The 72,089-nt window shown below is 50.9% G+C and overlaps 1 protein-coding gene across 10 annotated transcripts; it reads right to left on the bottom strand.

The window, feature by feature from the left end:
- Window positions 1–27,242: 27,242 nt before the first annotated feature.
- Window positions 27,243–68,130, bottom strand: LOC144730032 (GATA-binding factor 2-like). Of its 10 annotated transcripts, none has more exons than XM_078610501.1 (7): window positions 67,746–68,110; window positions 50,449–50,696; window positions 43,580–44,365; window positions 40,600–40,743; window positions 38,446–38,594; window positions 29,774–29,899; window positions 27,243–28,720 (listed from the first exon to the last, which is right to left on the bottom strand). In XM_078610501.1, exons 2-7 carry the CDS (start codon window positions 50,687–50,689, stop codon window positions 28,415–28,417), a joined length of 1,752 nt encoding a protein of 583 aa, XP_078466627.1. In that variant the 5' UTR covers window positions 50,690–50,696; window positions 67,746–68,110; the 3' UTR covers window positions 27,243–28,414. The 10 variants fall into 10 exon arrangements, with proteins under 10 accessions (XP_078466627.1, XP_078466628.1, XP_078466631.1 ...); XM_078610502.1 differs by having other exon boundaries at window positions 43,580–44,362; XM_078610505.1 differs by lacking the exon at window positions 67,746–68,110 and adding an exon at window positions 52,775–53,227.
- Window positions 68,131–72,089: the final 3,959 nt, after the last annotated feature.

Here is a 72,089-nt window from a genome sequence, read left to right as displayed (position 1 = left end):
CGGCTCGGCCTGCCAGGGTTCGTGCGCAACCGAACCTCCACTCCTGTGGCCAACGTGAACGCAACCCACTCGTTTTCACGTGGCCACTGGCAGACCGTCTCATCAACTGGACGGCTATGAAAAAAAGAGCTTCATAGCTCATCGGATTCCTCCTGTGTAAATGCATATTCTGATTTTGACTGCGTCACCGAGTACCCGATGGAAGCCTCCGGATCATTTCTACACGCTCCAGCTGATGAAGCGGCTCTCGCCTGGCTCGGCAAGACGAACTTTACGATGAAAATAATAATTAAAAAATACAATTTAAATTGAGATGTAGTTCTGTGAGGTCATCTTCCGGGGTGTTTTGTTGGTACAAGGCGGTGCGATGATAGCTGCAAATGGAAATTACTTCCTTCCAAGACGTCATGCCAATGTCACAAGTGGAAGCCAACATTGATAAAGAAGGAAATGTTGGTGAATATTTTTACTGTAACGATGGCTATTGTGTAATGTAACCTCATTCAAATATGTTTTGCAACACCAAAAGTTTACGAGTGCTTTTTTATGTATAACAAATTCCAGCCGTCAAATTATGAATAGATTACAAAATACCGTGTACTGATGTTGTAGTGTAGACTCAATACGTATTGGATGCTTTAGTATGGAATACATCATAATACTAACAGTTATTGTTATTATTTGTCTCATTTGATTCAGGGTTCTTGGTCGAGTTTTCAAACGACGGATTTGAGGATGAGGAAAACGAAGATATGAACAATGTTAACACATAACACATTCACTTACTGAATAAATAATAATATGTTTTTAATGCCGGAGTTAACATTAATTAAATAATTGTGTGTGTGTCCTGTATAAATATCCGTGGAGCTTGAATTGCGAGTTTTAATTCAAAGACAGGACTGCTCTAAAGTTGAACTATCTTTGCCCTATGCGGAAAAAAACAACAGACTCTGTACCGAGTAGCATGAAGAAAACCGCACGAAAAAAAATCGTACTCTTATACAACTCAAAGAATAACAAAAAACACATCAAATGAATTCCTGCGCAGACTGACAACAAGGAAAATCTGTAGTTTGGGAACTTTGGGGTGGTGGTGGGGGTGGTGGTGGGGGGGCGAGAGAGAGGTATGGGGGTGGGGTGGGTCGGGGAAAAAAAATCTCCGGGAATTTCTCCACTCACCGAGAGCAAAGATGGAAACTTGTGAGATCCACAGTTCCGTTGATGCAACAGCAAAGGCCCGGTCACTCTCAGCACAGAGAGAGAGAGAGCGGGGGCCACGAATGCTGCCCCATTGTTTTAGCGGAATCGTCAGCTCGATATCCGATTCATTCCTGGCTGAGGTCAGCCAACTGGCTTCCGAACGAGCGGTGTTCGTTTTCCAGGGCGGGGATAGACACAGAACGGCTCTTTCAAGGGGCCCATTCTTCACGTGCCCCCGCTCATTACACAACATAATAACGGCTGCAGGTGGGGGGGGGGGGGTGCCTCTGGCTGCAGCGAGGGGTGGGCGGCTGATGATGCCTCGCATGTATGAAGGCGGAGGCGCAGCCCTGCAACTGCTTGCTCGAGTACGCTGCTGGCGGAAGGGCGTTCCATTAGAAATTGTGTAAATTAAACGAAAACGAAACTATTTAAAAAAAATGTTTTTACCAGGTAAGGCACGCTGAGCTTTGTAGCTTTGTTTTTTCAGAAGTAACCTGGCCATCACAATCGATGGCCCAGCCAAGTGGCACATCACTTGGACATGTGACGTGACTTTACGTGAAATTACCTTAAAGATCCAAATACTATGAACGCATGCTCATTCGAAATGTGGAGGAAACAACAAACGGAGGACCCTGAGAAAAGTCCACTCAACCACGGGGGGTGAGACACGCAAACTCCAAATATGCAGCAGGCGTCAGGGTCGGTGACGAACCCACGACTTCCCGTATACCAGGCGATGTAGTTAACATCCGCCCCCCCCCCTCCCCCGATGGTATTTTTGGCGTATTTTTCCACGCTGCCAAGACATTATTGTAAGAGGTGGCAAGGAGTGCCCACACTTTACCCCACCACGCGTGACCTACCCATCGACTGTGGCTGTATCCATCTATACTGCTGGGTTGACAGAGGCTGGCGGGTTGAGGCGGAGGAGGGAGGGGTGGGGGATTTATGACTGAACCGATAACCTCTGTGCCGTTACACCATAGCAGCTCCCCTACACAGTATATACATTACAGGACGTATAAATAAATAAAAACAATGGCAATTTGAATCACATTCGCGCGATAACATCAGCCTGCAGTCACCCCCGTCGCGTGACAAATAATTGAGACGAGCAGGGCAACCTACTTGTGTACGGTTGGCATCATTCCGCGTACTGCATCATTCCACTCAGACGCACAGCTCAAGGAAGTCGTTCATAGTCGACTGCTCAGTAAACCGCGTTATAACGATGGGCGTTCAGCGTTGTGCGGGATAAAAAAGTGTTCACCAATTGAAGGACACCGCGCGTTAAACGAGGACTTGCCGTACGTGTGCGAGTATGTGTGGGTTGGGAGTTCTGGCACAGTGGTGATGCTGTCGTGTCACCGAATGCCAGAGAGCCTTCGACACTTCGCGTGGCATAAAAGTGCCCCCAGCCTGGTACAAGCGGTGAGATGACATCGAATGGCGGCTGTTGTTGTTGCTGTTGTTGTTGTTTTTGAACGCGTGTGTATTGAGTTTGGAGAGCAGTGTTGTGGTTGTCCACGCACCTCACCAATCGTACAAACAAGCCACCATTGATTCCTGGCCAAGCTCAGCACCTGCGAATATTCGAACACCCGAAGCTGGCCCGGGCCCGAGGCCGACTCAGCCATGCAAATGCTCTGCGAAACAGCCAAAGATTAGTCCAAAAGCCAGCCAGATGTGGGCCACGCCGGCCACAACTCACCCTCGGAGGTGTCCCATGCCGGTCTTTGAAGGCACACGCACAATCCACTGTTGGATGGAGGCCTCACCCCCCCCCCCCCCATGGCATGCGTGTTGTGTGCGTTGTTTGACCACACTTCACGCGAGCTGGTCAGTGAAGTTCGAGGAAGGCACGAAGTATCGACATGGGAGCGGAGTGCAGCACAGCCGTTGAATGTTGCTGCACTGCCATTTTGCTGGCGAACATATAGCCTCGCAACAGCCTATACGAACTTGCTATGCATGACGGTCGCTCTTCCAAGCGTACCTGCGAGACTCAATATCCTGAGACTTGATCAGATCAAATCCTATCACCTGTACTGGACATCTATGATAAAGAGCCTCGTGGCTCATCGGATTCCTCCAGTTTGACACAGATATTCTGATTCTGAGACGGGATGCATTCTGGGTGATTTTGTCGTCCGTGCGGCAGGCATTGAGCGGTCAGGCGCTCAATGACGGGGCGGTGGAAGCAGATCCCGGTCGACGCTTTAACGATCACTTTCGCGAAACAAATGTCTCCCGAAATCACGCAAAACAACACTCAATCATCCCCCCCCACCTTGCGCCCGCTTTGTCCGCACCGCAGCGATCCGTCGAACAATTATAGACGGAAGCTCTCGGGCTCTGCAAGCGACCGATTGGAGCGACATTCGTCGCGGGGAAAATACATTTTAAAAAATCGCCGATCCGATCGACCGCGCCTGACAGTCGACGCTGCAGAACGAGCCCCTGTCTGCGATGCCACTTTGTTGCGCAACTCATCGCTCGGGTGCGGCGGGGCGGGGTGGTTGGGGACGCGGCATCAGAATGACATTGAGATGGGGGACCGCTCGCTTGCTCTCGCCGGCAGCTCGGGGCCGGACAATGGAGTGGGGCGTGTTGGGTTACTCACAGAGGCCCCCAGAAAGCCCTCCTTAAGCGTAACGCTGATCCCCGTAATGACCAAATCACTAAAATTACACCTGTCATTTGCATTTCTTTAGCCCCTCTGGTCCTGCCGGGTCTGGCCGGCTGAGTCGAAGGAATGCACTGATTTGTTGGGGTAGGCGTACTGCGGGGATTAAGTTGGATTTCGCCTCGTAATGTGTGGGCCACCGTGCTCGAAGGGGAAATGGGATTGGCCCAGGGTACGTGTGCTGCGAGTTGCGCTTAAGTGTGTGGCTGTGTGTGCCCTGTGTGTTTTAGACGTGGTTTAGTGGTAATTTATTGAATGTGGATGGGTTACCAGCCCATCGCACCCGTCTCATCTCAGTCAGTCGACCCGTGGCACCTGCTGGGTCTGCCCCGTGACCTCCTGCCAGCGGGCGTTCGACACTTCACGTGGCCTCAAGGTGCACATAGCCTGGCACAAGCGTCGTGGTGACGTCACCGCCACTTAGTGGCGAATGGCGGTTGTTGTTGTGTGTGTGTGTGGCTGTGTGCGCTGTTTGTTCGCATGTGTATATGGGGAGCGGTGGTGTAGTGGTTAGCGCTGCGCTGCGCTACGAACCCGGCGGCCCGAGTTCGATTCCCGCTCATGGCCAACGTCGGTGACTATTATCTGAACCGGTCCTGGGCCTCCACTCGGTCGACTCAGCCTCAGATAAGTATCTGGTGCGGTGTATAAACATCGCCACTGGGGAGACAAAAGCGGCTTGGAGTGGTTCTGACCACTCACTCCCTCGTGTGCCGTGCCGGCGTTCATAGGTGCCCACTAAACAGCACTTGCCCCAAAAGTATGTGAAGGCTATAGGGGGATCCTTGTCTTTATACCTCTGCATGTGTCTTTGTCTGTGCGTGTTGTGTTTACGTGTGCATATGCGGAGAGCGGTGGCGGAGTGGTTAGCACACTGCACCACGAATCCAGTAACAGCCTGAGTGACCGACGTGAAGTTTGAACCGGTTCTGGGCATCCCCTAGGTCGAGTCAGCCTCAAACGAGTAGCTGGCGCGGTATGCACAACACCAAAGTGCCGGGAAGACAAAGATGGCCTGGTGTAGTGCTTGCTGCACCACCCACGTTTGTGCCATGCTTGCCATAATAAGTGCTCACTCAACGCACGTGCCTCAATAAGGCTGAACAGGAGGATCTTTGTCTTTGTGTACATATATATACGACATATATATCTTAATAATGATAAAGTCACATTACATGTACATGCATTTACCAACCTAGCATTACCTCGGTGTGAGTGGGAGGGGTATGAGCACTGCTCCAAAATGTCATTATCCCAGCAGGTCCAATGACTACTGTTCGTCAAGTCCATATCAGAAACTATCCCGGACCTCCCATAAGAATAATTACATGAGATTGAGAACCCTGTGTGTGGTCTATCATCATCGACAGGAGGTGGTTATGCTACCCACAAATATAATTATATTTCAAAATAGAAGTTTGGGAATGTATATTTTTATACATATTTCTGTTTTCATGAACACATGCACCATGTAACTTTCGGACAACTGAATTCATTATCATCTGAATCATCATCATCGTGACTTTCATTGGACGGATAAGAACACGTAAAAAGTGTCGTGTTTGATAGCATTTGGGGTATGTTGGTATAATAATTCAATAAAAATACCACACTACATTCGCCAATAACACCGTGGTTTTTAAAGAAACGTATATAGTAGGCGACGTTTCAGGCAATGGCCCTTCTTCATGGCACGTGAATAGAGAGGCCAGTCGAGAGACGGAGTGAACGATTATCGCTGGAGACTGCACTTGTGTACACAATGGGGCCAGATGAGAATGACATTTAAAATCATATTTTGATGACACGTGTATTTTTTTAATCGGCATTTTTGAAAAGTTACCTGGAAGCCATTGGGTACCCGATAAATCATTGAGCATTCAAAACAGTTTGACGAGATAAGCTATCTTAATTAAAAGGACATTTATATAAATTATAATAATTCACGAAACTATGGTTTATTTGACCAATCAAGGCCCACTGAGCTACATAGCTCTTTTTTAGAAGCGAACTGGCTATGACAAATGATTGCAGCTCAACAAAGCGGCTTATCGAGTGGACATTTCCAGCAGCCGAACACTCGAGACGCGTGTTTATAAACGTGGAGGGGAAAAACCACGAGGATCCGGAGAAAAATCCACGCGACCACGGGGAGAACACGCAAAACTCCCAATATACAGGCGTCAGGGTCGGGATCGAACCCACGACCTCATGCACATCAGGCGAGAGAGTTCACATCTTGTCAACCTGGCACCCAAACGTTGTTCGTCGGTGTAACGCACCTCTTTGATCGATCAAATCCGCGACTCTTGTTGGTTGTGGTGACCAAACACCTGTAGAAAAGGGTCACGTCCAATGACAACATTGCCTTTCTCGCAAAACATCCACGCAGAATATAGCAAGTGCGTGTTTCTGTGCTAGAGCGGAATCGCCTATGGTCTGCGTGCCGCTATACAAACAATCAAGCTGAGGTTGTGATGCCCAACGAAATGGGAACCTGTCTCGCACCAACTTGCACTGACCAGCACGACCGACCAAGTTTCGGACACCCTTCATTCAGCGGTGGAGTTACAAAGACAAAAATCTCCCGGCATAGCCAAGCGCTGTTAGCGAGTAGCACTGATGAAAGCCGGCAAAGGCACACGAGGTGGTGGGTGACCGGCATCACGCCCGGCCGCCTTTGCCTCCCGAGTGGCGATGTTTACACACCGCACCGGGCATTCGTTCAAGGTTGAGCCAACCGAGTGGATGGCCCAGGTACCGTTTCAATTGTCACGCACGTTGGCCTGACCGCCGCTACTCTGCGCAAAACCCCCCCCCCCTAAAAAACCGAAATCTAATATGAACACAGAATGAAATAAATAATGTCGACGTTAAATTCCTCTCTCCGTGTGCCGTGTCAATCATGAAGGTCGTTTGACCATATTTCACCACGCGAGTCAGTGGGCAGTGCTGAAGGTTGGGCAGGGCGGCTTCAGGACTAGCTCACATATCGATCGCCACTGACGGTTGCCGTGGCCGGAAATTGAACTCACGTCACTTGGTTCATGGCTCGATGCGAGAGTTACACTGACCCCCCCGCCGCCCGCCCGCCCGCCCACACACAACGGAAGTCAGTCACGTAAATTATTAATTTAAATCGAGGTATCCATCAGTCTGGGAATCTTCTTCAAGGGGTTTGGTTCTTTCCAATATCTCGTGACGGAAGAGTGCTCACACGTAATTTAGAATAATGCAATTTTGTTTTGTATGGAAATTGCTTTAATTCTTGTTGTGATTAAGTCGTTTAACAATGCTTTTTTTTTATCTGTACAGCACTGTGACTGGTATCCTTTGCACGAAGTAGTGCTTTAGAAATAAAGACTTGATTGAGTGACGTCAAATTTTAAATGCAACGTCGTTTCCAACAGCAAGTCAAGGAGCATAAACCATCATCACGCGAACTCCGGTTGTCCTCCTTGCTAGCAGCAGCGGACTTTGGCTGCCCATTGACACGGACGCTCACTGCATCGCGCGCTCTCAGATGCGCTTCTGCGGCCGTCTGGAACGCTCTTCCTTCCGATTTTAGGAAGCCACTGGAGCGATGCACTTTTAAACCACCTACATTGAAAACTATTTTTTTGGGATTGCGTTTTTGTGTTTAGTTTGTGTTGTCCTCCTGCCCAGCATCGTCGATTATAACGGTAGGATACGTACGGTGCGAAAGAGGTTCAACATGCATGCATATACAAGTCATTCTGCTTTCTTTGCTCTAAACAAGTCACATTACCTGAAAGAGCCGGCCTATATTTGTTTAATTGTAGGGCAATCTTGATTTGAAGCTTTCGTGACTGCAGGGATTCATCTTCTTGGTTCTTTCGGTAAAGTCACGTAATAAATAATAAAAATCAAACAATAAAATACAATTCTCACGACGTTTCGGCCACAACGCAAGCAGCCGTCATCAGGTGAAGAACAGGGCTGTCATTCGGACGCTGTGTTTCCGACAGCCTTGTTCTGCATGCGGCTCTTGTAAGAGCTCGCGTAGTGACACGTGGTTTAATAAGGGCTCACCGTCTCGTATTCACCACGCAGTGCATTAGCAGCTCTTGAAATATTGAGTGATTTGCTGTTGTTGTTGTTGTCGTTAATGTCGAATTCGAGACAAATGGCTCTTCTTGTTATTTTCCTTTGCCGAGCCCTGGACGAGGGGCTACGCGAAATCTGGGTGGTTTTTAGTTGTTGTTGTTGTTGTGCCCCGGAACAACGCCAATGCCGCGATTCCGTCACTCGCGTGAGCCTTCGTCGACTCTCATTCACAGCCGCGTGTCCGTCCTTTTGCAGGAAGCCCCCCCGCCGCCACCCATGCTGCACAGGGAGACCGCTCTGTCCACCACCACCACCAACCTCCCCCCCCCTCCCACTGCGCTTGGCAGCGACGGTGGGAAAAAAATGGGTGCGGCACAAAGTGTGTGTGGACAAGAAGACGAGAAAAATCTTTCCTGCTGCGGAAAATGATCAGCATCCTGCCATCTTTGGCCGCGACCGGCGGGTCAGCTGCATGCGTTTGACGGGGGGGCCGTAGCGCGACAAAGACAAAGACCCCCCCCCCCCGTATAGCCTCAACAGACTGTTGGGGCAAGTGCTGTTAGCCAGGAGCAGCGACCTATGAAGGCCGGAACGGAACACGAGAAAGTTGGGTCGCCAGCACCACGCCCGACTGCCTTTGTCTCCCCAGTGGTTGATGTTTAACACGTGACAACAGATATTCATTTTAGGCTGAGCCGACCTAGGGGCGGGTGGTGGTGGTGGGGGTAGTATTTGGCTGGTAGACATTTCTGCGTGATGATAAGCCACTTCGTTGAGCTATCATTTGTGGCCAGGTCGCTTCTGAAAGAGAGCCTAATAGCTCAGGGGGTGGGGTGCCCTTACCTGTTTGGTAAAATATGATGCAAATTTTGTTGTTGTTTAATAGTTTGATGTATTGGCCGCTTGTTGTTGGTCAAGATGAGCGTCGGAGATATTGAACGCGGCTCGGGGCCAAAGTGGATGGGAAATATTCTTAGGTTTTTTCGGTAAAGTCACGTAGGTAATTTTTTTTTCTAATAATTAAAGTAAAATAAATCAATAAAATAAAACAAATCACGACGTTTCGGTGGCAACACAAGCCCCCGTCTTCAGGTGGAACCGTCACAGCACCTGAAGACGGGGGCTTGTGTTGCCACCGAAACGTCGTGATTTTTTTTAAATTTTATTTTAATTTAACTTCTATTAATTTTTTACCTACGTGACTTTACCGAAAAAACCTACGAATATGAATCCTTGCAGTCACGAAAGCTTAAAATCTGGAATGGATGGGAAATCTCGCGAGTTCAAAGGCTGGCGCGTCATCTCGGCGGAACGACAGTCGGCGATCCGACTCGCGTAGCCGGCATCCGGATGAGACCTGCAGATACCAGCCAGGGGAATGTCTCCTCACTTGCCGGCAGTAGACTCGTATGCAAATAAGGAGCAGCACCCACGCAAACTCCCACCGTCTGTTTATTCCTATAAATAGAGTCAACAAGAGTGGAGAACGGGTTTGTTCATGCTCAACCACAATGCAAGAGCTGATTCAGATTTTGTTTTTGCATAATCTCGCACGCAACAAATTTGGGATGCTGACACGATGGGGTGGTTAGCATTGTGGACTTGGAGGAAGTGGTGTGTATGGTTTATCTCTATATATACAATACATATCGAGAGAAATATGGTCTGGTATACTCTATATACAATATATCTCTATATATACAATATATATCGAGAGAGTATACCGGACCATATTTTGATATATGCAGAGAGAGAACACCATACACACTGCGGTGGTGAGATGTTAACTACCTCGCCTGGTACACAGGAGCCCGTGGGTTCGATCCCAACCCTGACGCCTGCTGCTGTATATTTGGAGTTTTTGTGTCTCTCTCCTCGTGGTCGCGTGGATGTGTCTCCGGGTCATCCGGTTTTTTTCTCCACATTCAGAAACACGCGTATACAGTATGTGGCTGCGATGCATTACCACGTGACGAGCCACTTTGTTGAGCTATCACTTGGTAATAGTCAGGTCGCTTCTGAAAGCAGGAGATATAGCTCAGTGGGCCTTACCTGGTAAAATGAAAATAGTTAGTTTAGTAAAAAACATGTTTGTTTCGCTATTGTCTGTCCACACAGCGCACATTGATTGTTACACTAATTATACGTATTTCACCTGCCCATAAATCAGAGGTGGCCGGATTGATATGGTCTCCTGGCGCGGCCCATCCCCCCCCCCACCCGTCATCCTACTGGACATATGTGAAAAAGAGCTTCATAGCTCACCGGATTCTTCCAGGATAAATAAACATTCCGGTTCTGCCTCTGCCCACCCAGCAGCGCTACAAATGGACTCACCACAGTTAAGCTGATCGGCAGAGGTCCGTGCGTGGCGAGGTAAAGTGTGGGTACCCCTCCCACCTCTTCCAAGGGGGTAGTCTGCCTTGTATCGTGGGGGATTGTCAGGGTAAATAGGGGGCTCTCTCCGGCGCTGCCACGACTTGAAGCCCTCTTGCCAACGTTGACCGTTCAAAACCCCACGATTCTGCGGCCGTAAGTTTCTCCATCGCGGACCTTTGCAGCAGGAGCAGGGATAGGGGGGAGGGGCGGCGCGGGCGGCTCCATCACGCAGCGTTTCAATAGAGGCTTTGTCCACTATTTTAGGAAATAATACCTTAATGCGCTTTATATATATATAAAGTTAGTCGGTTATTTGAGTTCGCCGCGACGCAGTGGCTTGTGGCGTGGCGACCTCACTCTCGCCAAGAGCGCCCGGGTTTGTTTAATGCTTTAAGAGCAGCCGCAGTACAGAAGAGGGTCTCAGTGTTGTATGAAACTTCAGGAGGACGTCACTCTGCTGACACCGGGGGCTCCCTTACACCTCGTTAAGGGGGGATGAGGTGGGGGATGCAGGATAACTGCTTACACTGTTATCCGCGTATAGTCCACTTTAGAACTTTCCTCGCATAGATAGCCGAGACTTTTCCTGTACAGGACCTCTCTTGAGCACGTGGCACTTTGAGCAGATTGCCCTAGCGCGGAGCTTAAGGGAAGAGGAATTCGTGGGCAGACTTCCATTGCGGGGGGCACCCCCCCCCCCCAGGCGCGGGAGGAGGGGCAGGAGGCTCCCCCCACCCCCCTCCCCTCGAGTTTGAATTCTGCCGTTTCGCCACTCGACTCCCCCCGTCTCGTTCGTGTGGGTGGCATTTGCACCGCTCGATTTTGGGGGGGTGGGCGGAGGGGGCATTTCGTGGCGCTCGCGAGATGAAAACGGTTTCCGGGGGTTTGTAAAACGTCGGCGCTAAATGCGAGACGTTTGTTTAAAGAACACAACGAAAACAACATCAACAACAACCCCCCAAAAAAGCCTTTCGCTAATTAAAGTCGCCAAAGTCGACAGATGCTCCTACCACGGTTGTACTTGTGTCACGGTTGTACTTGTGCCACGGTTGTGCGGCATCTGCAAAGCCTTCTGGTGGGACGGTTCGCTCCACGTGATTGGAGTTGTGCTCATGAATAAGGTCCCACGGCACGTGGGCCGAAACGTCGGACATCGTGACGCACAACACGCCATGCAACCCGAACACACGGGAACGTTGCTAGACGGTAAAAAATGTTCAAGTCGTTTTCAGTTTCACAGGCATGGGGAAGGAATCTATCTCCTGTTTGCAGCTCTCATTTTTGACATTCCTATGCCCAAGATGAGTCAATTCATAGATTACCAACAGAAAACATGTGCCAATAACACTGCGGCCTTAAAAGAAATACGTATATTAGGCGATGCTTTGGGCAATGGCCCTCATTCAAAGCACAAAAAACACAGCCTCGCCAAATAACGTGTTTAATGTTAAGAACAACCATTGTTGACTTCCCACAAAGTGGTGCTCAATTTACCTACCCTGCGGGGACGAATGTATGATTTGACCCCTGAGCAAAATTTGAACTTGATTACCTTCGCACCTCTCTGCGCCACAGTTCAACCACAGGGTCACTCAGCCAGATGCCACCTCTCGACCTGCGGGTGATGCGTGGCGACCACGTGCTGGCTACAGGTGTCAAGGGCCGGCGTGAGCAATAGAAGACCGAAGAAAAATCCATCATTCCGTATCACCAACCAGCACCAACCAGCGTGGTGAAGAATGGTCAAATTTCAACCATGGCCCGCAAAGCAATACTCGTCTGCAGCAGAAGTTTCGCGCCGGATACAGCAGTCATATTTGCAAATGTGAATTGTTACTTCGATGAATACCTGTGTATCGATAGCTCAATGTTAAGGCGCCAATTTACGGAGGCACTACTGCTGTGTGGTGCCATCTTGGTGTGCTCTGGGACTGTTTTCTCGTGGTGTTTTGCTGCCCAATCGTCAACAATCGGACTTATACGATTAGATCATTTGTGAAATATTGATATTTAGTGACTTGCTTACCCATTTGATCGATTTTTCACTCCTATGGTTGTTTTGAATCGTTTGCTGCTGCAACTGGCTGACCCGCCCCTCTCTAGCGATCTGTAAAGTAAGAGCTTCATAGCTCATCGTGTTCCTCCTTCAGTCTAAAATAAAGATTCAGATTTTGAATAGGGCGCCCGCTTGGATTGACGATGGTGGGCGATACATTGTGCATTAGCGATGTAACGTGACGAGGGCACCTTGTTGTTGTTGTGGCGAATCTCGCCCGCATCTCCACGCGTTCCACTCTCACAACGTAATTCAATGACTTTTAACGTGAGCAAAATCTCTATACGAGAGGCACCTTTCACCCCATGCATTTCTTTACGCACAATAACGATCGCCCATATAGCCTCGAGCAGTCTGTTGGGGCAAGTGCTGATCGCGAGTAGCATCTATGAAGGCCGGAACGGCTCAGAAAACGGGTGGGCGGCCAGAACCACGCCCGGCCGCCTTTGTCTCCCCAGTGGCGATGTCTGCACACCGCAACGAGGTAATAATTTCAGGCTGAGCCGAACTAGGGGAGGCCCAGGACCGGTTCAGATAATCGCCACTGGTGTTGGCCGTGAGTGGGAATTCAACTCGTGTCGCCGGGATTGGAGCGCAGCTCGATAACCACTGCACCACCGCTCCGCACATTCATTTATTTGGCATTGGCGCCACGGTGGCTAGGAGATGTTGTCTACCTCGCCTGGTATGCAGGAGGTCATGGGTTCGATCGCGACTCTGACGCCAGTATATGTGGAGTTTGTGGTGTCTATCTCTCTCTCCACGGGATTTCTCTCCGAGTCTTCCGGGTTTACCCTCTACATTTAGAATCAACATCACCACGCGTTTAGAGTTTTTGGCCGCTGCTGTAAATGTCCTCCTGATAAGCCACTTCGTTGAGCAGTCATTCGTGATAGCCAGGTCGCATCTGATCAAGAGCTAGGGAGCCTTACCCGGTCAAAAGAAGAATAGTTGATCTTCTTGGTTCTTTCGGTAAAGTAGAAATAATAAAATAATAAAAATTAAACATAATAAAATAATTCTCACGACGTTTCGGCCACAACGCAAGCAGCCGTCCTCAAGTGAAGACTGTCTCCCCGACAGACCTGGTCTTCACCTGAGGACGGCTGCTTGCGTTGTGGCCGAAACGTCGTGAGAATTATTTTATTATGTTTTATTTGTATTATTTTTATTATTTGCATTCTACGTGACTTTACCGAAAGAACCAAGAAGATGAAACACTGCAGTTACGAAAGCTTTTAATCGAAAAAGAATAGCTGAGTAAATAGTATTTGTCGCGTACACAAGCATCGCAGCTCCGTTTCTCACGCCTGGTTGTTCGGTGAGCGGCGGTGTCTCGCGTGTCGCTTCTGTGCCTTGTGACGACTGTGGAACGCTTCTGGCTCTCGGCGCAGGTTTTTTTTTTTGCCGAGCCACTACCACCACCACCAGCAGCAGCAGCAGCAGCTGGCTCTTGAGGGTGAAGGCAGAGGAGGAGGAGGAGCGCTTCCTCCGAAACAAATAAAGGTCGCAGTTCAATAGCGTGAGTCCCCAGCATGGAAAAGTTTGATTGATCTGGGGAACTGCAGCTGCGCTTCTGCTGCTGCTGCCGCTGCCGCTGCCAAAATGTGAATGGGACACAGCGATCCACGCAGCTTGCCCGCTCGGTGCATCGGATTGAAAAAAAAAATCTCCCATGGGCTCCTCCGGACAGTGGCTTTGACAGCGCTGTGGAAACGCGAAGCTCCGTCAACCCGCATCACCAATTTTGTGTTGCTGTTTTTATTGCATGCACGTCGATCGGGCAGGTTTCACGTGATTCAGAATCATCAAAGTATGTATTTACACTTGAGCAATCCGATGCGCTATGAAGCTCTTTTAATGCTTTACAGTTGTCCAAATTCCGCGGGGCCCATGGCACTAAAAAGCGTGGCCTGCCGTAGGTGTGAGCGTGGCACCGCTTGCGATGACATGCAGGGCACAGAGCTAAGAGGCAATGCCAAATTTGTTGTTGCAGTGATACGTGGTGGTGGGTGGGGGGGGAGTCGCTGAACTAAGTTCTCGCCACGTCGTTACAACTTCCTGCGCAGAGCAACGCGATGAATACATCCGGATCGAAGAGGGAACACCGTTCGATGACGGTAGCGTTGGTCAGCGGTACAGCACAATGCAATGCGGCAACTTGAGAGGTCCTTGGCTCCGAAGACTTCCAGGGCGGATTCCAAAAAGCCACGTGGTCGCCGGCGGCGTCGGTGGCTGTGTCAGTGCAGCAGAACAAGCCCCGTCGGCACGTGACGCCCCACGGTCGGAGCCGAACCCTTAAATCATGATGAACACGTTCGTGTGGGAAACCTTTTTGAGCGGGCCTCGTAATTCTTGACGCCGTGTGTGGTGATAATCTTTGTTGTTGTTGTTGTTCTTCTTCTTGTTGTTGTTCTTCCTCTTCTTCCTCCTCCTCTTCTTCTGATGTGGGCGCAGAACAACAACAACAACAACTACAATTTCACATTCAGGTGGTCAAGCCCAGACAACCGCGTCAGAAGCAGCCGTGTTGCATCGCTGCGACGTGGCCTTCGTGTTTGTGGACCGGGCATTGCGTCGTTACACGTCGTGCGGTCTCTTCTGGATGACCACAGTCGCACACCGCTGGAGAGATTCTAGTTTCCCATTATCTCTGCTCGCAACATCTGCATTCTGCCGCAGATGGAGTTTGTGCGATGATGAGAGAGAGAGAGAGTAAGGTGTCTTTGGAGACTTGACCGAAAACCCGAGCGTGGGTCTGTCTTTGTATTACGAGGTGCTCGCTCACAGCACTTGCTCCTACAGTCTGTTAGGGCCATCGGGGAGATCGTTGACTTTGTATTACGGCTGTGCCAACACATTCTGAGTTGGCATAGTGGGGAGCGCAGTTGCTGCATCCGCCAGTCATCTCAGTCAGTCAACCCATGGCACCTGGGTCTGTTCTGGGACCTCCTGCCAGCAGGCTTTGGGCACTTCACGTGGTGAAAGGCCTCACATGAGTACCTGGAACGGTGTGTAGTAAACACCGTCACTTGGGTGACAAAGGCGGTCGGGCGTGGTGCTGGCCACACACCCCACTCGTTTGCCCGTGTCGGCCTTCATAGGCGCTACTCACAAACAGCACTTGCCCCAAAAGTCTACTAAGTCTACACGGGGGAATCTTTGTTTTGTCTTGTTTTACGAATGGGATATCCAGGAACACGGACCTGGCGTGATGACGATGTATTCAATTAAATCGATTCTTTCACTTGCAATGCACGAATCCATAATTTGCGGTGCAGGATAATTGTATGCCAACGTTATATTTAGGCGTAATGGAACGCGACAGAACAGAGGAGATGGACCGAACAAATGAGACAAACAATGGCAAGGAGAGACGGCGAACGAGACAATGTCAGATGAATTTTCAACAAGAAACGAATCGGGCAATAGATTAACAAAGTTCCGCATTTTTTTGCGAGTCATTTAAAAGTGTTTCCACGTAATTAAATGATTGTTGGGCGGTAGCTCATCTCTTGGCTGTGCTGAGCCAGTAATGGAAATTCCACATTCCTCAGGATGGCACCAGACTGTCTATGATAGCCACTGTTAAATAAATGCCGGCAAAGTGCCACTCATTAGCCTAACAATACCAACGCCCGTGGCATTACAGGAGGCCGAAAATAATGACAGTGGGTGGTGGCTCGCACATTTGTTTGGACGTTGCTTGGGTAAAGCTGCAAATGCCGCTGGCTTTAACTTGCGCTTGGAGGGATGGCAGGCGTAGCGAGCAGGGCTCGCATTCTCGCCATAGCTGCATAAACGCTCTCTCTATGAATCGCCAGTCTCGGGACAACCCAGAGCCAATTTAAACGTCTTTTCGTTGCGACACTGGTGCATAGGCCGTACGCGCGGCTTGTACGGAACGCATGTCCGCGCAAGAGTCTAGGTCAGAGTGACTTCCTGCTCATATGGACGTTGAGGCCAATGCCCAACCTCCCGTTTACAGGCCTGAGCCAGTGGTGGAAATTCGACATTCATGTGACGGGGGTGAGTCTGTCAAATAGGACCGTTGACTTTCTCACAAAGTTGTACTTCATTGTATCGACCCTGGAGCGATGATGGGCTGAGTCAACCCCAACTAGAATTAGACCGGGCAACCTTCCGATTTTTGAGTGGCTCACTCTGGCCTCTAGACCACCACTATTGGGGCATTACGGGAACCGACTCTGTTTGTCATGGAAATGAGTTATTTGGTGCTGCTGCTGCTGCGTTGGGCAGTGGTGCACATGTACAATTAAGAAACACAATTTCAACAGTACATTATTACTCATCAATAACACTGCGGCCTCAAAAGTTTGAATCTATAACAGGCGACGTTTTAGGCAATGGCCCTTTAATGTTGAAATATGGTAAAACTACCCGCATGACCGACACAGCATGAAGCCCTCATCCAATAGTGGATTGACAGAAAGCTGTTAACTAACTATCATTAACTAGGATATATTTATTTATACCAGTTAAGGCCCACTGAAAAATATGTAGCTTTTTTTGCAAAAGCGACCTGGCCACAAATGACAGCTCAACGAAGTGGCTTATCATCACGGGGAAATGCATAGCAGCAGCCAAACAATCTAAACGCACATCGATTCTAAACGTGGAGGGGGACAAGGCGGAGAACCCGTTGAAAAATAGCACACGACCACGGGGAGAGAGAGACACTCCAAATATATTGGCGGAGTCAGGGTTGGGATCGAACCCACGACCTTCTGTATACCGGGCAAGGTAGTTAACATCTCGCCACCGTGGCGTCGTTAGTCTTTGGTCGCTACTCCCATTGCATTGCTTTAGATGAATCGGTGTCATTTTTTGACGCAACGACTCGCTGACTTTCCCCCCCCCCCACCTCCGGCTTGTGCCCCTACACCGGTACAGGGCATCACAATGAGGCACGTAAATAGCCGTGGCCCGGAGTTCAGGTTGATGTGAGGTTTTTAGCAGCGAGGTGGGAGTTCAGTGAGCGCTCCAGTACCCGGATTTTTTAAACAATAAATTTTCCAGAATCACTTCCTCCTGCCCAAGCTTCTTTCCTTCCTGCCCATAGTATGTCCATGACATCATGTGGTGTTACAGAGGCCCACAGGACATCGCGTGGAAGTTAATTCAGCACGAACATGTGCGTTGATTCACTTGTTGTGCACTTATTGACTTGGTGTACGGCGTTTTACATTTTGACTTCATGCATCACGCTTATGACAGCATGGACACATCTCTCAGAATGGACGCCAGGTTCTCTTTAGATGTCATCATCAAGACAATCATCATCATCATCATCATCTTCACCATCATCATCATCATCATCACCATCATCACCACCATATTTCATAAGTTTATATTTGCGCCTCGCACAAGTTACAGTCTAAAGCGAGTCCCCAAGCGCCAACAGGATTGATAATTTTAATTTTCAATAAGAACATTGCACTGCACATCGGTAGCTCGCACGCACTTAGAATCTTATAAACTAAGCAGGGGTTGAGTCTATGTAGTGCTTGGACGGGTGACCTCAGTCCCCAGTGCATGCCAGGTTGCTATGGGCGACTGTCGGTCACTGCGATGGTGGCCATCATTGTTGTACTGTAGTTCTATGCTTCCACATATATGCTCCAAATGCAATGATCGCCCGTCTAGCCTTAGCAGACCGTTGGGGCAAGTGCTGTTAGCGAGTAGCACCTATGAAGGCCGGCACGGCACGCTCGGGGGTGGGTGGCCAGCACGACGCCCGGCCGCCTTTGTCTCCCTAGTGGCGATGGGTTACTCATTTGAGTCTATGCTCCATGCATTTACCCACCCGCACAGACCAGCGTGGTGAAGTATGGTCAAACAACCGCCGTGATTGGAAGGGCATGGGGAGGCCTCCATTCAGCAGTGGATTGGCTGCGGGGCCAGGTATGTCCAGGTTGATGGATAGGCGGATGAACTTTGCTGGACTTAGGTACATGTGCTGTGGGTGGCACGTTTGCGAGATGTTAACTACATCGCCTGGTATACAGGAGGTCGTGGGTTTTATCCCGCCTGCTGTATATTTGGAAGTGTGCGTGTCTTTCTCTCCTCGTGGTCGCGTGGATTTTTCTCCTAGTCCTGAGGGTTTTCCCTGCACATTTAACATCAACATCACGCGTTTTGAGTATTTGACTACGATACATTTCCACGTGATTAAGCCACTTCGTTGAGCTATCATTTGTGGCCAGGTCGCTTCTGAAAAAAATTGCTATATAACTCAGTGGGCCTTACCTGCTGAAATATAATGAAAACAGTTTAGTTCAGATTATATACCCGTTCAGAATGAATGACAGTGCTGCCTTGAATGCTTCGGTATTTTGTCGCAATCATTTAACAATGTTGTGGTCGAGCGATCGTAATGCTCGCGCGTCACCTTGCCGGGTCTAATCCCACAATCTCCTGGCGGTTTTCAAAACGATGTTCAATAAAACGTTAAGACATCGCCATCATCACCGCCACCGCCACCACCATCGTCATCATCGTCATCATTGTACTCGTTCCAAACCACAGCATGTTACAGGTGTGATGCTACAACGACTCACGATTAACGAGTAGCGGGGCAGGTGAGCAGGCGACATTGTGCGTGGTTCTCGTGAGCCGAGCTTCGTTTACAAAGAAGAGCGATGTTTTCCTACTTGACGAAACTGCAGACATGACAATAATTGGCAAACACAACAACAATCACCAACAACAGCAGCAAAGCCTGCTACGTTGTTGTTTTTGTTTCGTTAAATAATGGGGCGCAATCAGCAACATAACGTGGTTGGGATGGGCCCTGGTGTACGGAATGAACTGTCTGCATACCCACGTCTCTGTGCCTATCTCCTTGTCTGCATACCCACGTCTCTCGGCCAACACCAGTGACGATTATCTGAACCGGTCCTGGGCCTCCCCTAGGTCGACTCAGCCTCAAATGAGTACCCGGTGCGGTGTGTAAACATCGTCACTGGGGAGAGCGTTGTGCTGGCCACCCACCCCCTCGTGTACCGTGCCGGCCTTCCTAGGTGCTACTCGCTAACAGCACTTGCCCCAACAGTCTGTAAAGGCTATACGGGGGATCTTTTTTGTGTGTGTTTGTGTGTCACGCACGCGCCGGGATTCCAGGTGTAACAAAGACACGCGCGCGCGCACACAGGTACAGGCACGCGCGGCTGTGCGCACCGTGCAGGCGACACGGTCGACGCGCGTGAAAGCTGAAATCTGCGCGGCCCCACAAAGCCTCCTCGCGCGCTGCTTGAATCAACACCTTTGTGCCAGGGGCCATGGGATCAGGGCCCCGAGATGCCGATGCTGATGGTAGTGGTGGCGATGCTGCTGCTGGTCGTGCAGCGGTGAGGGTGGGTGGGCGCTGGGTGACCTAAGCGTCAGGGGTCATCGGACTTTAAGAGAACAAAAAACAATTACAGTAATTTCGTATCGTTATTCTTACCTCCAATGGTCAGAAACGGGTGAAAGTAATAATGCTACACCTGTGTGTGTCTGAAAGAACTTGCCGCTGACTGTTTTCCTGTGTCGACGAATCTCCGCGGCGATGTTGGGCGCAGCAGCGTCTCTGTGTCACAGGGCGAGAGCCGGCCTGGGTTTACAAAGAAGAGAACTTACATATCTGTGTTGTTGACAGGTGTTTAAGTGATGTCAGCCCAGAGCCACGGAAGGAATGTGTCGGTCACGAGGAAGCAGGAACCAACCGAGCTGCATGGAGTCGACACAAACAGGGCCAGACCCGAGTGGAATGGGCGCCGTGGTGGTGAGATGTTAACGATCACCAACATCAGTGACGATTGTCTGAGCCGGTCCCGGGCCGCATCCCTTAGGTCAACTGAGCCTCAAATGAGAAGCTGGCGCGGTGTGTAAACATCGCCACTAGGGAGACAAAGGCGGCCGGGGTAGTGCTGCCCACCCACCCCCTCGTGTGCCGTGCCGGCCTTTAAAGGTGCTCGCTAACTCCACTTGCGCTGACAGCCTGTGTAGGCTATACGGGGTGTCTTTGTATTTATCTTTGTGCATATATATCACTTGATACAGCTATCGTGCTGTGACAGTTCCACCTGAAGACGGAAGCTTGTGTTGCCTCCGAAACGTCGATTTTTATTTTATTTTTTATTTTACTTTTATTAATTGAAATTTTTTTACCTACGTGACTTTACCGAAAAAACCTAAGAATATGAATCCTTGCAGTCACGAAAGCTTCAAATCTAGAATTAATAATCATACGTTATAATTTGAGATATCGAGTCAAAAATAAAGTTGCAGCCATGCAACATTTAAAGCGAAACATTTTTCGAGAACAATTTTCAAGTACAAAAAAAAGATACCGAAGTGGGATTGAGCAGGACACGTCCCTTGGAAGAGGTGATGGCTGGTGGTCGAGACGAACGATGGAGTCGCAGCGAAAGGAGGGACAACCCATGGGAGGGCGTCAAATAGGGAGATGGAGCCACCGTGGCGACAGATGTTGCAGGGCCGGATTACGACATTATGAAGCCCTGGGCGATGTCAAGCTTAAGAGGCACCATGGCATTACCAAAAAAATGTGTATTGTTATTATAACCAAAAAGTCTATGAAAATTGAAATAGTAAAGAATTGTGTTTGCATATACACCGAGGCGAATGTGCGACCGATGATGCTAAACCTTCAACTTCGTGTTATTTTTATATATTGTATTTAGAGGCCCTTCATAATGTGAGGCCCTAAGCCCCAGCTTACTTAGCTTATGCCTAGACCCGGCCGTGAGATGACGCATGCAGCCCCTTCAGTCAATCCACTTCTATATCAGGACTTCCCCCTCCCCCCCTCCTCCCATGCCGTGCAGGACATTTGACCATACTTCACCACCCTGGTGAAGGCGGGCAGCGTAAATTATCGGAGTGTCGAGCAGTGCAGCACAACGGCATCCTACATCCACAAGCACGTGTGGTTAATGCAGACATGATTCCGTGCAAAAAGGTTTCTGTTTGTTGTTTTAACATCTGGACACCTTTTGATTTAAAGCTTTCGTGAGTGCAGGGATTTATATTCTTGATTCTTTCGGTAAAGTCACGTAGGAGGGAAACAATAAAAGAATAAATAAAGAAAAATGTATATTAACTAATAATACAAATACATATTTTATACGTTATTATTTTATTGTTTCCCTTCTACGTGACTTTACCGAAAGAACCAATAATATATTAACACCTGTTTCATTGCCGTAAAGGGTAACGCATAAACTTAAACCTGTTTATACACTGTGGTCGCGCCATCCAAGCTCTATCCAGGTTCAAGGCTGCTTCGTTTCCAAGATCCCATGATATTGGTTGGGCGAATTCCAGGTGATGTGGTCATCGGCGTTGTTGTCGTAACTCTAGTTTTTGTTGTCATCTTTGGAACGTACGTTTGGCGTCGTGTGGTTAGTCGTAACTCGACTAGTCACCCAGATCTTGACCGAGTTTTTGTCTATCATGAAGGTATGGATCGGTTTAACACGTCGGCTTTCGCGACCAATATCATCCATAGTACAGGTTTTTTTGAGGGTTAAATCGCGTAAATATTAACGACACATTTATATTTTACGCGACCTAACCCGCCCCCTCCCAAAACCCCCGTGTATTATTGAAGGTATGGAATGCCGAAGTCTAAATCACCGGCAGTGGGCCAAATCAGGTGAGCATCGAGCAACGGAGGAGGAACGGTGATGCAAGTGGCCACCTAACTTTGATCCCTGGCCGTGGTTGATAGCAGTGGCGATCGATTTACTGAACTAATCCCGTGCCTTCCCGAACATCCCCTACGTCCGACATGGCACGGGGAAGCCGTCATCCAGCAGTGGAGTGACACACGGCAGTAAATAGTTGTTCATTCGTTGATTATCGAGTGAGGTTGAGGGTTTTTTTTTTACAGAAACTAACCAAAACTTGAGATGATCTTCTTGGTTCTTTCAGTAAAGTCACGTAGAAGGGAAGTAATAAAATAATAAAAATAAAACACAATAAAATAATTCTCACGACGTTTCGGCCACAACGCAAGCAGCCGTCCTCAGGTGAAAACCAGGTCCGTCGAGGCGACAAAGTCTGAATCCAGGTCCTCGACGGACCTGGTTTTCACCTGAGGACGGCTGCTTGCGTTGTGGCCGAAACGTCGTGAGAATTATTTTATTGTGTTTTATTTTTATTATTTTATTACTTCCCTTCTACGTGACTTTACCGAAAGAACCAAGAAGATGAATCCCTGCAGTCACGAAAGCTTTAAATCGAAACTTGAGATGATGTTTATCGTGAATGGACTTGTGTGGTGTGACCCAGGGTTGTACAAATTCCAGTCCGTTTGGCCCCAGTGCAAGGGTTTCGTGTGTACCAATCATCAGGCGCGTGCAGTGTGTTCAGTGCAGCTTTGATTTGTAGTTGTGAATAGAGTAATAAATTGATAGAGGCGGAAAAGGCGTACGGTTGGTGAGGTGTTCCAACTGGATTTTGAAAAAGAAAATCCCTGATGTATATTCACACTGCCCTAAACGGGGAGCAATATATCTACCTATGAATATTCGACTAACGAACTTTCAGAGATACGAACAAAGTTCAACCGCAGTGCAATAGACGGCGGTGGTGGCATCTACGTCTGCAGAACGTGAAGAACCAGTTGGCATCTACTTCTGCAGAACATGAAGAACCAGTGGCATTTACATCTACAGGAGATTATATAACTTGTATAAAGCCATTAATCGTGTTTAGTGTAGATGCCATGCAAAATGTTTGGAATTGACAGGAGTAAAGTTAGACTAATGAACAAATCGACTTACGAACAGACCTCTGGAACCTAACTCATTCGTAAGTAAATGATTCCCTGTATGTATATAATAAAGAGTAGGCGATGTGTCTTCAGAGCAGTGCTTATTGACGAATGCGTTGAGGGTTTTTTTTGGTGAAATTTGTGCACAATACCACGATCGCAAGCGAAATAAAAAAAATCCAAACGGAGCAACTTCACTCAATTTATGTGCTTTATTTAAGCTGCAACAACATAGCGAGGATAGTAATAGCATTCAAATATATAAACAACAGGTTTTACATATTAACAATAACTTAACTTCACTAAAAAAAAAAGATGAACAAAATAATGATAACGACAATAATACCAATAATATTAATAACGACCGGAAATTGCTTGTTTAAAAAAAAAAAGCACGAGAATTATAATTTCTTATTCAAATACTGTACGGACCGCCCACCCCCTCCGACTAATAAGAGCCCATTGGCACAAATAACTTAATAGGAGTGATCGCTGTGGCAAGTGGGGGGAGGAGGAAGGGGGGCGTGGGAGGGGGGGGGGGGCTACCACCTCCACGTGTGACCCCCCCCCTCCTCCACACACACACACACCCATACCCATGCGCGAAACGCACAGCAGTGGCAACGAACGAACAAAAAGAGAGAGAGAGACACGCAGGGGGCCGTTCCGTTCATTCGCGTCGCTCTTTCGAATGTTTGGTCGGGCGAGCGAACGTGCGCTGTTGATTTTAAACGAAAAGGGAGCTGGTTGAAAGTGGGGGGGGGGGTTGATACTCTTTCACAGTACGTGTTAACTACTGCAGCTAGTGCGTGCAGGTCGTGGAGGGAGAGGTGGGGATTGAGTGGGGAGTGGTGGCGCAAGTGGTTAGCGCACTTGGTTCTATGAATCTGACGGCGCGAGTTGGGGGCTATTCGAATCCAGGCCACGGCTGTGTGTGTGTATTTATATATATGTATGTTGAACTTCTTTCGCACCGTACGTAGCCAACCGTGCTAATCGGAGGCGCGAGAGAAGTTCCACGTACATACAGACAATCTGGCGACACACGAGTCGGACGTTCGATTCCAGGCCACGGCTGACACGCGTGGCGAGCGGATATCTATACCGGTCCTGTGCCCAAAGCCACCACCGCCCCACCTGCATCACACAGCCCGTCGTGGTGCAGTGCGGTCAAACGACAACTGACAGACCAACTGTAAATATATCACCGTGGCGGTTGCGACCGTACGAATTATTACCACGTTGCACTGCAGTGTGCCGTGCGTGTCAACTGCCCTCCAACCTCCCCACCCCCGCCGCCCATGCACCTCCGATTAGCACGATTAGACAAGTAACGGTGCGAAGGGAGTTCAAACAAACATACATACGTTCGTACAAACATAGCGAATTGGCTATGGCCACTAATATGCTCCGGTGGGTAAATTCAGAAAAGTGCATCATCGCCCGCACGGCACAATGGATGATGACGACGAGGATGACGACGACGACGACGACGATGGGTCGTGCTTGAGCCGTGGGATGATGCGGATTTGTGCGCGCCGGGGCCTGCCGGTGTTTGCCAGGCGTCCGTCGTGCAAGACCGAGATACGGCGACAGGATGGAGGCGCAGGAGGAGGCTCAGAGAAAAGGGCCTTAAACGATTCCAAAATGAAGCTGTCACGCCGCGACTTAAATCTGCGTTTCTCTGATTGAGACGCAATGTGAGCACGTGACGCTTTCCAAGGGCACATGACAATAATCCGTGAGTGCGCGCGTGCGTGTTCGGGACAAGAGGCCCGGGTTGTTGGGGGTATGACGGGATTTTGACGCAAAGGCCGCAAAAGCTGGTCACTCCGGCAATGCTCGCTGACCGTCAAAGCAGTCGACACGCACGCACATGCGCGCACGCAGTATTTCAAGTGTGCGTGCGTAGACGTCGCAGGGAGAGGAAGCGGCGTAATTTTGGACGCTGGGATTTCAGAATGAGATTCGAACGTGGGCAGCAGCAGGCGGCCGCCCTCCCTCCGCACGGTCTCGCCCGGTCGTCACAGAGCGCCGTTCGGCACGACGTGTCCGACGTTTCGCCCTGCACGCTGAGAAAATGTTTTTGTTTTTCTCTCTCGTCGCCGGCACTTGGGCACGTGCGGCGAAACGTCGTGGACATCGCGCCGACAGAAACAAGGAACAGCAACGCAAGGAGAATAATCAACAACCGCCCTAATCGGAACAGCCGCTCCGGTACAATCCCGCGAGAAAAACAAAGTGAAATAAGAGGCGGTCGATGGGTAACCCACTGCAGCGAGTCGTCGTGAGCAACTTGCAGATGCAAGTTTGGAGGGATGGGGGGAGCGTAGAGACACTGGCGGTTGTTTGTAGCATAGCGGGCCTGTTGCTCGCCCTCCCCACCCCCCGTACACATTTTGTATATCGCCAACTTAAAAGTGCAGCTCTCTCTCCCTCCCCTCTCCTCTCTCTCTCTGCTTGGCTCAGCGAAAAACAACACAATTGATACAAACTGCGGTGCTCGTCGATATAGTTATGGCTCTGTGGTCCCTCTGAGGCATTCACAGACTGTGGGGGGTTCATATATAATACATAAGTAAAAACAAAAACGCAACATCATCCACACTCGCGCAGCGATCATTGAGAAGGGACGAGAACGATAGTACAACATGTTTTACTTCTTTCTCTCTCTCCCTTAACCTTGGCTCTGCAATATGTATACACTTAAGCACAGGCAAAGGCTCCTTCAAACACTTCTGAATTTATATACACCCCGATAACAAATAGCAACAGCCTTATAATTGCTAAGCTCTTTGCATATATATAAATGTGAAATTCAGTGGGGGGGGGGTGCCCATTATATGAACACGATCAATGCCGAGGGTCGCCACGTGCAGCGCACGCGGACGCAATGACAGCCCCACCCCTCCCCCCTCGTCTGACGCTCGCGCCCACGTGGTTTAACTATTATGACGTTTTGTTGTCGTTTATAATTGACTCTTTGCCGCTACCGCCGCCGTCGTCGTTGTTGTCAACTGCATCATTGGCTCCCTTAAAAGTTGGCGTCACGCAATGTCCCTGATTTCTTAGCGCAAAGAGAGAGGAACCACCCGCCAGCGTACTGGTGGAGTGAAGAGTCGTGCGCGCGTGTGTGAGCGTGTGTGTGTGCGTGTGGGGAGAGAGACACCCCCAGAGACACCCCCAGAGACACCCCAAGAGGCACTGTATGCCCAAGAGGAATGCTGCTCCCTTCTTCCTGCTGCCAGCTCAGCTCAGGAGCCACCCAGCTACGTCCCACCTTCACACCCCACCCTGCCTGCCTCGCTCTACCCCCCACACCCACCCACCCCTCCACCCGCACCCCCCCTACTCCACTCCCATCCAACCTTCTCTACCTCCAAAGCTCCTCTGGCTCACTCACCCGTGCAGGTTAAGTTCCCTAAAAAATAAAAACTGGTTTGGGCGGCGTGCCACAAGCATGAGCTGTGAACGTCTTCAGTTCAGAGTGAACATGCGAAGGGTTTGAAATCCGCCTCCCTTCGCTTTTGTGTGTGTGTGAGCCTGTGCGTCTGTGTGTCTCTGTGTGTGTGTGTGTGGGGAGCGGTGGTGCAGCGGTTAGCGCTACTCTGCGCCAAGAACTCGGCGAGCCGAGTTTGGTTCCCGCTCACGGCGAACGCCCCCTAAGTCGACTTAGCTTCAAATGAGTACCTGGTGCGATGTGTAAACACCGCCACTAGGGAGACAAAGGCGGCCTGGCGTGGTGTTGGCCACCCACCCCCTCGTGTGCCGTGCCGGCCTCCATAGGTGCTCGCTAACAGCACTTGCCCCAACAGTCTGTTAAGGCTACACGGGGGATCTTTGTCTTTGTTGCGTGTGTCTTTTTTGGTTTGTTCTTTCCAAAGCTGTGACGTGTGGCGTCGTGGAGTTGGGAGTCTTCTCGTGTTCATTTCGAGCCCCCGGAGGGGGAATGTCGTTGCCGTGGTCTATAACTTAATAAAAACGATGTAAGAGGGTTGGCGTGTGAACACAACAATTGAAAGATTGGGAATGTGCAAGGGTAGAAATTAGATATATATATTTGTACATATGTATATATATTTTTTTACTTCAATATGTAATTAACATTAAGACACACTCATCCCAATATACAGACGGCACTTATGTGTGTATACAAGATACATACACACAAGGTGATACGGACGTACACACGCACACATACCTAACATATATATCATATGCTGATATAACACGGGTGACATGTTATACCAAATGACAAAACAATCATGGGACATGGCTTTAACATACAGTGCTTAACATTCTCACATGGGATTGACATGCATAACATCTTAATGTATTCCAGTAATATGACCTTTAAAAAGGTACGCATTTATAAAAAGCTTTATCAATACAAGTTTTACATATAGGCAGCTGCATTAATTTCCTTCATTACATTGTCACGCACATGCTAGGTGGTTTTTTTTCTTTGAATAACGGGCCTTTCGACAAAAACCAGGGAATTTTTTTCTTGAAATGAGCGTAGCGAATTTTTTTTGTTCGTTCATTCGCTTTACACGTTCTCACATTCGGTAAAACGGCACGGCACTCCAAAATGTGGTTGCGATCCAATGTTTTTCCAAGTTTCGGTTTCCGCACAACGCCCGCGGGTGCTCTCTGTCCGCTCAATTCGTTTGCTTTCGTTCGGACCGTCTCCTGTGTGAACGTTTCTCGCAGACATTTCTCAGTCACTCTGGGACCAAAGCGCAAAAGTCCACCTCTTACGTTACTCTGTGGACGGACGCCGCCACTTTGGTGAGTTAAAAAGGTCGTGGTGGTTTGTGGTTTTTTTGTCGACGGGGAACTGAACCAAGCCCGGCCTCACGATCGACTCGTTAAATAAAAAATAAAAGTAAAATTCCTTCGGCGGAGTCGTCGTTTGCGCCCAGCGTACCGTCCGGATATGATGTCAGAAACCGCAATAAAAACAAAACAAACAACCCCCCACCTGCCCCCCCCCCCCTGCCCCGCAGAGCCCCCTCCCAGCACCGTCTCCCACGAGCCTCCGCGCCGTCTCCACGCTGCCGCGCGCGACGCCGCTTGCCTCCCGCGCGCTCGCCAGCGATCCGGCGAACAAACGAACGATCGGTCGATCGCGCGAGCGACCGAGACCCATCGAGCGAGCCGTCGACCGATGGAGCCAGGCGAGCCGGACGCGCGCCGCCTCGGGGAGGGCCTAGCACATGGCGGTCACCATGCTGGAGTGGTGCGCCGGCCCGAAGGAGAGGCTGGTGGAGGGGTGCATGGGAGTGGGGGTGGGCAGCATGTGGCCCGAGTACGGGTTGAGGTGGTGGTGGTGCCCCAGGGAGCCCATGTGACCGGCCAGAGCCGCCGCGCTGAAGTGATTGGCCTTGTCGTGCATGGCCTTGGCGAGGTCGCCCTCCAGGCCGTCGGAATTCTTGCGGCTCTTCTTCGACTTGGTGGAGATCTTGCGGTTGCGCGTCTGGATGCCCTCCTTCTTCATGGTGAGGGGGCGGTTCACCTGTTGGCAGCGCGCGCGCCGAGTTACACTCCCGCACCGATCGCCGACCCTCCGCCCGACGTGCTTCTCGGCCAGATTTCCACGCTTGTCTTCCGCCGTGCGCGGAAATGTGATGTGGGGGGCAATAAAAAAATCCTATCGGACGACGCCCACTCCCCCAAACCGCACACCACATTTTGTGTTAGCCTCGCCCGGCTGTCGCAGCTTGCTACTGGACATCTGTGAAAAAGAGCTTCATGGCCCATTGGATTCCTCCTCCAGACTAAATAACGCTTCTGAATCTGGTTGGGCGAGTGCTGCTCGCAAGAGCCTGTTGAGGACTAATGGAGCTTGGGTTGCCAGGGTCGTAAGACGCACACGATGACGGCAATCGCAGTTGGGCGCCGTGCCAGGCTAGGTGCACTTTTGAGGCCATTTCTAGTTGCACATAGAGCGGCGTGCGTTCACTACAGACTCATTTATCCCGAGCAATTGAAAGGGGGACGTGAATTTCGAGCTACTGGGAGAGAGGCCCAGGACGGGTTCAGACGCCGCTTGCCGCTGACGTTAGCCGTGGCTGGCGCTGGCGCGACGTGGTTGGCGCAACGGCCCCGGGGCAAGAAAGACACGGGTCACCCCCCTGTCCAATTCGCGTCCCCCCCGCCCCACCTCCTCCCACTTCATGGCCTGGCCTATGGGCCTCGTTGCATCTCCCAGTGCCTGCACGCTCGATAGCTACGCTATACGCCGCCGACGGCTGGGAATCGAACTCGGGAACGGCAAAATCCACCGTCTCACCTCTCTCACCGCCCCCCCCCCCATAGAGACACACGAAGACCCACCGCACGCCCACGCTCACGCACCAGCGCGGGCACGCGCGCGTGCGCGCGTGAAGCGATCTCCGGTACGGCGATCTTGCGACAGGGGCGCCGGGGACAGGACTTTGCGACCGCCGACCAAAGCGGTGGAGAAGAAAACAGAAAAGAGGAAAATCGTTGGAGATAAGCGCGCCTAGGCGGTGGTGCAAGGTCCGCACAAGGCGATGAGCGATACTCCGGCCACATTCCAACTCACATTGTGCAACTTGTAGTAGAGACCGCACGCGTTGCAGACGGGGTCCCCGTTGGCGTTTCTCCTCCACAGCGTGGTGATGGTCGTTTGGCAGTTTGCGCAAGAGGTGCCAGCGCGGCGAGCTGCGGACTGCGCGGCAACGGGCGGCACGGTGGAGGGGGCGGAGTGGAGGGGGGGGGGCACACGGAGAGACGCGCCATTGGTATCGTTATCGGGGCATAGCGGCAAAGCCATCATTGGTGTCTATGCAATTAATTCACGTAACCTTCCTGGAAATAAGAGGTGTTAAAATGTTCACACGCACGCACGCTGATCACGGTCATCATCATCATCATGATCAATATTGTTACATCATCATTATCGCCATAATCACATTCATCATCTCCATTCTCATCACTTACATCATATCATCATTGAAATTAGCATCACTATTTCCACGATAAATATTTGTTTTATCATCGTCTTCGCCTTCATGAACATCATCATCATCACCACCGCGATTGCCATTTGTCGACATCATCACTGTCATCAGCATGATTGTCATCATCATCATCATCGGTGTCATTATTTATCAACCATTCTACACGCTTTCGGGGGGAGCTCTGCGCAGAACAGAAGCTTCAGGAGCTCTTTGCCCAAAGGCGTCGTTTGACCATACTTCGCCACGCTGGTCAGTGCGGGTTGGCGAAGGTGCGGGGGGAGCCACTGGATTGCCGGTTCAGTTAAAAAATACTCGCCACTCGCATCAACCACGGCTAGGAATCAAACTCCGCCTTGCATTGAGCAAAAAAACAAACCGCGGCCACGAAGCAACCCGCACGGAGGTTTGCACAATCCGCGGGTGTCTCACGGGCGTCATAACTATTCAAGATAAACTGTTGTTTTTATTTTTACCAGGTAAAGGCCCACTTCGCCGTATCGCTCTTTTTTTTCCAGAAGTGACCTGGCCACAAACGATAGCCCGACGAAGTGGCTTATCGTGGTGGAGATTTACTTGCAGCCAAATAATCTGAACGCGCGACGTTGATTTTAACTGTTGAGGTACAACAACAACAAAAACGTCACCGCCTCGACTCGCCACCACTCTGCCTCGACGGATCGCTCGCCACAAATAAAACCACGATACCCTCGGCGATCTCGTCAGGCAGCATGAGCCTTCATCGCGCGAACTCTGGGTTATCTCTGCTGCGGCGGCAGCAGATTTTCTTTGGCTGGCCGTCGAACAAAGACGGTCGCCGCAACGAACGCACTTTCAGATGTGCTTCTGTGGCCATCTGGAGCGCTCTTCCGTCCGATATTAGGAAACCACACAATGCGCTTTTAAATTGAAAAATAAGTTCTTTATAACTGCTTTGTTGCGTTTAGTCTGTTGTCCTCCTCCCCGCACCTCCGATTAGCCACGTAGGGTGCGAAAGAAGTTCAACATACGTAAACACGTACAACGGTGGGCGTCCTATAAACGTACTGGTCTCTGCCACGGGAATGCGGAAGATCTACCGCTGGCGCGGCCTTCGTCAACAGCAGCTCGGCTAACCCCCCTCCTCGCCACTCGTCTGGGCAGATGAAGACATTTTTACCGAAGCGCGTTCGGGGGGCTTGTGGGGGGGTTTGGATCGCGAAACAAAAAAAGAAACCGCCTAGACAATTCCCTCGCAGCGGACGTCAACTCCTCACTACTCCCGATTGGGGTGTCACTCGGCCCGTCATCCCTTCTGGGGTCGATGAAATAACCACCGCTCCGTGAGGCGGTCAACATCGGTGGTCCTGCGCGCGCACGCGTGGTGGACTTCTATCGCACCGTACGTAGCCAACCCATGAACCTTTAGTACGAATAATATTGGTCGCGAAAGCCTTCTGCGTGTTAAGTAGACCAAATAAACCTTGGCTGTGGCCCAATCCTCATCAGATCTCCGACGCTAAGCGAGTTGAAGCCTGGTTGGTCCTTAGATGAGAGACTGATTGGGCATAGCAGGTGACAGGAGGCTTGAGCTGTGAAGTGCCCGGTCAATGGCAGTTAAACAATGGGGATTCGTTCTAGCAGGGCCATCAGCAGCAGAAGCCACGAAGTGAACATCGCGCTCAAGTCAACGAGCCAGACGGGGCTCAGCAGGGAAGACGGGCTGAGGCTTGGGGAGCGGTCACATTCCATGTCCAACCTGGTCGCACTGACAGCAGGCCCCACGCTCTGCGACCTACCTGTAGCGATCTACAACAATAACAACACATCACCATCCGCTGTTGCGTGGGATAACCCAAGGAGACATGTCGCTCAGTCACATATATATAACCGGAGTAAAGGCAGTCTCCCACCACGATGGACAGGGCATGGCGGTTGTTTGACCATACTTCGCCACGCCAGGTCCATAGCACAGAGCGCGCTAACCACTGTGCCAGCACCTCCACAACTCTTCACTGATGTTACGCAACTTATTGATGTTCATTCATACGGATGGCATGGACATTTGGCTCAGAATCAGGATCTGTATTTATACATGGAGGAATCCGATGAGCTCTTTCCCACTGATGTCCAGTAGGCTATTTCACAACTCGGTCCCTGTACTTTTCCACAAATCCTGAACCAGGACTGGCATTTCCATCGCCGGAAGGAACAATCCATAGGCATCATGTGACCATTACCGGACCGAGTGTCATTCTCAGGAATGTTGACCCTCTGCGGCATCCTTCAAAGGGCCAGACAGAGGCCCTTTGACGGTGCCAGATGTAGGCTGTACGGAGGGACGTGGCCGCACAATCCGCCGGACCCTGGCATTGCATCGAAACGTTCTCACAGGATTGACACCTTCTGGCAATGTGGGATTTGCAAAGATGGCTTCTGCCATCCAACAGGGAAATTCACGGGAATTCCCACCGAATGGAAATCTACAACCGTAGCTTCGGTTCGTGAAGGCAAAAAAACAACAGGCGCGATACGGAGGCGATGTTTTCCTTCGTAGCGAAGATGCACAACGAGCGCCAGAAAACCACGGCTGGGCAGGATTGCAACAGCGCGGAGCTGGTGTTTTTGTCTCACTCAGAAGCGTTTGACATCGAGCGATGAGCCCATGCCTTTGCTGACCGCTGGCCGCCTAACTGGCGTCGCAAGCTTCTCTCTCTCTCGCTCACCACGGCGGTGGGACGACGACATTGCGACACTCGCGCTCGCTGCCACGTGGAGATTCCGATAATCCTCCCTATCAGCGGCCCATCAGCCAACGTCGTCCTCGTCCGGTCTAATCTGGCGGGAGCCATCTCTCGCAAGATGCTTTATCTCTTGGCCAATGGGAGACCTGGGGTGCCGCGGTTACGCAGAGTTCTTTAAATTGTTTACGCGAGTTGGGATCGGCAGGGGTGGGGGGAGCTATTACAATGGCACACGATGTCCTAGCGTTGTTGTAAATGACGTCCGAGTAGAATTGTGGGTTGGTGTTAGGATCGCGGCTTGATGTTAGAATCGTGGGCTGATGTTAGAGTCGTGGGTTCATTTCAGCAGACAATGCACTCTGTTAATCCTGTAAATTCTATGTAGAAAAAAAATTACGAGTCACCTATCCAGCTGATCACTTTGTTCAAGCTGATTCAGTGGTAAGCATCCCGTCCTCACGATACAATTACACAGAACCACGGCCATGATATGTAAAGGATCTACATATCCCGTGGCGGAGCTAGCGGAGTGTGCAGGAGGGCATCCCCATTTCGTTCCTGGAACCCAGGCGCATGCCAACCGTGCGGGCGCTACCGTCACTGCGCACACAAATTGTATCTAAGGTCAAAGGTGGCCCCGCCCGGCTGCATTGACCGACGGGGCAAGTGGGCTCGGCGGCACCCGCTGAGTACGCTCGACCGCCGAGCATCGCGCTGCGCGCTCTCTCCTCGAACGTCGACCCCTCCTCGACACCTTCAGCAGGGCGAGCTCCGTGCCACGACGACGGATATCGACACAAACGAATGCACGGGCGCACGCGGAACGAAGGGCGGTATATATATATAAAAAAAGAAGAACCCGGCCCCGCGTGCGTTTGTGCTGCTCGTTGGCGTGCAGCGACGAATTAAAAATGAAAGGGCCCCCGGCGATCGGGGCTGCGCGTTCGCTCGGGCGGGCTAATCTCGCCCGAGCGTCGTGTTTCCGCTGCGCGCAGAACGGACCGCATCCAACGCCCTGCGCGCACGGCATCGGGGTTCGTGGAACGCGGACGACGGCTTGATCGTCGGTGGGCATGCGGGTGATGTGTTTACCGTTGCAACATCGACTGTCTGACATTGGCGATTCCTCTGTACGTGGAGTTTATAATTACGGGGGAAATCGCTCGTTTTAGCCATTTGCAGGCACGCGATGTGGTCAATACCACGGCATGTCTGTCTTTGTCTCCCCAGTGCATGATTATTGAACGTCGCACCGGGTACTTGTTTAAGTCTGAGTCGACCTAAGGCTGAGTCGACAGGTACAGGTTTGTACACACACACGCACGCACAAGAGATTTTAAGGAAGGGATTCAATCGAGTTTTGAGAAGTAATTTGGCACGGACAAAAGTAACACTGCCCTCACAGTAGGCGTATTAACAACGCAAATCCTTATCATCAGGCATGGGGGAAAAAACCCTGATATAACATCAAAGTTGTGGCAGTGGCGTTGAATGTAAATTCATGAAATGTTCTCTAAACATTTCGACCACGATTTATGTACGTTGACCAATTCCACGGACGTTACGTGAATATATTTAATTTAAGTTCTGACTTGGCGATGGGAGTGTTTATGAATGCGCTGCTGGCAATCCAAAACCTGGAGGTTCAAATTCGCACCCCACAGCTCGCTCAGCCGTTCATTCGCTTTGAGAGCCATTGACGCAAGCACCACTTTTGTGGGATATCTCATAGACCCGGACTCATCCCAACCATGAGAATGTGGAATTGCCACCGAGTAAACGCGAGAGATGAGCACTGCTCCCATCGTTACTTTGTTTGATCAACGAAACACAAAATGTCATCAATTTGGCCAAACATTATGATTTCAGGAAGCTCTTGAAAAACAGCCTGTAAAATTCTAGTGAGACATTTCCCCCAATGAAGGGACACTATTGTTGTTTTATTAATTGCCATTAGTGTCACAGTTATAGGAACCAAAATAATAAAGAATAACTAACGTGTATTATTATATTAATAATAAATATACATATATACAATTCGAGTGTGTGTGTCTATGTGTGGTGCAATGGTGGCACGATAATAAGCTCACTTAAGCTCGATTCCCGTCCAGGGCTAACATCAGCAGCGCTCATCCAATGCAGCGGTGGATTGGCAAAGGGCTTGTAAGTTATCACCACCACCACCACCATTCTTACAATCACTTTCATTAATGTTATAAAACGGACCTGCGCGAATGTTTGTTTATAAGTTGCTAACTTTCTCTCCCCATCCCAAAACCTCGCTCTCTCCCTCTCTTCCAGAAATTACAATAACAACAACGACGACGACAACAACAACAATAGATTCACAAACGCCATTGTCGCGAGTGGCATTGTGCCACCGTGCCTACTGTGTGCCCGCCGTGCCAGCGCTGGGGGCCACAGTGACAGCATTTCCGTTGTTTGTGAAACCTAATGACGACAAATACAAAGGTGCGGCTCCCCACGGCGCCGCGCGAGCCTCCGTGGCTCTGTTTGTGGGATTGGGAGCGGCGCTCAACGCACGCTGGGCTTAGCCAAGGCGGAGAGACGTTAACTACCTCCCGTGGTATGCAGGAGGTCCATGGGTTCGATCCCGACCCTGACGACGACTGTATATTTGGAGTTTGCGGTGTCTCTCTCCCTGTGGTCACGTGGATTTTCCTCCGGGTCCTCTGGTTTTTCCCTCCACATTTAGAATCAACATCACGCGTTTTTGTATTTGGCTGCTGTGCATTTCCACGTGATGATCAGCCACTTCGTTAAGCTATCAGTTGTGGCCAGGTCGCTTCTGGAAAAAAACCAGCCACACAGCTCACTGGGTCTTCCCTAGATGAGAATAAAACAAAATGATTTTAGTTTTTTTAGATTTGAGGGCTTGGGTCAACAAAGCTGGAGGATGCGCAAGGCGGTAGTGCACAGCGAACGTCGTGAAGCGACGTTCCCTGGATGGAGTCAGTGGCTGGGGAGGCATGGGTGGGCACAATCGACGAAGGTCGTGGTGATGATGATGATGATAGGTCGTGGTGATGATGATGATAGGTCGTGATTATGATGATGATATGTCGTGATGATGATAGGTTGTGATGATGATAGGTTGTGATGATGATGATGATGATAGGTCGTGATGATGATGATAATAGGCGTGGTGATGATGATAATAGGTCGTGATGATGATAGGTTGTGATGATGATAGGTTGTCGTGATGATGATGATAGGTCGTGATGATGATAATAGGTCGTGATGATGATGATAGGTCGTGGTGATGATGATGATAGGTCGTGGTGATGATGATGATGATAGGTCGTGGTGATGATGATAGGTCGTGGTGCCAGAAATGTAATGCCTCCACCACTCTCTCCTGTCCAATCTTCAACCTCCCCCCTCCCCCATTGTCATGTTTGTATCCCCTTTCTCTGCGCCCCTCTGGCACGTGGGGCCCGATGGCAGTTGCACCGCCTACACACTCGATAGCTACGCCACCACTGGTGGCGTAATGGTTGGAGCACCGCAATACGAACCCGGTAACCTGAGTTCGATTCCCGCTCACAACCGACAACAGTGGCGGATATCTGAATACCTGACCTGGGTCTCCCCTAGGTCAACTCAGCCTCAAATGAGCAACTGGTGCGATGTGTAAAGCATCGCTGCTGGGGAGACAAAGGTGGCCGGGCGTGGTGTTGGCCACCCGCCCCCTCGTGCAATGCCAGCCTTCATCGGCGCCGCTCCACAAACAACAGCGCTTGCCCCAACAACCCGATAAAGACTATACAGGGGATCCCAGCTTTTTGTTAGATTTTTTTGCTTTTTATTATATGTCTACATCATAGTCCTGTGTGTGTCGTGACCAGGTGGTGCACGGACTCTGTGCGGAGCCAGATTGTGAGAGTTGTGAGTCGTCAAAACCGCTCTGCCGTGGCCTTGAGAGGGACAAAGGAGCTGCCAATCAAACTCGTTTAATCACAGGAGTTCATCTTTTTGACGGGTTGCTGCTCAGCCAAGCGAGCGATACGGCACGTCTGCATCCCGTGGTCAAGGATGGCTCGCTGTTTACGATCTACGTGTTTACAAAATATCATGGAACAGTGCCGGATTACTCGCCGGCCGGCGTCCCACAAACAATATCAGCGCCCAGCACGATGTTGATGTTAACTACCTCACCTGGTATGCAGGAGGTCGTGGGTTCGATCCCGACCCTGACGCCTGTAAATTTGGAGTTTGCGTGTCTCTCTCTCTCGCCGTGGTTGCGTGGATTTTTCTTCGAGTCCTCCGTTTTTTCTTACCTCAACATTTAGAATCAACATCGCACCTTTAGAGTATTTGGCTGCTGGTAAAAATCTCCACGCGATAAGCCACTTCGTTGAGTTACCATTTGTGGCCAGGTTGCTTCTGGAAAAAGAGCGATATAGCTCAGTGGGCCTTACCTCGTAAAATAAATAAATAGTTGACTGAGTTTAGTACTCTGGCGAGCCAGACCCCCAGAAAGTATTCTTTGACGAGTTAAGCCCACGATACGGACAATACGCAATCGTGCTTATTCTAACCGCATGTTGCGCTCGAGCGTAGGTTACGCAACGTGTGTGCGCATGTGCTCGTGGGCGCGTGAAGCGAGCGTGTTTGACCCCATTGAATTTGCATGGCAGCAGGACACTTCCCCGGAAACTCAGGAACGTGACTTCTATGTTGATTCTACGATGTTCAAATTTTTTGTCGCTAAATTATTCGCGTCCACCGCGTTTGGCGCGTGTTCCTTTTGTTTGCTGAACTTTATAAAATTACAGCAAAGACAACCCAAGCCCTTATCCAAACCGTAGCTCAAACATTATTGCCCTCAGCATAGCCTGAAACCCAAATCTCCACGCGAGCCGTATCGCTCACGCTCGCTGTGGTTACGTGGAGTGCATGGGGCAGTGGAGCAGTGGGTTTTCACGCGGCGCTACGAAGCCCGGGTCCTACGCCAGGCTGCGGCTACAGTCGGCAGCGAGCGTGATATCTCAACACACAGCAACGACAGCCTCCGTGCGCCACTAAAGCGACGGTGACGTCACCACGATGCTCGTGCTGGGCTGTCACGTGACGTGGGGAAGGCAGCTTCGCTCGCTGGCAGGAGGTCGCGCGGGCAGACCCAGGCGCTATGGGGTCGACTGACCCATGTGACTGGCGAACGCACCGCATGTGCCAACTTTCTGCGGATCGGCACAAAGGCAAAGGTACCCCGGTGTGGCCTGCACAGGCTGTTGGGACAAGTGCCATTCGCTCACCGACACCAACACGAACAGCCGCCATTCGCCACTCAGTGATGACGACGTCACCACGGCGCCTGTGCCAGGTCAGGTGCACTTTGAGGCCACGTGTCGAAAGGCTCGCTGACAGGAGGTCACGGGTAAGGTGGTGCCATGGGTGGTCTAACCGATATGACTGGCCCGATGCACCACCTGTGCCCACCCCATACTGTGCCAACTCACGCTCCTCACTCGCTCACACACTCGCCCGCTCACACGCTCGCTCGCACTCACCAGCCGGCGCTTGGGCTTGATGAGGGGCCGGTTCTGCCCGTTCATCTTGTGGTAGAGGCCGCACGCGTTGCACAGGTAGTGGCCCGTGCCATCCCGGCGCCACAGCGGGGTGGACGTCGCTCCGCAGTTGACGCACTCGCGCCCTTCGGCTGCGAGAGAGCAACGGCACACACGCCACGCAAACGTTTCAGACGGCCGCTTCCAGCGACGCCGGTACCCGCGCTCGCGCAGCGTAGGTTTGCATCCAGCCCCTGGTATGAACGACTCTGACGCTTGCAGGGATACGTTTCTCGCTGATTTTTTTTTTACTTTTTTTTTTACTTTTTACTTCCGAGTAGCTGGAAGACTAGAACAGGTGACGCTTGCCTAGCAGTCACAGTGAAAGGTATACTGGATGTGGTGTGCCGACCTACGATATGCCCGACTGAAATGAAGGCCTGAACTGTGTTTCTAAAGCGGCGTCTGAACGCGGATGTGGTTTTGAAGCGCGCGATATTTTGCACCATCCCGGCCAACAGGAGCGCAAGTCTCCCTTTTGTAGGCGATGCTCCGATTGGGGTCATCTTTCGAATCGTTACAGCTTGTTGGGAGTCAGAGAGCGTGGTGCAAAGCGCGTTTGGCACTATTCTATATCGAGGTGACACTTAAAAACAATCGCCACAGCCAATGAAACAGCAGCCATCTGCTCACAAGCACTTCAGAATTATGCCAATATGAACCAGGCAATAACTTTGCATTCGAATTCTTCGCAGAATGTCGGTTCAGCTTGAGTCTCTCGGTGACCACTAACCTAAATCTCAACCCCTACGACCAACGTTCTAATCTCAACGATGTCTGCAGTCTATGACCCTGCAAGCGTCAAATCATATCCCTGGGCTGGAGTTAGGGTAAGGGTTCAATTGTCAGCTTACGTAGCCCATTCACGTAATGCGGACACACACACGCGCACAGCAGCACAGAAACAAACAGCGCAAATAAAACTCATTTCAGGTCGCTGCAAAATTTCCAGGCACATTTTGCGCTTCTCAGCTCGCGTAATATCCACAGAGAGGTTATGCGCGGCATCGTATCTGGCGAGACACTTTAAAGGGAGACGAAACAACAACAGCGGATACGTCGTGCGTAAAACAGGCAGGTTCGCGTTTTATGAGCTGCATTTTATACTTGGGGCAGTTTTGGTGTTAAATGTAACGAAAAAAAGTAAGTTACATTTCGTCGGGCGTTAGAGAGCGCGATGCAAGTGGGTACGAGGCGGGGGCTGGCAGGCGTTCCGCGTGTGAACAAAGCGCGTGTGTGCGTTCCGCGTGTGAACAAGCGCGTGCGTTCCGTCTGGGTGGAGCGGTGAAGCCTGTGCGTAAAAAAAAGAGTGGAGATTCGGAGCTTTTTGGGCTCGTTTTATTTAGAATTCCTCGGTTTGACGATTCATAATTACGCTCACAATTGCCTCTTGGGGTAGCGGAAGTGTTCGTGCATTAGAAGCTGCCCCCCCCCCCCCCTACAATGACACGGGGAGTGTCATTGGCGTACGGGTTAATCGTTGTGTGTAAAAACGCAGTCATAACTAGACTAATAATTTGAACGTTACGTTTGATCGTGATGTGCGGCACATATTGTCAGGCAACTGCGCATCATTGGACGGGGGCGTGGGAATTTTTTAAACTGCGAAGCCTCAATTCGGTGCACAATAACGCGAAATCACTCTGTCGGTCCATAAATGCGTCTTGCAATTTAAACGAGCTGCATTTAATTCAAGAGGCTTCAAAAGGGTTGAGGGTGGGGGGGGGGGGGCTCAGCGCTGGCGTTCTACAACGAAACATCAACGATGGCCAGCGAGCGGACAGAAGGCAACGGTGTTGGGAGCGAGATTTCAAAACCGAATTGCACATCGTTCGTTAACCACGATGCGGTTTGGGAGGAAAGAAGCGATTTCGCTCGCACGGGGCGTCCCCCCCCCCTCCCCTCAACGCGCCGCCTCAGCGATTGCCGAACGTCTACGCGATGTGTGTCGAAGGCAGGTGCAGAAAAGAAATGTCAGAACAAAATCACGTGACAAAAAGAAAATTTCAAAAAGCAAACAATTGGTTTCGTGTTTGGGGCTTTTTCTCTTTTAGCTTTGCTGTTTTTGGACCAAATGGAGCAGGAAAGGAAGCTCACCGAAAGGATATTTGAGGTTGAGCTCCAAGCTCTCATGCCCAGAGGAAGGCCAGGGATGTGAGGAGGTGGCATCGTGCTGCATGGGGAGGTGGAAAGTCGAGGCACCAGGCATGAAGCGAGATTCTGGAGCCAGGACCGGGTGGCCTGGCAGCAACAGGTAATGGTTTATTGATTTGAGAACATACTTAAAAGGTGATTATTCCGCTAACGTGATGCGCACATCTCCTTTGCGCCGGGGATGTCCGCGAAACCACAGCAAATGAACCGTTATTATTTTTTACGCATGACAAAAAATATGTTTTACATCGATCGACCGTTGCGGGTGAGCTCGACAAATATGTGGGCGCCGTGACCCTGCGTGGCGCGCCGCGGCTTCTCTCGAGAGCGTCCGCCCTCTGACAGGGACAACGTTTTGCGATCGGTAACGCGCCAAAAGCAATCGTTGTGGCCGGGCACGCGTTCCAGCCCTCACTGAAGCCATCGCGAATGTGACCCACTGGACAAACTGTCCGGCCAACGCGAATAATCGGAACCCAGACATCGGCGCGAGTTCAAGTTCACCGTTCAATATTTTTAACATACGCGCCGTGACCGCCAACTACAGTGGTGCGATCAATTTATCACTGCTTTACGCTCAGAGTTGAAGCAGATGCCTCGACCGATAGTGGTTCATATTATCTAACTGGCATCGTCCACTCGCCAGTCTCGATCCGCTGCGAAACGATGCACCGAGAAATTTCCCCGCGACATTCCGAGCCGTGGAGTACATTTTTATCAGCATCATCATCATCGTGATTTTTCAAATCACCGAATCCTCCATCGAGGCAAACTGGGCTTTTGGTCGGGATGCGCAGCTGCAGACAATCACGCGCGTAGCCTGTTTCACTTTTTTTTTGCGTCGCTGAGGCCAAATTGTACACGCGCGTATTCCAATAAAATAATAATAATGCTGCGATTCTGCCTTTCTATTCAACTCTCCCCCCCCACCCACCCACCCTGACCTTATGCTCTGGGCAGGTTTTGGGCTGGCGAGTTGCGCGCGTGGTGCATGAATGACGGACGGCACAAACACAGCGGGGTTTGGTCTGCTCCTGACTACGCTTTGCATCGCGCTCTCCGTCATATTCACGGGCGGGGAGAACATTTCGCTATGGCGACGACATGTGGGCAGTGGCATGCACGTAACAATACGGCGCAAACCTCGCAAACGTCCCTCGCCCCCTTTATCCGAAAACACACACACACACGCGCACACACGCGCGCACACACACATGCACACACATGCGCACACACGCGCGCGCACACACACATGCGCACACACACGCGCGCGCGCACGAACACTAACACGACATTTCAGTGGCGACTTCGCATTGACACACAGCATGAAGTTTAACAGGTAGGCTTTCGCGACCGATATGAAACGCAACGAACGATTGGTCGTTATCGTGGCGGGAACACGTGTAAAGGGCCCTAGTCGCAGGCTCGATTTTTGACATTTTTTTGTCCTTAATTGAAAAATGAAGGAAGTTCAATTTACATTCAAGTGCAGCCACCTCGGGCCTCCAGTGATGTCACTGCCATACGAGTCACTGGGCAGCGCGGGGGAGAGATAACTACCTCGCCTGGTATACGGGAGGTCGTGGGTTCGTTACCAACCCCGACGCCTGCTGCTGTATAATTGGATTTTGCGTGTCTCTCTCCCCGTGGTCGCGTGGATTGTTCTCCGGGTGCTCCGGTTTTTCCTTCAACATTTAGAATCAACCTTTATTGAGAGTATTTGGCTGCTATATATTTCCACGTGATAAGCCACTTCATAAAGCCACTTCATCATTTGTGGTCTGGTCGCTTCTGAAAGAGCACCGCATAGGTCAGTGGGCCTTACCTGGTTTAAAAAAAAAAATCACATCACATTTTCGAAAAAAAGTTAGGTTGGAGTGCCCTGAAAACCAACTACAAACGGCCTACTTGCACACCTCCTGGATTTCTGTCAAATATTTAACCATCAGAATCACCTCTACACTCTTCACTAACTCTAGAATTCACCCTAGAGCTGGCGTAGGTATCTGAGTTGGACTGCAGAACCTCTTCACTGGAAACATAGGCCGTGTTGTATAACCATAGAGTATATCATCCACCACTATTGCAATTACGTAATTATCATTACGCTTTCTCATTTTTTTTATCCAGGAAAGCATAATTTGAGTCTTGATTCTCTTTTTTCCAAGAGAGTCCTGCCATTGGGATGTTTGGCCCGTTACATTTTTTTTGCAATGGAATGAGATGCCGTACATATTCGAGATCTCTGTTCGGAGATCCATCGCTGTTTAAGGAAGCAAATTCCGGGCCGGTTTCTACCGATTTTAGTGGGCCAATGAAATCGATGGATGCGCAACTCGTTGACGAATCGTGAACCTCGGCTGCCCACGGTGCGAACTCGTGCAAAGAGGACGGAATCTGGGACCGATCGGCACCGTTGGGCAAATTTTGTCAGCCCGTCGTAGGCTCTGAACAGAATTCATGTTTGGGTTGACCCACATGACTAGAATAAACATGATGCTGATGATGATGGCCTAGTCACATGGGACTTAATTATATTGCGGCTGTGTGAGATTATTAGTTAAAATATCGTAATCGTGCGGCAGAGAATTATGATACATTTTTCTAGCATTTCGTGTTTTTTTATTAAGTATCCGAGTTCGATTTGTTGCACGCCCCGTTTAATATTTTTGTCAACAGCCTTGCGCCAATTGGGGTGCCCTTAAACTTTCCCTTATCCCCCCCCCCCATCCCCACCGCTGGCCCAGCACTTGCCAATTGTTCCAACTGCACTGTGGCCTGGCTCCGCGCGGTGCTGCAAGTGGCCACTCCAAGCACACGCACGCACGCCAGCAAAGTGACGGTGACAGAGGAGGCTTGGGGGGGAGGGAAGATGGGAGAGAGTGGGAGGTGGAGAGAGAGAGTCGGTGTCGGGGTTCACTACCTGCGGACGTTCGCGACTTGCTGCGCGGCTTCGGGGTGAACCCCACGGGGGAACCCCCCAGCAGCCCCCCGTGGGGGTAGAGCGGGTCACCGTAATTGGGCCCGCCGGCCAGGTAGTGCGGGTACATGGGGATGGGGTGGTGCGTCGCCGAGGCGGCTGGATGCTCCCCGCTTCGGGGCGGACTGCAGCTCTCCAACTTGAGTCCACCCTGATCCCCACCACCTCCCTGCTGCTGCTGCTGCTGGTGCTGCTGCTGCTGCTGCTGCTGGTGCAGTGCAAACGCATTCTTCTGCCCGTGCTGCTGCTGCTGCTGCTGGTGCATCTGCTCCTTGTCCATTTCATCTCTCTGCGTGCCGCGGCCACCTCCACCCCCTCCTCCGCCTCCTCCTCCTCCGCCGGCTCCGCCGCCAGCGGCCCCGGCCCCGCCGCCTGGCGCGTCCACCGGACTGTGCGCCGAGTCCTTGGGCGGCGTCGACGAGAAGCCGAACAGGTGGTGGTGGTGGTGGTGCGGGCTGGCGGCCGACGCCACCCCGCTGCCGCCGCCGCCGCCGCCGCCGGGGCTGTAGCCGGCCAGGCTGCCCGGGTGGGGGTGGTGCGGGTGGTGGGCGTGCGGGTGGTGAGCGTGGGCGGCGTGCAGGGCCGACTTGCCGAACGGGGAGACGCTCCAGGCGGCGGGGCTGTGCGGGTGGTGAGCGCCCAGCGCCTTGCCGCCATCGAGCCACGAGAGGCCGGCCGGCCCCGGCAGGATGTGCGGCCGGCACACCTGGGCGCCGGCGAAGCCGCCTGCTGGGACACGCGCGCACACACACACGCACACAGGACACACGCGCACACACACACGCACACAGGACACACGCGCACACACACACGCACACAGGACACACGCGCACACACATGACGGTCAGGCAGAGCCCGCTTCCCGGCGCGTGCGGAGAAACGTCGAACGACGTGCCAAAACAATGCGTCACGCAGCAGTTGCACACCAAAGATCCACTCGCCTCCGTAGCCTTTAACAATCTGTTGGGGCAAGCGCTGTTAAATGGCCAGGACGGTACACGAGGGGGTGGGTGGTCAACACCACGTCCGACCGCCTTTGTCTCCCCAGAGGGGATGTTTACGCACACCGTACCAGGTACCCATTTGAGGCTGAGTCGATCTAGGGGAGGCCTAGGTCCGGTTCAGATAAGCGTCACCGGTGTTGGCCGTGAGCGGGAATCGAACTCGTGTCGCCGGGTTCGTAGCATGGCACCCTAACCGCTGCGCCACCCCTCCCCAATGAGCCAGACACCACCACCACTGTGGCCTGTGGGAGTCTGGTGCAGTTGCACCGCCTACACACTCGACAGCCGCCCGTAATGGGAGTCCGTCGAAGTCCCGCCATGTCAAAGTGTTTCCCCGAAGTTATCACCGATGTGCAACGTGTTGTGTAGATCGCCTGCACTTTTGTAACACACTTCACGAGCCCAATGATTGTTAAACACGTCCCGCATTAGCGTACAGAGTGCCGATTCAAATTGACAGAGAGATCTTTGCATGCGCGTGTGTGTAGGACCGGTGACGGTTATCGGAACCGGTCCTGGGCCTCCCCCAGGTCGACTCAGCCTCAAATCAGTAGCTGGTGCGATATCTGAACCAGCCCTTCATTTCTTGCCCCCGATTCCTCTTCACCAACTTACACTGAACCAGAGTGGTGAAGTATGGTCAAGCAATTCCCGTGACTAACCCGCCCGCCGGTGTGGGAGTCCTTAATCCAGCAGTGGATTGACGAAGGGTTGCATGTTATAAATATATATTCTGAAGATTAATACATGAAAATAACTTGATTTGATAAGATGTCACTGTGCTGCGTTGACCATATGAAGAATTGTTTATCCGCCGGTCAAAAACTGCGGAAAAGCAATAATTGGTGCACCAGTTTACGTTTTCTTGTTTGTTAGTTTTCAATATAAAGCAGCGCAGTCACTGAGGCACGTGGCATCTCTCGCTGCAAGGTAGCAGCAGCAACCAGGCGGTAAGCCCCACCTACAAACAATTGCCCAAGCTCTGTCGCCCTCTACGTATATTGACGATGTCTTCAGCCAATCAACGAGTGGCTGGTTGCACACGTGCATCGGGGTCGGGGTGCGTCAGGCACCATCGTGACAGGCAGGTGGAGTGCAAATCCTCCACTCTTCATAGCTCTTACCCAAACCTCTGCTTCTTTATCTGCCTCTGCATACTGTACTTGTATCACGCATCGCTGGGTGTCCGTGCTCTCTCGTCGGCTCGTCTCGTGGTATTTTAAATCCAAGCTTTTACGGCATTCCTTCAGCTGCAAACCAATCCTTCAATGTGACACGAGTGAGCGAGCGAAGGGGCGGGCGGGCGAGCGAGTGAGTGACCGAGTGGGTTGGTGAACGAGTTGGTGAGTAAACTGAGGGGAGTGAATGATTGAGTGCGCGAACGAATGAGTGAGTGAGCAAGAGAGGAAGTGAATGAGTGAGTGCTTAAGTGTGTCAAGTTAATTAATTAATTACTTTGCAGAGAGATCTAGTGAGTGTACTGTGTGTATCCAGGTATTATCATGTACCGAATTACATAGTAGGGCACGCAGATTAAGTGTGCGTGTGTGCGCATCACAGATGCGTTTACACGAAGCAGTGCCTTCAAATTATTTCGCATCGTGCTCGCGAACGGCTCTCTGGAGACGCATTTACTTGCGGCGTTAATAACCTTCTAACTAAACGTGATGGGGTGGGTGTTTGTTGGGGGGGGGGGGGTGGTGAATAGCAGCACCTCGTACTCCAAGGGGGCTAGGAAAACCCAGAGGGCCTTAGCCGGCCCAGACGTCCAGTGGCCACGTGTGGGCCCATCGCTTCGATGCGGCAGGTAAGCGATGATCACGCACCGCTTGCACGCAACTCATCCGCACAAATCGAGGGATGCTGGAGAGGGGGCATTAATTTCGCTGTGGCCAACATCCGTTTGTTTCCAATTGCATCGAGCGCACAGCAAACCTACGACTATCGTTGGCCACGTTTGTTGTCTGATAAGTCTGAGGGGTGAGCGCGCGTGCGCTTGTGCGTGACAACGTGTGTCTTACGGAAGGCATTTGGAAGTCGCGTTCAGACGCTTGGCCTGATGCCGTGTATCCACTGCACTGGTCTATCGAGGGAGAGCGCAAATTGTCTGCCTTTAAAACGCCCTTCGTACGATTTGCCTCCGTAAATAAACATCTCACGTCACCGAACACAAACTCTAAGCCTCGGAAGGGAGAGCAATGGCTGGCGAGGGTCCCCTCCTGCGGACGGAACCTCGGGACTCAGGGAAGCTTTGCCGCGACAATAAATAAAAAGGAAGAGATGGCATTGTGACAATTCGTGGTGTTGTCACTGCTGCTCCTGCTGCTCCGAATTGAACTGTGGAATTCCAAACCCGAGTGGCTCAGAGCCGCTCGCAGAATGATAATCGACAAGCCCCCTCTATTGCCGCTCACTTGATAAGCAAGATATATAACGGAACCTTTTGCAATTAATAATCCCACGTTGCATTATCGGCAGAACAAACATCGGCCAGAGCTGTAACCTCGCTACGGACATCTCACTTGAGTTCCAGACCATTCTCCACGTGCCATTCGAGCTCACGCACCGTGATGGAGAGATACACACACACGACGGTCTTACTCGTTCCTTCACGGGGAATTTAATTGCCCACGATGATGACCTCGCGACTGACACCCAGATCCACTTCAGTCAAGAGCGACCCAAGCAGAAGGTCCAGTGCGTAGCCATAAGCCGTGGGTTGGGAATCACACCGAGACGACCCAGCGGCAAAACAAAGTCGCTACCTCGCCGGTCCGGTTAAGTGTACGCCTGTGCCTTTTTATTTTTCTGAGTCGACGATTCTGAGTGAACGAGCAGTGGAGAAAGGGGAGACGGGAACCCTCAAGTCGAGATAACGAGTCACACCGCACCTCACACTTTCCCACATTGCTGCCTTAACCTATCTGGCAGTCGGCATGCGCGTCCCGCAAACCCCAGCGTGTGCGTGGTTTTAACAGGAATGCGCTGCGCGCGCGTGCGTGTGCTTGTGTGTGTGTATGTGTGTGCGTGCTTGTGCTTGTGTGTGTGTGTGTATATGTGTGAGGGGAGCGGTAGTGTGGTGGTTAGCGTGCTGCACTACGAACCTGGCGACCCGGGTTCGATTCCCGCTCACGGCAAACACCAGTGACGATTATCTGAACCGGTCCTGGGCCTCCCCTAGGTCGACTCAACCTCAAATGAGTACCTGGTGCGGTGTGTAAACATCGCCACTGGGGAGACAAAGGCGGTCGGGCGTGGTGCTTGCCACCAACCCCCTCGTGTACCGTTCCGGCCTTCATAGGTGCTCGCTAACAGCACTTGCCCCTACAGTCTGTTAAGGCTATACGGGGGATCTTTTTCTTTGTATGTGTGTGTGTGTTTGTGGTGCTGGCCACCCACCCCCTCGTGTGCCGTCCTGGCCTTCATTAGGTGCTCGCTAACAGCACTTGCACCAACAGTCTGTTACGGGGGATCTTTGTTTTTGTTTTGTGTGTGGGTGTAGTGGGGGTGGGGGTAGCGTTGGGTGGTTAAGCGCACTGCGCCAGGCACCCGGCGACTTAGATTCGATTCCCTTTCGCGATACATCTCCAGTACGCAAGCGGCTCTCTGACTCTCTTGACCTAGTCCGGGATTCTCCTAGGTCAGCTCAGCCTTGAATGAGTACCGAGTGCAAAGTGGGTAACGTCACCTTGAAAGACAAAGGCCTTAGCAGGTGCTCGCTGGTTGATGATGTACAGCTCAATGGGGAGCGGTGGCGCAACGGTTAGCGCGCTGCGCTATGCTACGAACTCAGCAGCCCGGGTTCGATTCCCGCTCACGGGCAACACCAATGATGCTTATCTGAACAGGTCCTGGGTCTGCCCTAGGTCGACTCAGCCTCAAATGAGGACCTGGTGCGGTGTGTGTAGACATCGCCACTAGGGAGACAAAGGCGGTCGGGCGTGGTGGTGACCACCCACCCCCTCGTGTGCCTGCTGGCCTGTAAGGCTATAGGAGAGATCTGTACGCATGTGGACGTAGCACGTACCATGTGTGTGGTCGAAATATAATTTGTATAAACGAAATAGCACAATATTAAGTTACGTTTTCACGTCAATGTATTCATAAATGTATAGTCAACCTCTGATATGCCGTAACATCGCCGCTGGCAGGACTGAGAGACAAACGTATGCACGCAGTTACGTAAGCCGTGTATTGCACCGCTAATATTGACGTCAGGATACCAACGGACATCATTCATCTCCACGTCAGTGACCCGAAATTAATTCCACGCACGTGAGAAACGTCCACGTTGCAGCTCAACGCATCCGAAGTTTGCCGTTTTGCTAATTCTCACCAATCGGTGCAAAGTGCCTGGACCGCACGAGGCGATTTGCCATCGATAAACTTCGACTTTGGAGCGTCACAAAGCCGAATTGTGAATTCACTTTAATTCTAACGAATGTTATTAGTAGTTAAGCACGGATGTCCAATTCTACCATCTGCCCGATGCAATAATGTGCACAGTATGAATAAAACGATATACAGTTTTATAAAAACGGATTAACTGTTATTGGCAGATGTGCTGCTACCACACAAGAAGCTGTTTTGGTAATTAACACTGACTTGTACGAAAAAAAACAATCAAATGTAGTGTCTACGGTAGACTGAGTGAGCGAATGCTGCAAATAAAATTGCTGAAGGGCTAACGCACTCGAATTTGGCACGATGAATCCAGTCTAGAATAAAAACAACAACAACAACAAAACAACGGAAAACCATTTGTTTATAAATTTGCAACCCCCTAGAATTACGGCGATGATATTTGATCGCCCTCACCATCGGGGCAGGCAGCGTGAGCCCAAAGGCTCGGGGTGCGGATTCAGTCTCGTATTGAACCCTCACCTCCCGTCACCGAGGAACCAACTCATTCGACGCCCGCTCAGCAGAGTGTGACGCTGAACCCCCATAAAAAGCGCCGCTGACGAGCTTAATCGCACAGCAGGCAGACGTTTCGGACAATGGCCCTTATCTCAGAGAGACGCACAGAGCGTGAGATAGAATATCAATGCCAGGATGATATCATGGGACCTGTTTTTTTTGGTGTGTGTAGTTAATGCAGACGTCTTTCCTTGCAAAAGCGATCTACTTGGTGTTTAAACAAATTAACACCTGTTTCGTTGCCAGAGAGGGTGAAACGTGTTCTTATTTTTAATGCAAGGATTGTTTCAGCAACTTAGAACCTCGATGCTTAAAAGAGCTGTCGGAAAGTGTGCGCGAAACGTCGAACATCATTCCGGGTAGGGAAATATAACTAAAATGCACAACGCGCTTAACAACGCGAAAGACGACACAGCTGGTCTGCTCCTGTATGCCGGGATTTCACAGGGGCTGAAGTCCGCTCTGAGCCCAGTTGAGACCGGACGAGGGAGGAACTCTGTGGGGCGACCGCGGTGAGACGAGTGGGGCGATGATTGACCGGCACACCGAGAAAAGCACGCGTAGACGGTGATGGTGGTGATGGTGATTATGGTTCGTGCAGGGGTGGTGAGGTCAGCGTGCACACACGGTGATAATGGTGATGATGGTGAAGATGATTGTGATGGTGGTGAAGATGATGATGATGGTGAAGACGATGATGATGGTGACGATTATGATCGTGAAGATGATGATGGTGAAGACGACGATGATGACGATGATGACACGGGGGGAGGGTTGCGTAGACACACGATGAAGACGATGATGAAGGTTAAGATGATGATGAAGATGAAGATGACACGGAAAGCGGTGTGTGTGGGGGGGGTGATGGAGAGGACGGCGTCGACTCACTGTGCGTCTGCCTGTAGCCGTGCACGGCGGCGCGGGCGTGCGCCGGGCTCGCGTAGTAGGGGGACACGGGGTTGCCCTGCCCGTCCAGGTGATTGAAGAACACGTCCACCTCGTCCGGGGGCAGCAGCTGAGAGGGCTCAGCGTAAGCCCCGTGTGGCAGCTGCTCCATCGGGTGCTGCGCGCCGCTCAGCACGGCGTTTGGATGCGAAATCCATCGGGGCTGTTCGGAGCTCACCTCCATGCCGGCTCTGTGTCACCACCGGTGTGGGGAACGAGGGGAAGGGAGGATTTGGAGAGGCAGGGAAGGAGAGAGGCAGGGGAGGGCGAAGAGCAGCGGGAGATAACAGGGTGTCAATCAGAATGCGCGCGTGGGATAATAGAATATGCATCACGTGTCCATCCGGCAAGCAAAGCGCGTGGTTAATAGGGCCCACGGTGCAAGGAATTCAGAATGACCACCACCACCCCCCCTTCCCACGTTCCTACTGCGCACCAAGCAAACACCCGTTATCTTTAAGAAAATCAACAAACAAGGAACGGGGGCGAACATCGCAAACGTGGCCGAACCCTTTGAGATGCCCGACACTCAGGCGCTCAAAGTTCCGCACGTGCGGGTTTCACAAGCCCACTTGCTGTACTGCCACCTGCTGGCCACCGCCTCGTAACCAAGCGGGCGTGCAGAGTTTGGCAAACGTCGACGTGACCCGCCAACCCTCGCATCTCAAAGCGACACTTGGGTCTCGCGCTCGTGAGATTGAGAACGCGCGCGGTCTTTGGTTCTAAATGCGTTAAAAGTAAAATAATGGAAAGAAAAAAAACCACCACGTGGATTTCAAGTCGGTTACGGATGCACCGTGAACACGACGGTTGAGTCGAGCGAAGGCGTCGCAGCAGCGAACGAGACACATCGTAGCACGCACACACATCAAAGGATCTCGACATCGGCGTTGAAGCAAAAATAAAAACCCGTAAAGGTCGATAAAATAGACGACTACAAAGGTGATAATTTCCGCACGTCCGGTTAGCACGGTTGGCTACGTACGGTGTGAAAGAAGTTCAACATACATACACACAACATACATACACACAACATACATACACACAACATACATACACAACATACATACACACAACATACATACACACAACATACATACACACAACATTCATACACAACATACATACACACAACATACATACACACAACATACATACACAACATACATACACACAACATACATACACACAACATTCATACACACAACATACATACACAACATACATACACACAACATACATACACACAACATACATACACACAACATACATACACAACATACATACACACAACATACATACACACAACATACATACACAACATACATACACACAACATACATACACACAACATACATACACACAACATTCATACACACAACATACATACACACAACATACATACACACAACATTCATACACACAACATACATACACACAACATACATACATGCGATTACGCGGAATATGAATTAACGTTGCGTGCGTAGCGAAGCTCCACCAACAACGAATCATTACACGTATTTAGCTATATATACGATATATAGACGATGTTTATACGATATACAATGTCATTCAACGCTTACTGCGCGATCAAACTAACGCGTAACAGCATGAATAGCGTTAGTAATCATAGTTGCACATTCTTAGCTGACCATTAAATATTGAAATGTATCCCGTACATTATGAACATTATACACCGCGTAACGAATATTTATCCGGAACACACGACGCGTAATACATTATTAGTTAAATGCACCGCGTAAAACAATGCTTGTGTATTTCCATATTTGCGTGTGTATACGCTTGTATGTCTGCAGACAAATATGCGAAAAAAGACTGCGTATATTAACGTACATTTATTTTTTAAATCCTTGCGCGTTCTCTCTTGCAAACATAACTTTCCTCCAAAAATATTATTTTAAACCATCGTTCAACAGACGCGGAGTCCCTCCGCATACCGTGACGGTCGTTTGGGGGTTATTTGACCATACCTCGCCACGCTGGTCAATGCGGCTTGGTTAAAGTGCTTCGGTGTGAAGGGTGTGGAGAGTTTCGGGTGTCTATCACTCGCCACGGAGCTCAACTGAGGCCGCCAGCGGAACTCTACATACGTCTGCTGATCGCAGCGACGCGCGGTGCGCTAACCACTGCGCCACCGCTCCCTCTTACTTTACTTTACCAGTAACTTGCGACGTCTCGTGCGTGTGCGTTCCTCTCCGCGTGTGTGTGCGTGTGAGCTGTCATTACAGAGTGCACGCTCTCTTACTTTGTTTTACCATCTACCGCCGGAGGAAGCAGTTGCCGACTCTTCAGACGATCCACGGATATGAACACAGAGATCGCTAATATAATTCAAACGTACTCCGAATAAAGTCGACGAAACGTCGTCAAATTGCGTGCGGCGACCGAAGAAGTGCTGTGGCGCGCGTGGCAAGGACTCGCGCGACGACGATCGAGGGATGCACCCGGAGCCAGGAACAACGACGCGATGTCGCCTCGAATTCGCTTCGCTCTTCGCGCGGTGCGTGCGCGCTGTGCGCGTGCGGTGGGTGAGTGAGTGCTTCTCGTACTGGTGGACCGCGCTAATGCCAGAGCGAGGGGTACAATGGACCGAGCGCCAGGCAGAGAGGGAGGTGTGTGTGTATGTGAGTCGAGTCGTAGCGCCGCGCGCGTGCCTGCGTGTGTGCGCGCGCGTGCGTGTATGTACGCGTTCGAGGGCAAAAAGCCCACCCCTCTTCCTTCCCCTCCTCCTCTGCACCCTCCCCCCCAAAAGAAAGCCAGCACCACCCACAGTCCATCTCAACGCATTCCCCCCTTCAACCCCCATCTCTTCTCCGACCCGCCCAGCTGACAGACCCACCCATAAATGCGCCCCTCCCACCCTCCCCGCAGCTCGCCCGCTTCTTCACTGGCGCCAGTCCGACCCAAACCCAACCTCGTAACCTCGTAACCCCCCCCCCCGCCACTCTCACGCACAAAAGACAAAGATCTCCCGTGTAGCCTTTACACACATTTGAGGCAAGTGTCGTTAGCGAGCAGCAGGACCTATAAAGAAGGGCCTGCACGGCACACGAGGGTGGAGGGTGGCCAGCACCACGCCCGACCACCTTTGTCTCCCCAGTGGCGATGTTTACACACTGCACCAGGTACTCATTTGAGGCTCAGTCGACCTAGGGGAGGAGGCCCAGGACCGGTGCGAATAATCGATATCGCTGTTGTTGGTCGTGAGCGGGAAACGAACTCAGGTCAACAGGTTCGTAGCGCAGCGTGCTAACCGCTGTGCCACCGCTCCCCATACTACACACACACCGCCACCCACTCCCAACCCCTCACTCCCCCTCAAACGAACCCCCAACCAACCCCGCGCTCAACCCCCCCCCCCCAATCCCTTTGCGCCGCCACACGCCGCTTGCAATTGGTGCACGGAACTCACTTAAGATTTTGTTCCACCAATTTCCAATTTTGCGCGCTTCGGTCGCCTAATAAATATCAGACTCTGAAACGCGGGCGGTAAGGGTCTGTTCAGAAGCTCTCTATTACAAAGACGTATATATATACCCCGAGAAGCCTCTACAGCCTGCTTGGGTGGAAGTGCCGGGTGAGCGAGCATTCTGTACACACGCACAATAAATGCAAAGATTTCCACCGCACAGCTTCGTGGCTATTACAGCGAGCGAGCGAGCGTACGAGCGCCTATGAAGGCTGGCACACGGCGAATCAAGAATTTGCTGTGGCCAGAGCCATGCCCGACCCACCACCTTTGTCTCCCCAAAATGCGACCGTTTACCAAACCGTAATAGGTATTAATTTAAGGCTGAGTCGACCTACGCGGAGGGTGCGCGATACGTTGAGATATCTTTCTCCACTGCTGTTACAAATTGTGGCCGGGAATCAAGCTTAGGTTTGCCGGATTCGTAGCGCAATGCGCTAACCACACAACATCATCGTCGTCGTCGGTTGCGTAACCCTGCCGCGTGTCGTGCGGAGAGCGTTCACGCGGTTCACTTTCTGTTGTTTGTTTTAATTCGCCTGCACCGAGAACGACTTTTCGCGAGGCACGCGCAGCTCGTGCATTCGCGTGCAAGTATTCACACGAAAAACAAACACACGCACGCACATCTGCACGCGTGTACGCATATATACAGACACAAACATAAACGCACACCAACGGACGACACCACGGCGTCTGTGCCAGGCTAGGTGCACCTCGAGGCCACGTGCGGTGTTGTGCATGCTCACTGCCAGGGGGTCACGATTGACCGAGTTGCACACACACACACACAAAGGTCCCCCGTATAGCCTTAACAGACTGTTGGGGCAAGTGCTGTTGGCGAGCACCTATGAAGGCTGGCACGGCACACGAGGAGGAGGGCGGCCAGCACCACGCCCGGTCGCCTTTGTCTCCCCAGTGGCGATGTTTACACACCGCATCAGCTACGCATTTGAGGCCGAGTCGACCAGCGGGAGGCCCAGGGCCGGTTCAGATAATATTCACTGGTTGTTGGCCGTGAGTGGGAATCGAACCTCTCACACGCACGCGCGCGCGCGCGCACGCACGCACGCGCGCGCGCGCTGTTCAATCAACACCATCTTATTCCGTTTACACTATTAGCCTGCACACACACAGACAGAGAATGGCGCTTGCTGAGCCAAATGAAAACAATTAACTCCGTCGATTAGCGAAAAGCAAATAAACTCTTCGGCGTCGCAAGATAATGTTGCGTCGCGCTGTTTATTAACATGCTTACTGGATGAGCAGGCATCTGCAACGGCGCGTGTGTTCATCTTCTCGTGTGTGATTATTTATGCTCAGACACTCGCTATTGCAATGCGTAATGCATTGACGATCGTGTGCCGTGCCGGCCTTCAGCATAGGCGCTCGCTGACAGCACTTGCCCCAACAGTCTGTTAAGGCTACACGTGGGGAGTAGGGGGGGGGAGATCTTTGTATTCGTTACGCGCGCGGGTGCACATTTTTATTTTGGTGAAATAGACACGGTGACGTCACAGAAGCGCAACACACGTGTGTGTGTCACTGACGTCACATGACGGCATGAACACTGCGCCGTGTGGCACCGAGACCGCCACAGTAAACATCAAATCCAAGAGTGAACGTGCGTTGGGGTGAAGGCCTGCCCACACCAGGGTCGTTTGACCATACTTCACCATGCTGGTCGACTGATTGACGACTGGTGATTCGTCCGTGGAGGGTTCACGTGTAGGGCTCGTCGTGGTCGGGAATGGAACTACTGGACATCTGTGGAAAAATAGCTTTATTGCTCATCGGATTCCTCCAGTACGAATGCAAATATTCTGAAAAAAAAAATTCTGAATTCAAGTGGAGCCGGGGTCGAAGGGCAGTGCGCTAACCACCGCGTCACCGCTCATTCCACTCGTAACGCAATTTCTGACGCTTCTCAAACGTTTGGGATTCTGGATTGTGACACGGCACACGATGCCCTCCTGACTTCGACATCCGTCCGAGGATGAAAGTGAGTGACGAGTGGATGTCCGAAACCCGGTCATGGGGTTTCCCCCCGCATCTACGGGGCGTGGTGAAGTATGGTCAAACGACCTCGCCGTGACCCACATTGCATGCGGAGGGGATATCCTACTTGCTGTAATTGGCTGACAAAGGACCGTAAATTATAATAATTACCATTATCACAATTATAAATTACAATTACGGATAACGATTGCAATGTATTGGGCCCTTATATATATGTACACACACACTGTGACATCTCAAAGCGCTTGAAGGTACAGATAAAATCCCACGGATATAATAACGTCCCATCAGTATATTTATTTATACTGCGGGTGGAATCCGATGAGCTATTAAGCTCTTCCCCCCACCCCTCCCTCCACAGATGTCCAATCCGTAGGGGCGGATAAGAACGTTACATCGCATCGTGCATCTGCGTATATTTTTGCGCGTGACAAAACAACAAAACACACTCCGTGATGTTCGCTCCGAATCTCGCCCCGCGTCGGAAGCCACGCAGCCTTTGAGCCTGGGTTGCGCTCGGGTGAGCCACCCAACTCGCAAACGAAAAACAACACCAAGCAAGCAAGTGTTGTCGGTCAAGCGAACATCCCCATCGTCGGACTGCAATCTGTTTCAAAACGCCACGCTGCACATCTTCGATCACAACAGCAGGCCGCACACGACACTCATCCAGCAGTGGATTGACACACGTGCTGTACGTCACGCTGCACTTACGCATGAACCCGTCTCGAAACTGCACTGCTTTACGCATGCACAGCGCGCGCACGCCCTTACAGCAAATAATGGTGATTATTATAGGAAGTGTTCTGCAATCGCCATCGTTCATCGCGACTGACGGGAGTGATTGAAGGGGTGTCCAACGCCCAGGGCGACTGAACTCAGCCCCGGCCCCCTCCCCTGGACCCCCCACCACCCCCTGCACCCCTCCCTCCCTCCCCTCCCATCATCTCTGAGCCTAACCCCTAATTCCTGTTCATCTCTCCCCTTCGACCAGCAGCAGCGGCAGCGGCGGCGGCCGGCGACGGCGCTCCGGATGTCTCGCGAGGGAGACGCGGCAGAGAAGCGAAACGTCGGCACTCGAATTTGAGTTGCCGCGGCACGGCGTGGATGTCTCCGTCCTGACTCGTTGGTTCTTTCGGTAAAAGTCACGTGGGTGTGAAATGTGATTTATTTTATTTTATACCTACGCGACTTTACCGAAAGAACCAAAGAGTATGGATTCCTGACAGTCACGAAAGCTTCAAATCTAGACTGCCACCGGCCGTTTTCGAGTCGACCGCACGCGATTCGGTCGCTCGCAACTCCGTCGATTTGCGTGCGACTGAGTGGAGAGTCGCTTGCGCCCGTTGGAACCACCACCTCACCCTCCCCCACCCTTGCTAAGCAGTGTTACAAAAAATAATTGGCAGGGATGTATGTGCTTATGCAATTGTACCCAGATACTTTGTTTTGTATGATGAATGTTTCGTGATTTGCCTAACGTTTCTCTTACTTTGCGCTCCTATCGTTAGTGGAGTTTTTTTTATCGCACTGTTTGTTGTTGTAACTCGCTGATCCGCCCCGACTGGACATCTGTGAAGAAAGAGAGCTTGAAAGCTCATCGGATTCCTCGAGGATAAATTCAAATACTGATTCTGAGTTGCGCAACCGCTCACTCAAAATCAAGAGTCGGTTGTGGAGCTGACTGCTCCGGTGTGGTACTTGCCGTAAAGCTCCTCTGAATAGCATCATCATCATCACCACCACCACCTTCATCACCTCATCATTACCATCATCAACACCATCATCGATCTAGACAGTTTGCTGTACATTCCGCTGACAGTAATGTCGAATTGAATTAGATAAAATGCAACATCAAGTATAAATGTTCATGCTTGATAAAAACAGGTACATTGCATTCTACAGCTACAAGTCAGTCAATCTCTATGCCCTCTACACACTCTCTTCGCTCCGTACAAGGACCCTTGCCCGAAACGTCAACCTCGTATTTGTGTTCTGCTCGTAAGCCAGCGTTGATAACGAACGCGTTGGGTTTGTATTTGATTTACGCGTCAGTGCCTGCTACAAACGAGCATCCCTCCCCTTGCATGTTTGCTGTTACATATTTCGCTTCTCTAGAAAGAGAGAGAGAGGGGGAGAGAGAGAGAAAGACGATCGCCAGTTGGGCGTTGTGGGGTTGCGGGGAAGGGTGGGAGAGTGGTGGGGGTGGGGAGCGAGACGTGCATCCAGCAGTGGATCGAGCAAGTCCCTTGAGATCACTTTCTCTCAGGCCTGTGAGCAGTCGCGGACCACGTGAGCGAGCGCCCGCTCAGAGACGCGGAGACTGGGTAGAGCGATTACGCCCTGCGTGGGAACACCAAATTCCAAAGGCTGACGCCGGTTTTGGGTATCGTGAGGTTCAATCAAAGATTTCAATCGTGTGTGTGTGTTTGTGTGTGTGTGCGCGCGTGTTGTTTGCTTGTTGAAAATGAAAACAATTCATTTGAAGTAGGCTCGAGGCTAACCCGTACACCCACCACCGCCACCATCATCACCTCGATCCCGTAATGATTACAGCCAGCCGATGTAATAACATCACTCTGCTATGCTGTTATTTTTTTTAAACAACACAAATCGGCGACATGAGGTCACCTACCGACGTTACCGGTCACACTGTGAACCTAAAATCACGTGTGCACTGCACACGAGTGTTCATATGTCGATGTCCTCACAGGTAGTCATTGACAATACATGCATGATCGCTCTCCGTTAATGCGCATGCACGAGTGCACCTGGTTCCAATGCAGACGCAACTGTCACCGTAATGCATTTACCATAACATGCACGGCAACGCACGCAATGCATTGGTCCGTATCAATGCATTGGTCCGTATCGATGCATTAGTATTCAAAGAGCATAGACCCGGTACGTAAACTCGCAAATCGTGTATGTTGACACGTACGTGTGTGCGTGAATTTCTCAAAGTAATCATAAGCGTCGCCTTTTTGGAGTCGTGTAGACCTCTATAGGTTCGCGTCCAGAGAGGGTGAACTGCCCACAAGATGGGCAGGTCACCAGCAATCGATCCGAGCAACGCCTCGATGCTGCTGATGAGCTACCGACTTTACCGAAAAAACCTAAGAATATGAATCCTTGCAGTCACGAAAGCTTCAAATCTAGAGCTACCGCGACTCGAAACCGGTGCATGCAGAGTTTGCTTGTCTTGAGACAATACCGCTGAAATGACGCACTACCCCGATAATGGCGGCTAATGGGCCGCGTGAGAAATGTCTATATATTTATACGCAGACGCGTATTTGTGTAGTCGATATCTGAATTGTATACATTGAGTAAAATGTATTATTTTTGGGTGGTTAGCGGCACTAGGAGGGCTTTCGTCCAGCAGTGGATCGACTGAGCTGTATTTGTTATCATGCGTACGATGCGCAGAGGTTTCTCCACAGCAGTATATATACAGTATATATATTCTGTATGTGTGTGTGTATATATAAATGCAGTGTGGAATTTAAACAGTCGAGAGGACTAATGGGGTAAGGGCAACCACCTTTACGGATCACGTCAAATGTCATTTCCAAACGCTTTGTCCAATGAAAGGCAATTCAAGAGAGGTCATGCTCCACGTATGACTCGTGTGTGTGTGTGCGTGAGTGCGTGTGTGCGTGTGTTCAGGCTTTACGGGGGATCTTTGTCTTTGTTTATAGAGCGGTGGTGTAGCGGTTAGCGCGCTGCGCTACGAACCAGGCGACCCGAGTTCGATTCCCGCTCACGGCCAAAATCAGTGACGATTGTCTGAGCCGCTTCTGGGCCTCCCCTAGGTCGACTCAGCCTTAAAGAGTAATTTGTGTAGTGTGAAAACATCGCCACGGCCTCGTGTGCGGTTCTGGCCTTCATAGGTGTTCGCTAACAGCACCTGCCCCAACAGTCTGTCCAGGCTATACGGGGGATCTTTGTCTTCATAGAACCGATACTGACCCTCTTCTTATCGTGTCGACTCACCCTTAAATAGGCTCCGGGTCTCTTGTGTAGACCTCAGCGATGGAGAGACAAACACGGCCACGTTTAGGAGATGCCCCCTACCCCCTGACGCCAACAGGGGCTACACGGGGACTCTTTGGCTTTGTTGTGTGTATGTATATAAACAATATGATTCAATATTACAACTCAACAGAAATACATTGGACGCAACGCTGTTGGCTACGTACGGTACGAAAGAAGTTCAACGTACATACATACAAACATTGATCTCGCAGTGACATTCGAGCACACGTATAATACGCGTGCGCGTATTGCACGTGTTCTACCGTGCAGGGTAAAGCCACGCGCACACATTTGAGACGGACAGGCTTAACAGTAGGACTCCTCGCGCAAGCTGTGTGTGTGTGTCTGTATGTATCTCTGTACATTATCTCACACTGGCGGGGTGGGCAGCCGAAATGCGGGGCGATCGAAGCCAAGCGAAAAAAGTGACCATAGCAAAAAAATGTAACGTTCGTACGTGCGAACCACAGCGCACACGTACGAACACACCACTCGCACGCGTACCAGCACGCTACTGACGCACCCACACAACGATCACGCGCGCAGCACATGCGCGCGCGCGTGCACCCACGCATGAATTTATATACACAAAGGGCTGATTACTAATACACAAATAAAAATAAAAACCTGTCATCGCGCGGGTCAGAGCGCGGGACTCACGCAAGGCGCCGCGGGACTTGCGTACTCGCGCGCGCATTTAGACACGAGGTCTTAGCGGTGTATTTACATGCAAACAATCGTGCTGCTGACGCCGCGCAGATCGAGTGCACGTGGGCAACGCTGAGCGTGCTGCCTGCGAAGAGGCGACGGGGCACACGCACCGTAGCGTTCACCACAGGACTCACTCGCACACGTGAACCGCATGACTCACCACGCACACACGCAGCTGACACACACACACACGGCCCACAGGTCTCACACACACTCACTCGTGGGGGGGGGGTGGCTGGCGCGCACACGAACTCCCGGCCTGTTTGCGGCTCTGACCGCTGGGAGTCAAATCGCTTCAGGCCAGGGCCTCCACGTGGCCCTGGGTCGCAGTGGCCGCCCGCAAAGCGCCAAGAATGTGGGCAGGCAGGCAGCCCTCTCCTGCCGCGGCGCTGATAGGGGCGGCGCGCTCAAGGAAAGACAACGCAAGAGCCAGCGCGCTTGCGTTGAATCGCGCAGAGTGATGCCGTGTAGCCTCCGTGTGCGCGTCGAATCAGCCTCCAAATAGTACCTGGTGCTGTGTGCAGTACACACATCGCCACCACGGAAAGCAAAGTCCCGCCGGGCGTGGTGCTCGCAACAGCACGTGGCCCCAGCAGTATGTTACAGGCTAGACGGGGGGTCTTTGTCTTTGTGTGTCAGCGGTAGTGCAGGGGAGCGTTAGTGCAGTGGTTAGAGCGCTGCTCTCTGCTGCGTGCCCGGCCACCTGAGTTCGACTCCCGCTCACGGCGAATATTTGAACCGAACAGGGGCCTCCCCTAGCTCCCCCCTCCCCAGGTCGCCTTATGCGAGTACCTGGATTGGTGCTTACACATCACCACTGGGGAGACAAAGGCGGCCGGGCGTGGTGTTAGTAGCCACACCACCCCCTCGTTCGTCGCCTTCCCGGCCTTCATAAACACTCGATAGGGGCACTTGCCCCAACAGTCTATCCAAGGCTACATGGGGGATCTCTGTCTTTGTTATACACAACTGTGAACGTGTGTTATGTACACTCGTGTATATATGTACGTGTCGAAGTTTACTCTATTACATAAATACGCGACATATGCAGAATAGAGTATGTGTATATTATGTCTGTGCGTATCATATATGCAAAGATATGTACTAGCATATACATGTAATGCAAATGTAATGTGTACATCCATGTATTGTGCAGTTTGTATTGCATTTATGCAATTGTGTTATATATATATAAACGCGCAATGGGATGTGTAGTGTGCATGATTTAACTGTGCAGCCCTACTCTTAACATGCATGTGAAATGCTGTATCATTGTGTGTCATGTACATATGTGTTGTATACAGACTATGTGAGTAATGTGTGTGTGTGTATATCTGCATGGCGTGTAATGTGCCTGTTATGTGTATATTCTGTATATATGTTTGTATCCATATGAAACACGAGACGTAGCTACGTAACATCATACATGCATGCAGCACTTACAAAACGTCAAATACAAACGCACGCTGGCTACGTATTGTGCGAAAGAAGTTCAACGTACATACCATGTGCCGAACAAAATATACAACATCTATACACACACACACAAATAAACATTTACGCTTGTAAAATAGTGTATAGTGTTGTATGCACTGCACAATACATATGTGTATGCAGAATACGTCGTGATAATTATAATTATTCTAAAGCTGATAGGCAATTTCTGAAATACCTAAGTGGTTGAATGTGTATATACACAGGGGGCAGAAGCACAGCGGTTAGAGCGCTGTGCTACGAACCTGGCCACCCAGGTTCGATTCCCGCTCACGGCCAACACCAGTGACAATTATTTGAACCGGTTCTGGGGCTCCCCTAGGTCGACTCAGCCTCAAGTGAGTACCCAGTGCGATGTGGGAATATCGTCACTAGGGAGACAAAGGCCTCGTGTCCCGTAGCCGGTCTTCATAGGTGCTCGCTAACAGCACTTGCCCCAACAGTCTGTTGAGGCTATACGGGGGAAATGTGTTATGCATTGCATGTATACTTATGTTATGCATATCACATGTGGCGAGCATAACCGGTAAATGTGTAGTATTTATACATAAACAAGATTACACGTTATCCCTGAATTGTCTAATCCCGCATGTGATATCGCCTTTGTCTCCCCGGCGAGTGGCAATGTTTACGCACCACACCAGGTACTCATTTAAGTCTGAGTCGACCTAGAGGGGGCACAGGACCGGTTGAAATATTCGCCGCCGTTATTAGTCGTGAGCGTGAATCGAAGTCGCGTCGCCTGGTTCGTAAGCGCGCTGGGCTAGCCACTGCACCATCGCTCCTTCCACATAGTCAAGTAAAGACAAACATCTCCCGTATATTGTTAACAGGCTGTTGGTGCAAGTGCTGTTAGCGAGCACCTGTGAAGGCCGGCACGGTGCGATGTTCACACACCGCACCAGGTACTCATTTGAGGCCGAGTCAACCTGGGGGAGACCCATAAAAACAGACACACGCACACACATATTTATGCGCATGCGTATGCATTAGGTAAATGCTACGTAATGGTATCTGCTATATTGTATATCCACGTGTTACTCAATGCGCAGGTTAGCATTTCACCGTGTGCATTCAGACATGTCAAAATACCAGTGGCATCCGTGTCGACAAACGTCTTGGAATCCATCTCTATACACACGTGGTGACCTTTATATACAGATAGATATATACATCCAGATGAGAAGCCACAATTGAGACGTCGTCTTATCATCGTCGTCATCTTGAGCCATGATCATTCCACTGTTAGATGACGGCCTCCCAAAGCCGTCGCAATCTCCGACGGACCCGCGATCCATTGATCAATTCCCCCCCCCACGCCACCCCTCCCACCCCATAGCGCCTGGCTGCACAAGAGCTGACGGTGGTGGTGATTATGACGATGGCGATTCCATGAGCTGGCTTCAACACAGAACGCAGCACGGCAATATCCACGGAATGCGGGGTGGGTTCAATGCAACATATAACACGATGAAGACGAACACAAATCAAGAAGGAATTACGTCTTAGATGGAATCCAATGTCATATTGAGATACTAAAAAAGAGGATAAGCTCCCGTTTTGTCAGCTGGACTTCATTTGAATACCCGTCTTCATTTAACATTTCATTTTATCGTCTGTACTCTTCCGTATGCTGACTTCGCACTGACCAATGTGGTGAAGTATAGACAAATAATGAGGCAACTCATCCAGAAAGCAATGTCTGTGGGCACGCGCATGGACACAGCTCGCGCGCGTCCACACGTCCTGGCAAACCCAGCAGGGGTTTGAGTTATTGATGAGGCTTGACTGCTGATGAGAGCCCAAGGATCAAAACCTGATCCAGAGTTTGCTTGATGGAGCAAGTGGCTGTGATCAGTCTGGATATACAATAGACCAAGGGAGGGTAACACTGGCGCCGCGGTGGCTAGGAGATGTTAACTACCTCGCCTGGTATACAGGAGGTCGTGGGTTCGAGCTCGACCCTGACGCCTGCCGTATGTTTGGTCGCGTGAATTTTGCTCCGGGTCTTCCGCTTTTTCACCACACATTTAAAAAACACGCGTTTGGAGTATTTGTCTGCTCTACATTTGTCCGTGATAATCCACTCTGTTGAGCTATCATTTGTGGCCAGGTTGCATCTGAAGAATGTATATATATAGCTCAGTGGGCCTTACCTTGTAAAATAAAAAATAATATATATTTAAAAAATCTGTTGTTATACTGTATGCGTAGAGTGGATGAAAACAACTATGAAATAAATAAAAACCGGGAATTATTTTTCAGTTGTAAAAAAAAACAGCAGACGAGATATGGTGTCAGCGTGCACAACGCAGCTCCCGGGTCGAATGGAATTGTTGCTGTAAAAGTGCCATCGGTCATAATTATTTTTTCTATTTACGGAAAATGTTCTTCCTCGTGGTTATTGTGTAAACACGGCGGGGTACATCAACCAAACGTTCACACAAACACACGAACGTGCCACTAATCTGCCCACATTGATGACAAAGATCCACCGACGAGCCTGAACAGACTGTTGGGGCAAGTACTGTTAGCGAGTAGCACCTATGAATGCCGGCACGGCACACGAGGGGGGTAGGTGGCCAGCACCACGCCCGGCCGCCTTTGTCTCCCTAGTGGCGATGTTTACACACCGCGCCAGGTACTCATTTGAGGCCGAGTCGACCTAGGGGAGGCCCAAAATCGGTTCAGATAATCGTCACCGCTGTTGGTGGCCGTGAGTGGGATTCGAACCCCGGGTTCGCCAGCTTCGTAGCGCAGCGTAGCGCTAACCGCTACACTACCACTCATTGATGACAGGCAGATTGACACACACACACACGCACGTCAAGTTACACACAGACGCACGTCAAGTTACACACAGACGCACACGCGCGCGCACGCACACACAAACAGCAACAACAACAACAACAACGGGCGGTTAAATGACGCCGCGTGGCAAATGTAAGCGGATCGATAACAGAGCAGTAACGAGTCGAAATATTGTTACGTGGATAATAATGGCAGTCGCAGTCAATAAGTTCAGGGCTTGCGTGCAACCGTACGGCATATATTCAACGGGGTATATATTGTCAGTCTATATATAAACAGCATTTCTGTGTATACTGACATTAAATTGACATTCTATGCTATACCCCGTTGAATATATACCGTACGCCATGCAGTCTGTGATGTGCAGTCACGCGTAGTTTGACACTCTGTTGGCTTCATCCAGCAGTAGATCGACAAAGGGCTGTATATATATAATGTTTGTACATATAAACCGACATCTGTAGCCTGCACATATATATATATATTGAATATTGACTTATCCTTCTCCTCCATCATCATCATCATTATTAATATTAATAACTATTGATGCTATTTATGGCATGTTTAAATACTGTATCGACAAATATCATGCTTTAATAGGCAGCAAACATATATAACCACGATAATTTAGGAAATACTGCAATGTGTAAATAAACATCGATACGCACAGCGCACGGACTCATTCAGCAAAATGCTGTGTATATATGTGATGCGCACATTCGAAAATAAATAGTGTTTATAATCGCATGTACGCATTCACAGTCGCTCATTTGGGTCGAACGGGTCAAGAACATCGCTTGCTGGCTATATGACGATTATAATATGCGGACTCGGCGATACATAATTATAATAAAAACACATGAAGGCTAGAGAACATCACATATACAATGTTTCTTTCACCTCCAGATCGGCTAACATTGCGCTAGGAAACACGTGTACACACACCGCATGTGGATAATGAAGAAGCGATCTGACAAAACACAGCATTTCAAGGCAGTCAGTCTTGGAGTGCTCATTCTGCAGATGCGATTTGAAGGCCATACAGATGATCCGAACCCGAAATATATATTTACGTGTCTTAGAAAATCAAGCTCGTAGTCTAATAGTCGCGCGTGGGATAACAGTACTTGGTACGCGCAACAATTTGCTGAAGGTATCAGATACATCGAGCCGTGCACGAACATTCAGTACACGTACCTGTATATATATATAGACAAAGATTCCCGTATAGCCTTAACAGAATGTTGGGTGCAAGTGCTGTTAGAGAGCACCTATGAATGCCGGCCACGGCACAACGCCCGCGATGTTTACACACCGCACCAGGTACTCATTTGATGCTGAGTCGACCTAGGAGATGCCCCGGACCGGTTCAGATGAAAATCGTCACTGGCGTTGGTGGCCGTGAGCGGGAATCGAACTCGGGTCCGCCGGGTGTGTAGCGCAATGCGCTAAGCGCTACACTACCGCTCCCCACACATATAGAAGAAAACAAATCACAAAGATCCCCCGTGTAGCCTCAACAGACTGTTGGGGCAAGCGCTGTTAGCGATCATCTATGAAGGCCGGCACGGCACACGAGGGGGTGGGTGGCAAACACCACGCTCGGCCGCCTTTGTCTCCCCAGTGACGATGTTTACACACCGAACCAGGTACTCATATAAGGCTAAGTCGACCTAGGGGAGGCCCAGGACCCGTTCAGATAATCGTCACTGGTGTTGGCCGTGAGCGGGAATCGAACCCGAGGTCGCCAGATTCGTAGCGCAGCGCGCTAACCGCTACACTACCTCTCCCCACACACTCACACATCTATATATATACATACAAACACAGGGCAATAACAACAAAACCTTCACACATTCATCATTGACACGGCGCCTGACGTTTCGGGCCACGCACCCATTTTTTTTTGCACGCAATACATTCCATTGATTAAAAAAAAGGACAAAAGCTTTCGCGTTGCGTAAGTTGAGTCGAGGCAAATCCGATGCCGTCTCTCACGGTCACACGGGGGGGGGGGTCTAGCAGCGCGGACGAACGCGCGTGCCACGCTCCTGCGATGTGTAAATATCGCCACTTGGGAGACAAAGGCGGCCGGGCGTGGTGCTGACCACCGCCCCCCCCCCCTCGTGTGCCTTGCCGCTCTTCATAGGTGCTCGCTAACAGCACTTGCCCCTCAAAGTCTCAGAGTCTGTTAAAGCCTATACGGGGGATCTTTGTCTTTTTTTTTACATCACATCATCACGCCTCTGCTACCCCCCCCCCCCCGCAACCTTTAAATCGCTCACTCAATTGCATGCATTCATCCGCGTGTTCTTCTACGCATGCAAGCGTGCATCCCGCGTGCGTGCGCCTCGTATACACACACACACCACCACACACCACACACACGTGTACTACTGTATCAGAGCCGGCCACTAATGGAAGGGCAAATGCCCACTTAACCTCGGACATCAGCGCCGGTAAGTTGGCGACTTTGAAAATCTCAACGATGCAAGATGAACTTGCAACAGCAGCAACAGCAGCAACAGCAGAAGAAGAAGAAGCACGTTACGAGCACCGCAGCATCCTTTCGCAAGCCACGAACGCCCCAACTCTCGTCCATTCACAACCTTCGTTCCTCGCTTTCGTTCTCCGAACGGCGACAAAGAGAAACGCGCACAAGTCGCTTGCTCACCTGTGCACGGCGGCAGGCCAAGCCGCGCTCGCCGTGTTTGAGTCCGGGGGGGGGTGGTGGTGGGGGGGGGTTATTGCAGCGCTTCGAAGCGTGCGAGGAAGAGGGGGGTGGGTAGAGATGCGAGCGTGCAAGCTCAGAGGCACCAGCACCAACCACCACCACCAACCACGCGTATACACGCAGAGCGAGAGCGCGCAAGAGAGCGAGCGAGCTGAATGTGACAGCGACTCGGGGAGACGCGGAGAAGAAAGCGAGTGAGGAGGAGGAGCGTATTGTGTGTGTGGACAGGGAGTGTTGTGCGAGCGAGAATGCGGGGAGAGAGCGAGAGAGAGAGAGAGTTTATGATGGGAGGCTGGAGAGACATACATGCCTCCTTATGTGTGCGGTCTGGGCTGGGTCTCAAAGTCTGCCACCTCCTCCCACCCACCCACCCCTCCCTCTCCCCTCCCTCCTCCTCTCTCCCCCCCCTCCACTCTCTCTCTCTGCTCCCCACCACGCACACCCACCACACACACGAGGGCAGGGCGAGCACACCGCCTGCACAGAGCATCGCTGGCTCTCCCCTCCCTCCGTCTTCTCTCCTTCCCTTCCGGGTTGATCTCCCCGCTCCGCTGCGCTGTCAATCAGAGCCGAGGGTCTCCTCGACGCAGAACAATTGCGTTGATGCACAGAGATGCCAGTGTGTGTGTGTGTAGCTACACACACACACAGGGCTGTCAGTATATGTGTGTGTACGTACCTACACACACACAGAGCTGTCAGTGTGTGTGTGTGTACGTACCTACACACAGAGCTGTCAGTGTACCTATAAGATAGGTTTTTTGGGTCAGATCGCGTTTATAAATAACGCGATCTGACCCAAAAACCTATATTATGAATCAGTGATGATTATCTGAACCGGTCCTGGGCCTCCCCTCTGACAACCTAGTACCTGGTGCGGCGTGAAAAACAAACACATCACCACTGGGGAGACAAAGGCGGCCGGGCGGGATGCTGTGCCGTGCGGGCCTTCATGGGTGCTCGCAAACAGCACAGTCTGTTAAGGCGTATTCACCCTCGCATATTTATATATGTGTCTTGACAACTTGGTATTTATTATGCTTGATGACAATAATTCTATGCGCATGTTTATGTAACAATGCGTAAAAACACAAAATATGAACCGGAGGGTCACGTGTGCAGATTCTGACATAATAATTTTGATGATTATTCTGTGTTTTAAGAAATCGCCGTTTGTGTCCGCGTTCAAAGAGAGATAAGAGGTGGATGATATAATAGAGGACCTGCTTCATTTATCTATCTTGTAAATTCAGTCTATGATAGGGCACTTCAGTGATATTAGTAAGAACATACAGAGTATGTTTGTGGTTAACATTACCGGACTAATGCACACGCTATTATCCTAAAACCTGCCATATATTTAAAATATACCCTTTATACACCAATATATATGTTTATGCATCGGGCAGATAACATTCAAACCATGGGCTTTGCAGTATTTAATATTTCGCAAATGTTAATTGTACCTCCAATAAACACACCGATAACAATACATACGCAGATACAAACGTGAATACACAATCACGTGGTCTTTTATAAATTGTAAAAAGAAAGCTGCGTACAATATTGCCAATCTAAAAATCTATATGAGGTCATCATACAACATCAATGTTCCTGACATATGTTAAACAATGATAAAGTGGAACCGAATAGGAATACAAAGACAAATATACCTTCAAAGATACCTTCATATACATGTACATACAAAGCCAACCCGTATAGCCTTCAAGGGAGTCTTTGGAAAAGTGCTCTCATCGAGAAACTTTAAAAGGCCGGCACGGTGCACGAGGGCATGCGTAAACCAACAATCACGCCCGGCCGCCTTTGTCTCCCCAATGCTGATGTTTACAAAACCGTTACCCGATAACTAATTCAGGGCTGAGTCGACCTAGGGGCGACCGAGAAACCGGTTCAAATATCCGCCACTGCTCAAGATTGTGAGCGGGAATCGAACTCTAGCGCAATACGCTAGCCACCACTGCACTCTATCGATCCCCACCAACATACGCAAACCACGCACATACAACGTACACGCATGCACAGACGCAATAATACGTAACCATACGTAAGCAACGACATACATAGAGACAGGCGTACAGAATCATAACGCAGTCGACAATTGCGCTGCGCGTGTATAGGCCTACAACACAGAGGCCAGTGTTGTAGCGAGCATGGGAATCAGATGTCCCCCCCCTCCCTGACACGTGTAATGAACACGTGTCAGCTATTCGCCCCTTGTGGTGTCCGACCGCTGTTGTCACGCATGGCTCTGGGCTCTCGGTGGACGAAGCGGATCGGGACGGACCGATCCGTTCTTGCGCGATAACCCCAGGCCACGAGTCGGTTCGAGAATCTCCCCTCGGCATGACCGCGTGGCCGCCTGGGAAGGCGTCTTCTTACCAGCAACGCACGGCAGTCGCCATTGCTCCCACGTACTGTATTATTAACACATCCCCTTGTGAACAACGGGACACGATAATTCGTATAAATAATATACCAGCGAACCATTAGCATATCCGTGAATAGCACTGTGGCAATACAATCGAGCCAAACAAATATGATATGCGACGTTTCGAGTAATGAACATTTTCTTCATAGCACATGAATACAGAGGCTGGAGTGGCTGGTGAGGATTGGAGACTGACTGCACACACACACACAGATAAATGCGCGCTCGTTTAGTCTTCAGTCAATCCACTGCTGGAGTAAACCTCTTCCTTCCCTTCCTTACGCCATGTCCGGCGTTGGGGTAACGTTGTTTGGTCATACTTCACCGCCCTGGCCAATGCCGGGTCCATCGGTGGAATATGAGACTGTGAGAGCGGTTGCCAGACATCAACCACCACTCCGAGGTCCGCTTCGTGTCGCGAGCCCTGGCCCAGAATTACAGGGGGCCGTGTAAGGCGAGTTCGTATCGCAGCGTGGGTAACCAGCCGAACCACCGCCAATCCCCACCCCCCCCGCCCCCCCCTATTGTGACGACTCTACTTGAACGCGTCACGAACGCGTCACGAACGCGTGATCACGTGTGAGTTGCGTGCCGGGTACGTACGAGGTTGGTACGTAGTAGACGTGTTCCACGTGTGTGCGCGTGTGTGTGTGTTCTCGCTCATGGCCAACACCGGTGACTATTATCTAAGCCGGTCCCGGGCCTCCCCTAGGTCGACTCAGCCTCAAATTTGTACCTGGTGCGGTGTGTAAATATTGCCACTAGGGAGACAAAGGCGGTCGGGCGTGGTGATGGCCACCCACCCCCTCGTGTACCGTTCCGGCCTTCATAGGTGCTCGCTAAAAGCACTTGCCCCTACAGTCTGGTCAGGCTATACGGGGGATCTTTGTCTTTGTCATGGTGTGCTCGCTAACAGCACTTGCCACCAAAGTCCGTGAAGGCTGTATGCGGGGATCTTTGTCTTTGTGTAGTGGGGAGTGGTGGTGCAGCGGTTAGCGCGCTGCGCAATGAACCCGGCGACCCCAGCTCGATTCGCTCTCACGGCCAACACCGTTGGCGATTATATGAACCAGTCCTGGGGCCTCCCCTAGGTCGCCTCAGCCTCAAGTGCAGTACCTGGTGCGGTGCGTAGTAAACATCGCCACTGGGGAGACAAAGGCGGCCGTGAGTGGTGCCGACCAACCATCCCCTCGTGTGCCCGTCCCTGCCTTCATCAGTGCTTCTGCTCCCTAGCAGCACTTGCCCCAGCAGCATGTTGAAGGCTATACGGGGCATCTACGTCTTTGTAGCGTTTACTGCTGCTGCTGCGTATTGAGCTGTATTCATGAACATCGATGCATCCGTTATAGTAAGACTCTCGCTTCATCACGGTCACACGTTTAAATGAATAGCCCACGTGTTTATTGAGCAGTCGGGAGTATTCGATACAGCTGAAATAAATAAGCAAGTGATCAGCCGGTAAATATATAAATATTGCCGCACGTTCTAACCAACCTCACCAAATCGGCCACCGAATTCTCGACAGACCCCACGCACCACCCTGATGTCCATCGTCAACCGCGGTATTTTAACTCGCACCCTCGCAGCGATGCGTCGCCTATGCCTCGCTGACGTTTCGGGCAACTACCCTTTTTTTGGTAAGCGTTCTTCAGCTCAACAGAAGCGATAGCCAGCAAAAGCAAACCTATTATATATACTGTACCGTTACAAGGCGGTGTTGACGCTTTTTAAATATAAGGTCTACGTTGTTCCTGTAAAAAAAACAAAGCTACTGTCAACACAGTCCGTTGTGGCTTGTTATTAGTATCATTCTATTCGGAGTTTAGGGGGGTGGG

This window comes from Lampetra planeri, chromosome 34 (genome assembly GCF_965212315.1).
Source record: "Lampetra planeri chromosome 34, kcLamPlan1.2.h2, whole genome shotgun sequence".
In the NCBI taxonomy this organism is placed as follows: domain Eukaryota; kingdom Metazoa; phylum Chordata; class Hyperoartia; order Petromyzontiformes; family Petromyzontidae; genus Lampetra; species Lampetra planeri.
This window is presented reverse-complemented; position numbering and strand designations above follow the sequence as displayed.

Coding starts and splice junctions, on each gene's coding strand:
- LOC144730032 (XM_078610501.1), bottom strand. CDS start 50,689: ATGGAGGTGAGCTCCGAACAGCCCCGATGGATTTCGCATCCAAACGCC. Junction 40,744..43,579: donor CAAGTCGCGAACGTCCGCAG/GTAGTGAACCCC, acceptor TGTTGCTGCCAG/GCCACCCGGTCCTGGCTCCA. Junction 29,900..38,445: donor TCAAGCCCAAGCGCCGGCTG/GTGAGTGCGAGC, acceptor GTTGCCGCGCAG/TCCGCAGCTCGCCGCGCTGG.